This window comes from Hyperolius riggenbachi, chromosome 4 (assembly GCF_040937935.1).
Source record: "Hyperolius riggenbachi isolate aHypRig1 chromosome 4, aHypRig1.pri, whole genome shotgun sequence".
In the NCBI taxonomy this organism is placed as follows: domain Eukaryota; kingdom Metazoa; phylum Chordata; class Amphibia; order Anura; family Hyperoliidae; genus Hyperolius; species Hyperolius riggenbachi.
Genome location: NC_090649.1, coordinates 188,653,813 through 188,725,901, shown reverse-complemented (window position 1 = coordinate 188,725,901; position 72,089 = coordinate 188,653,813). Strand labels below are relative to the sequence as shown.

The following is a 72,089-nucleotide window of genomic DNA, read 5'->3' as shown; positions in this document are numbered from 1 at the left end:
AAGGCGTGTTAACTTTGATAAGGTGTGATATCTTTTCATAAGGTGTGATATTTTAGTTATCCCGGTTTAGTGAATCAAGCCCCATGTCTTTTATTTGGGTGATAGCAAATTAACCAACCTTTTTTTCATATTTGGATGAATTTACAGTAAGTAAATGGATTAAATAATCTGAACAGATTGACTAGAAAAATTTGTTTTTTTTTGTAGTTGATATTTGTTTTCAGTAATTATTTTATTTTATATGAACTGTAAAGGGAAAAACAAGGAAAACAATGAAAAAAATACACTATTTGTCCCATTCCACCCCCTATAGTTTTAAAATAAACAATGCTACTATAAATAAAACCTCATACAATATATTACCACATTTTTTGGACTATTAGATGCACTTTTTCTCCTCCAAAAGTTAGGAGAAAATGTCACTACGCCTTATAGTCCGAATGCAGGGAGTGCCCAACATATGAACGTCTGCCATTACAAACCTCTGACCCACCGCAATGTCAAGGACTCCCTGTACTGTGTCCTTATTTTATCCCCCATGTCCTCCTCCATCTCCTCTGCTTTACTGTCCCCCTAGTCCTGGCTTTTCCTGATCATGTCATTACACATGACCAGCACTAGGAGAACAATTAGACACTACATCTCTGATCACCGTGGGCAGGAGAGACATGCGCTTGGTTTCCAATGTTAATCACTCTGCACATGCCCAGAAGAGCGAAGGTGGACACAAGGGATAAATGAGGATTTGAGGGGACACGAAGGAGGAAATGAGAATAGACCAGGACATATGGGACACAAGACACAGGGAACACAAGGGAGGACACGGGGGATAAACAAGGACACGAGGACACAGGGGGACACAAAAAGGGACGTAGGAGGGCATAAGATGGACAACAGAGAACTATAGGAAAATGTGTTTTTTAATGGGGTTTTTTTTTATTTCTACTTTTTGGTCACTAGATGGTGTTCACTGGAAGTGTTTGTGAATAGTGTAACTTATTTTTTTTTTAGTTTCATTTTAATTAATGTACACGACCTATAGCAAAGCCATTTTCATTCATTCACAGGCACTTAATTGGCTCAGGGAACACACGTTTCTGTTCGCCAATTGCAGATGATTAAGTCCCATTGGGTGTTTGCGGCAGGAGCGTGCGCATTCACCGTGGCAGAAGGAGTGAGTGACGCATTCAAATATTATGTTTGCAGTTAACTGGTGCACACAAGTTGTTTTGATGCATCCACTTTACGAGCAGTGCTCAAAAGGAAACTAATACAGTATGTAAACCTCCAGATCCCTTTTACTTGAGGTTCCCTTTAGCATAATCAGGTAGAGGGGAAAATGTTTGCAACCCACACCTGTGTCATAACAGATCAATAGTGAGGTTTACTAAAGGTTAGTTAAACACTTTATGCATTGAAGGGTTACAATGCATGCATGTGCATTTTGGCACAATGGATGTTTATTAAACATCCTTTTTTTACTAATTAGTGCACAAATAGAACATTTATAAACATTTTGCATGAAGTGGCTGAGGTGGCCATGCACTTGCAGATGGCCACCAGATTTGACCAACAGATAGATCCTTCTCTGATCAAAATCTGATCAGGGTCTGTTACTTGCACACAATGCTTATAGATATGTAAAAGATTTCATCTTGAATAATGCCCACTATTTTTTGGGGCATATCCAGCGCCCAAATTTCCATTAATTGCCAATATTAACATCGGCAATTAAACTCTCTGTTTATAACACAGTATTAAACATATATAAAGATAAAAACGACATGCTACTTATTGCTTGTTAAATATCAAGTGGATTCAAACTTGTGGCAGTATTTACAAAACATGTCTCAAACCACATTAAATCTTGTTAACCTCCTTGGCGGTAATCCCAAACTAGGGTCAGGGTAGAAAACCGCAGCTCAAAGCGGTAATCCCGACCTGTGCTCGAGGTAACCGCCGGAGGCTGTGTGCAGAGCAGGCTGTGTGCAGAGCAGGGAATACACGGTGCGTTTCCGCGGCTCGATTCTGCCGCCCGATCGATTCCCCGCTCGACCCCGCGGGCGATTCTCTTATGTTCTGCTCGTTTTCCTTATCTTTTTCCATTGTCCCCCATGTGGTATCGAGCGCGGAATCGATCGGGCGGATAATTGGACCAATCGGAAATTATCAATCGAGCCATCTAAATGGCTCAATCGAGCAGCACATACCGTGTATTCCCAGCATTAGATATTGCACCACCCCCTTTAAGCCCTGAGACATTATGTGTCTGGCCTATGAATTAGCTGCAAGTGTCACTTTTGCCAGTGGATTTAACCACTTGAGGACTGCAGTGTTAACCCCCCCCTAAAGACCAGACCCTTTTTCTTGAAATTGGCCACTGCAGCTTTAAGGCCAAGCTGCAGGGCCGTACGACTCAGCACACAAGTGATCCCCCCCCCCCCTTTTCTCCCCACCAAAATAAATATTTATTTCTATTATTTTTAAATAAAATATTGATTTTTTTTCTACACTCCCTGGCTCCTTCCCCCCCAGCCAATCAGCGTGATCGGCTGTCATAGGCTTCAGCCTATGACAGCAGATCACTTCCGCATCTCCTGAGGGGACAGCTGTGTCACACGGCTGTCTCCCCAGTACAGCGCTGCTGCAGATCGCAGAGCTGTACAATGTAATTAGACGGCAGTTTCGCCATCTAACAGTCTCCCGAGCGGCGATCGCAGTTGGGAGACTGAAGGAGGAGCTCCGCCTTCCAAGCAGGAGATGCTCGCACAGCCTGCACGCAATCTCCTGCTAGCCCCATAGACAGCCGTTCACATCAATCGGCGTGGATCGGTCCTGAGGCTGCTGCACTCCACACGCCAATTGGTGTGGAGCAGTCGGCAAGTAGTTAAAGATGAGCTGTCAGCCATACTATCTCAGGAAAAAAAACACACTTGTATAAGTTGATAAACACTTGCATAGGCCCAGTCCACCTTCACTTGTGCTGATAATGTCAGAAACACCTGATCTGCTGCATGCTTGTTCAGTGACTATGGATGAAAGGATTAGAGGCAGAAGATCAGCAGGACAGCCAGGCAACTTGTATTGCTTAAAATGAAATAAATATGGCAGCCTCCATATCCCTCTCGTTACAGTTGTCCTTTAAATCAAGAAGAACATTTCCCCTGCCTTTTTCAGCTTCAGCTATCATTTCAGACAAGAAATTATTGTGTCATGTTGATATAAATCTGTAAGTGTTACTAGAATGAGTTTCAACGTTCCAGTTAATGTTTGGGTAGTTGAACCGCCCATAATCTTGACCATAATTTTTGCTTGTAGCAATTTCAGCTATAACACACCTTAATAAGCAAATTACATTTCTCACCACTATGAATATTTACTCATACAGACTCCACACCATCACAGTCTTCAGCCATTTTTTTCATACATAGCAGGTGTTAAAGAAGAGGTGTAATAACATATACAATTATTCACAATAATCATTGTAGCACTTGCACACACACACACACACACACAGATCCAACAAGTTGTACAAAACTAAACTCTTAATAACAGTAGAGATACACCTAGTGGCTACACTTCAATACTGCATATTTCTACATACTCTTTTAAAGGACATCTGAGGTGAAAATAAACAGATGACAAAAAACAATTGTATCTCTCCTCCTTCTCCTAAAAATGCATTTTTATATATATCCCACGGTTTTATTTTACTTTTTAATCTAGTTTTTAAGTTTTTACTGTTTCATTGTCTCTGCTGACACATTCATTGACGTATGCTAGAGCTCAAATCTATGAATTATTGATCCTTATTATCTCTTTGCTCTCAGAAGCCAATTTATTGACAGGAAAGTGTTTTATAGCTGTAATTACTTATCAATGAGAGTTATGCTATAATCTGACCCAGTCTGACACGGTCCAGACCCGGACAGAAACTGTCACTTGTATACCTGATGTTTAAAGCCAATGGGTACCGGATTAAAAAATAAAGTCAGATACTCACCTAAGGAGAGGGAAGGCTCGGTCCTAATGAGCCTTCCCTCTCCTCTCGCCGTGCCCTCGGTGCTGCGCTGGCTCCCCCGTTCCCGTCCGCCGCCGCAGGGACTTCGGAGGTCTTCGGGAGCACTCGGGCTTCCGAAGACGGGCCGCTCCATACTACGTACGCGCGAGTGCGTCATAGAGGGCGCTCGCGCATGCGTAGTATGGAGCGGCCCGTCTTCGGGAGCCCGAGTGCTCCCGAAGGCTTCCGAAAGCTCCCGAAGGCATGCGGAAGTGGCAGTATTTGACCGAACTGGTCGAATACTGCCACGGGGGATCCTGCGCGGGACTGGGCACCGGGTGAGGAGGGGGAAGGCTCATTAGGACCGAGCCTTCCCTCTCCTTAGGTGAGTATCTGACTTTTTCTTTTTTAATTCGGTAAACATTCACTTTAACTCTTTCAGGCAGAGAGAGAAAAAAGGAACACAGCCTTGTTATTTGTGTGCTAGGCACTGTACATACACATGTCTATCTCATCATGTCACGTCACCTCGGTTGTCCTTTAACTGTCAAAAGGTAAACTCTACACAGTATATGTTTATGTAAAAATTCAACAAAACACTAACTATACTGATCTGATCTGTGTAGATAGTTTTTACATTAAACATAAGCTTTCATATGAACTGGCTTTCTATCTGTTCTGCCTGCTCATGTTACATATGGTTCTATGTAGTATAAATAGGATGGCTCTTTTTAAGTGAGAAAGGGCAAAAACACAAAGGCCCATATGCAATTAACTTTTTCACCTGAGTTTTCTTCTAGGTGATATTTTAAAACTTGTCAATAAAATCCCCTTTAAATCACCAGCAAGCAAAAAAAATACTCAAAATTATTTTGATAGTACGTTTTACCTACTTTTCGATACTTTTTACTATTGCAAAGTGCCAAAAAGTTATTTTAAATAGAAGATGACAATTTTTCTCCTAGGAAAAAGTGAATTGCATATGGCCCAAAATCCTTAAAAGGGAGATCCATTACACCCATCCATAAAACGTATATGTTATACAAGGACCAATAGTTAGAGATGGCCCGAACCTCCGATTTTCGGTTCGTGAACCGGGTTTGCAAACTTCCGCAAAAGTTTGGTTCGCGCGAACTTTCGCGAACCGCAATAGACTTCAATGGGGAGGCGAACTTTGAAAACTAGAAACACTTATGCTGGCCAGAAAAGTGATGGAAAAGATGTTTCAAGGGGTCTAACACCTGGAGGGGTGCATGGCAGAAAGAGATAAACGCCAAAAGGCCCAGGGAAAAATCTGGATTTGACGCAAGGCCTACATTGCTTTACTGTAAAACATCTTGCATGTGTATACATCAATCAGGGAGTGTAATTAGAGTATTGCTTCACACTGACACACCAAACTCACTGTGTAACGCACCGCAAACAGCTGTTTGTGTTTTGATGGCCGTGCTGGACTGATGCGCACCATGGCGAAAGTGCAGGCGGTGGCTGTTTTCAAGCCCATATGGTCGCCGGGCTCATTTAGCCGTCGGACATTGCTTCATTGTGATATGCAAGCCCCTTCACCATGGCAAGGTAATGATCATGAAGGGGAATTGACACATGTACATGCCTTATGTTTTGTTGTTGCAGCTGCAGTGCAGCCAGAAAAATTAGGCAGGCATGTACATGCACCAGAAAAATTATTATAGCAGCCTTAAAAATTCAGGAATCCACCTGGAGTCCTGGACCCTGTTGGTGGTGGCGGAGAAGGCAGTCAAGCGGCCTGGGGGCAGAGGTGCTGTGTGGGGAGCGACTTAGTCTTGGGGCAGGCAGCCAGTCACACGGCATGCAGGCAGAGATGCTGTGTGTGGGGACTGACTTAGTCTTTGGGCGGGCAGTAGCCCTCCGGGATCCATGCCTCATTCATTTTGATAAAGGTGAGGTACTGAACAATTTTGTGACTTAGGCGACTTCTCTTCTCAGTGACAATGCCTCCAGCTGCGCTGAAGGTCCTTTCTGACAGGACGCTTGAGGCAGGGCAAGACAGAAGTTGGATGGCAAATTGGGACAGCTCTGGCCACAGGTCAAGCCTGCGCACCCAGTAGTCCACGGGTTCATCACTGCTTACAGTGTCTACATCCACACTTAAGGCCAGGTCCAGGTGTTAGTGGAGGGTGGATCCAGAAGGGCTAAGGCGAGGCGTTTAACTAAAGAATGTCCATGAGATCGCTGGAGCATCTTGTCCTTGCCTGCGTGGACATGGGAGAAGGATTACTGGCAGTGGTACCTTTATTGCGTTGTGCTGTGACATCACCCTTAAACGCATTGTAAAGCATAGTTGCCAGCTTGCTCTGCAAGTGCTGCATCCTTTCTGCCTTCAGGTGAGTTGGTAACATGTCCGCCACTTTGTGCCTATACCGAGGGTCTAGTAGCATGGCCACCCAGTACAGCTCCTTCCCCCAGAGTTTTTTTTGTATACGGGGGTCCCTCAACATGCTGGACAGCATGAAAGACGCCATCTGCACAAAGTTGGATCCAGACGTACTATTCATCTCCTCTTGCTCTTCCTCAGTGATGTCAGGTAAGTCCTCCTCCTCCCCCCAACCACGAACAATACCATGGGAACGTGGAGCAGCACAAGCCCCCTGCGATGCCTGCTGGGGTTGTTCTTCTGCCGCCACCTACTCCTCCTCCAAAGAAACACCTTCCTCATCATCCGAGTCTGACTCCTCTTCCCCACACGACTCTTCCTCCTCTTCTTCCTCCTCCCTCTGTGCTGCCGTAGGTGTTGAGGAAACATCTGGTTCTGATGAGAATTTTTCCCACAACGCTTCCTCCCATAACTGTTCCTGTTCACGCTCCTCCACAGCTTGATCCACCACTCTACGCACGGCACGCTCCAGGAAGTAAGGGTACGGGTTCAAGTCGCTGATGGTGCCTTCACTGCCACTCACCAGGTTGGTCACGTCCTTAAACGGCCGCATGAGCCTGCATGCATTTTGCATGAGTGTCCAGTTGTTGGGCCAGAACATCCCCATCTCCCCAGACTGTGTCCTTCTACTGTAGTTGTAGAGGTACTGGGTGATGGCTTTCTCCTGTTCTAGCAGACGAGAGAACATAAGGAGGGTCAAATTCCAGTGAGTCGGGCTATCGCAAGTCAGGCATCTCACCGGCAACTTGTTTCTCCACTGAATGTCCGCAAAGCGTGCCATGGCCGTGTAAGACCGCCTAAGATGCCCACACAACTTCCTGGCCTGCTTCAGGACGTCCTCTAAGCCTTGGTACTTTGACACAAATCTTTGAATGACTAGATTCAACACATGTGCCATGCAGGGTACATGTGTCAGCTTTCCCAAATTCAAAGCGGAAATGAGATTGCTGTGGTTGTCACACACCACGTTGCCGATCTCCAGCTGGTGCGGGGACAGCCACTGATCCACCTGTTTGTTAAGAGCAGCCAGGAGAGCTGCTCCAGTGTGACTCTCCGCTTTGAGGCAAGACATGTCTAAGATGGCGTGACACCGTCGTACCTGGCATGCAGCATAGGCCCTGGGGAGCTGGGGCTGTGTAGCTGGAGAGGAGATCGCAGCACCAGTAGAGTTGAACTGCCACTCAGCCAAGGAGGAGGACGACAGCGAAGAGGATGTAGCAGGAGGAGAGGAGGTGGCAGGAGTCCTGCCTGCAAGCCGTGGAGGTGTCACAAGTTGGTCGGCTACACAGCCACGTACTCCCTGCTTTCCATCGGTCACCAGGTTGACCCAATGGGCTGTGTAAGTAATGTACCTGCCCTGACCGTGCTTGGCAGACCAGGCATCTGTGGTCAGGTGGACCCTTGACCCAACGCTGTGTGCCAGAGATGACACCACTTGCCTCTCAACTTCACGGTACAGTTTGGGTATCGCCTTTTTAGAGAAATAAATGCGGCCTGGCATCTTCCACTGCGGTGTCCCAATGGCTACAAATTTACGGAAGGCCTCAGAGCCCACCAGCTGGTATGGTAACAGCTAGTGAGCTAACAGTTCCGCCAAGCCAGCTGTCAGACACCGGGCAAGGGGATGTCTGGCAGAAATTGGCTTCTTCCGCTCAAAGATTTTCTTCACAGACACCTGGCTGCTGTGGGCAGAGGAGCAGAAACCGCTCATGGTAAGAGGCGGAGTGGAGGAGGGTGGCTGTGAAGGTGCAAGGGAGAAAGCGGCTGAAGAATGAAGATGCTGCACCTGAAGGAGGAAGAGGAGAAGGAGGGTGGCTTTTCTTTTGTGTGCTGCCTTTCCTCTGGTGCTCTTCCCATTGCAGTTTGTGCCTTTTCTCCATGTGCCTTCATAAGGCAGTTGTCCCTACGTGGGTGTTGGCCTTTCCACGGCTCAATGTTTGGAGGCAGAGAGAACAGATGGCATTACTCTGATCTACAGCAGACACACTAAAAAATTTCCAAACCGCTGAGCCCCCCTGGGGTGATGGCACTATGGTGGCATCAGCGGCTGACGTTGAAGGGCATGTTGGCTGGCTGGCCATAGGTGGCGATACATGGCACCGGACACTGCCACCAGCTGTTTCTGATAACAAGCTCCCCCTGCTTCTTTCAGGAACTTGTCTCCTCCTACTCCTCTCTGACTCTCCCCCTGTTCATCTCCTTTATTGGGAACATACGTGGCATCCGTATCATCGTCATCATCATAATCATCCTGCCCAGCTTAGCTTGCCTCAGACACCTCCAAAACTGCACCAACAGCAGGTACTTCATCATCCTCCTCCTCACACGTTACATCCATAGTGTCGCCTAACTCAGACATATGAGGTGGTGTAACTTGCTTAGCGCCTTCATCTGGTTGAAACAATAATGGCTGGGCATCAATGATTTCTCCATCAAATAACTCCTACGAACTGTCAAATGTAGTGGATGTGGTACTTGAAGTAGCGCTGGTGGCTGCAGAAGATGAGGTGTTCTGTGTTAAATAGTCAACCACGTCCTGACAATCTTGGGAGTTGATGGGACGTGCCTTCTTCTGAGCATTGTACTTTGGTCCAGGGCCGCACGAAATCACATCAGCACGACCTCGCACAGACTTGCCGGGTGGCCTTCCTCTGGGTCTGCCTCTACCTCTGCCTCTACGTGTTTTGTCCGTTTCTGTCCATATCGGGGGGGGGGGGAGGGGGGGTGAAGTGAAAGGTATGCACTGGCTTGACTAATACAATGTGCAGTCACACAGGTGCAGTTAACAGGTATGCACGGAGTGGTATATCACACTGCGTGCACTCATGTAGGTAGGTGGGTGCACTGAACACAACAGGTAGGTATATGCAGTGATGGGTATTACAAATGTGCACCTGTCACACACACACAGGTACTGGACAGGCACAGTGACACTGCGTGCGCTCACGTAGGTAGGTGGGTGCACTGAAGTGAACAACAGGTAGTAGTTATATGCAGTGATGGGTATTACAATGTGCACCTGTCACACACAGACAGGTACCGGACAGGTACAGTGACACTGCGTGCGCTCACATAGGTAAGGTAGATCGGTACACTGAAGTGAACAACAGATAGAAGGTATATGCAATGATGGGTATGACAGGCACAGTGACACTGCGTGTGCTCACATAGGTAAGGTAGGTGGGTACACTGAAGTGAACAACAGATAGAAGGTATATGCAATGATGGGTATTACAATGTGCACCAGGAACAGTGACACTGCGTGTGCTCACGTAGGTAGGTAGGAACAACAAGTAGTAGGTATATGCAATGATGGGTATTACAATGTGCACCTGTCACACACAGACAGGTACTGGACAGGCACAGTGACACTGCGTGTGCTCACGTAGGTAGGTGGGTGCACTGAAGTGAACAACAGGTAGTAGGTACAGTATATGCAGTGATGGGTATTACAATGTGCACCTGTCGCACACACACAGGTACCGGACGGGCACAGTGACACTGCGTGCGCTCATGTAGGTAGGTGGGTGCACTGAACACAACAGGAAAATATATGCAGTGATGTGTATTACAATGTGCACCTGTCACACACAGACAGGTAGCGGACAGGCACAGTGACACTGCATGCGCTCATGTAGGTAGGTGGGTACACTGAAGTGAACAACAGGTAGTAGGTATATGCAATGATGGGTAGTACAATGTGCACCTGTCACACACAGACAGGTACCGGACAGGCACAGTGACACTGCATGCGTTCACGTAGGTAGGTGGGTCCACTGAAGTGTACAACAGGTAGTAGGTATATGCAGTGATGGGTATTACATGTGCACCTGTCACACACAGACAGGTACAGGACAGGCACAGTGACACTGCGTGTGCTCACGTAGGTAGGTGGGTACACTGAAGTGAACAACAGGTAGTAGGTATATGCAATGATGGGTATTACAATGTGCAGCTGTCACACACAGACAGGTACCGGACAGGCACAGTGACACTGCGTGCGCTCACATAGGTAGGTGGGTCCACTGAAGTGTACAACAGGTAGTAGGTATATGCAGTGATGGGTATTACATGTGCACCTGTCACACACAGACAGGTACAGGACAGGCACAGTGACACTGCGTGTGCTCACGTAGGTAAGTGGGTACACTGAAGTGAACAACAGGTAGTAGGTATATGCAATGATGGGTATTACAATGTGCACCTGTCACACACAGACAGGTACCGGACAGGCACAGTGACACTGCATGCGTTCACGTATGTAGGTGGGTCCACTGAAGTGTACAACAGGTAGTAGGTATATGAAGTGATGGGTATTACATGTGCACCTGTCACACACAGACAGGTACAGGACAGGCACAGTGACACTGCGTGTGCTCACGTAGGTAGGTGGGTCCACTGAAGTGTACAACAGGTAGTAGGTATATGCAGTGATGGGTATTACATGTGCACCTGTCACACACAGACAGGTACAGGACAGGCACAGTGACACTGCGTGTGCTCATGTAGGTAGGTGGGTACACTGAAGTGAACAACAGGTAGTAGGTATATGCAATGATGGGTATTACAATGTGCACCTGTCACACACAGACAGGTACCGGACAGGCACAGTGACACTGCGTGCGCTCATGTAGGTAGGTGGGTCCACTGAAGTGTACAACAGGTAGTAGGTATATGCAGTGATGTTACCAGCGCATTACTTTTTTTACAGCGCTTTTCTAAGTACTTTTGCAGAGCGATTTGTTTTTTTCACTTCCTGACGTTAGTCAGGGAGTGAACTCTTTGACCTGGAGAATAATAAATACAATGTATTTATTCTTAAAAGTGCTCAGGAAATTGCAATTCAAAACGCTTTTTCAAGCACTTCGCGATTTCTTTATACCTGCCATTATACTGAAAATGGTACAAGCAGCGCTTTGGTGAGCGGATCATAATCGAACCGCTCATATGTGAACACTCTCATAGGGAGCCATTGCACAAGCGCTTTTAGGACGATTTTCAAAATCGCTGGTGCTTAAAAAATCTTAGTGTGAACAAGCCTTAAGTGCTTTTGAAAATAAAAAAAAATCCTGAGAATCCCCCATGAGGAGATGGGCTAGTCCAAAACCTATCGGTTCTGTCAGATTTTGACTACTTACTGTAAGTGACAGCAACATAGGAGAAAAGTAATGTATGGCTCATTTTACTCTGGGAAAAATGCACTTCTTATCTGTATAAGTTTATATATATTTTACATTTTAAGATTTTCGTGACAGTGGTTTACTGCTGCTAATGTATGTATTATATACAGCCTTACTGCCAGTTATGTGCTGGGCAATCTATTACTGCGTTGCTCCTCCTTGTGGCAGGTAAAATCAGTCACAAACATTTCTGTTGTATATTAACCAGTTTGCTTTGAGCTCCACTGTGTCTTAAAAATCGTATTTACCGTTGAGTGTTAGGGTGGCCACTAATGATCCAATCTTTTTCATCCAATCTTACCAAATCTATGTAGTAGAAGAGTAAATGGATGGAATATATTAATTGGATACTATAGGCAGTTCCCTTATATTAGATAGAAATGGTAAGATTGGATGAAAAAGATTGGATCATTAGTGGCCACCATTAGAGAGGCATCAATCAAGTAGAGCAGCAGTGTCTTTTACAGAAAATCTCAGATGGATAACCCTGCAAATACTCTTCCAATAAATATATGCTCAACTTTGAATATTGCTTAACTTCCGTTTTAAACTGTTACAATTTTGAGATATTAATGTGGCGTAAATCCACTTTCAGGCTGAATTTCATGTGAAGAGCTTTGCTTGTGCAAACCTTGCAGAGTGTTTACACAGAGTAAAGTGATTGGGTAATGTTTTCAGTAAGAGTATTGACCTTTACTTTACTGTTTCCAAATAATCCCTAATTGTGTGGATTTCATAGAACAGAGCAGTGTCCCAAGCCCTTCTGCAGGTGTGCGGGATCACTAGCCGCAATGGGGCTGATACGCATTCTCATCCTCTTCTCCTTTTATTTTCTGATTGCTGCTGTTCCACATCCAGTTGTTATTAATGGTGACTGTGATGACAAATATGTATTTGAATCAGTAGATGAAGCACTGAAGACCTACAATGGTGAAAGAAAGGATAGCAAGCAGTTTGTTCTCTACAGAATAATGGACGCCAAAATAAAGGTAGGTAAACCATCCGCAATTCTAATAAAGCCCTCTAATAAGTGTTATTGCAAACGGTTAGACAGAAATGGAGGCTCAGTCACCTGTACATGCTTTATCTGATATTAAGTGAATAGTAAAATAAGGAGACTCAAAGATGGACTCATACCAGCCAACCAGAATTGTTCACGTCTATTATATTTTATTGGTCATAAAAGGGAAGCTAAAAGCGAGGCTTACATATTTATTTCCTTTTGAGCAATACCTGAAACAAGCATGCAGCTAATCCAGTCAGACTTCAGTCAGAAACATTTGATCTGCATGCTTGTTCAGTGTCTATGCTAAAAGCATTAAAGGCAGAGGATCAGCAGGACAGCCTCTTGCATTGTTTAAAAGGAAATAAATATTGCAACCTCCATATCCCTTTTGCTTTAGGTTCCCTCTAGGGCAACATGTCAACATTATTTTCTTTTTGAATTATTTAGAAATAGAGAATTTCTATATTTATTTTGAATTACGACTTATACTTTTAAATTCACATGCATATATAAGAATGAAATGCATTTTGAATTAATACACTGGAATTGCCAAAAATCTACATGTATATGGAATATGAACAGAATAAGCAGATACCTGGCCACTTTGCCACTCCTGTGCTTCGATCTGTCCCCTTCACCTCCTTCTGTGCCTTTTTGTGCCTCCTTTGATCCACCTGTGCCTCCTTCTATCCCCTTGTGCTTCCTTCTGTCCCCTTGTTCTACCTCGTCCCCCTGTGCATCCCTCTATCTTACTGTGACTCCTTCTGTCCCCTTTGTGGCTCCTTCTGTTCTCCTGTGCCTTCTTCTGTCCTCCTGTGCCTTCTTCTGTCCTCCTGTGCCTTCTTCTGTCCTCCTGTGCCTTCTTCTGTACTCCTGTGCCTTCTTCTGTTCTCCTGTGCCTTCTGCTGTTCTCCTGTGCCTTCTTCTGTCCTCCTGTGCCTTCTTCTGTCCTCCTGTCCCTTCTTCTGTCCTCCTGTCCCTTCTTCTGTACTCCTGTGCCTTCTTCTGTACTCCTGTGCCTTCTTCTGTCCTCCTGTGCCTTCTTCTGTCCCCCTGATTCTCCCCCAGTTCCCTCTGCCTCCTTCTTTCCTCCTGTGCCTTTTCCGTCCCCCCCCCCCCCCCCCCCCGTGTACTTCCGTCTGTCCCCCTATGTGACTCCTTCAGTCGCCCTTTGTGACTCCTTCTAGCACTTGGGCCTCCTTCTCTCCATCTGTGCCTCCCTCGATCCCCATGCCTCCTTCTGTCCCCTTGTGACTCCTTTTGTCCCCTTGTGCCGCTATCTGTCCTGCAGAGTATAGTGCAGCAGAAGCTGTGCTCTCACCTTGCCAAGTCCAGTGCTGTGGCTGTGCAACCATCCAGTCTTTCTCCTGCTCCCTCTAGTGGTGGCGCCTCACTCTCCTCATGGCGCGTATAATCACGCTACATGCAGTAGGAGAGGCCAGGCAATAGGCTGAATAGCGGGCAGACAGGTGGAAGTACAGTACTAGAGTGAGAGCTCAGCTCCTGCTGCACAATATTCTGCATTGACACACTAAGCTGGGAAAGTGCAGGAAGGGGGTTTGCAACAAAACGCAACATGCAAATTGTTTGTATCTTGGGGATTCCCCGTATTAAGCGTCCACCTTTAATGCCACATGGTTCACATTCTCTAATGTGTGCTTTTTGGGGGGAGGGGTGTGACACATGACTTCTTGCCTGGAGTGACATAAAGGCTAGGAACAGCCCTGCACGCAGGTACATACTGTAGAAGGCAAGCAGCGCTCGTACATGGGAGCAGGGGCATAACTACAAATCGTGGGGACTCCCAGCAAACCCTTGACGGGGCCCCCAATGTTCACCCTTGTTTACCCCTGGGGACCCTCACATTCTGGGGGGACAACCTGCAAGGGTCATAAGACAAGTACGTCATGATCTTCACACAACAGCTGTAGCCACAAAAACATCTGATCTGTAGGATGGACCCCTTTATTAAAGGGAGTGAAGTAGTAGTTGGGGCCCCCTTACAGCTCTGGGCCCCCCTGTGGTCGCAGGGGCTGCTCCCCTGTAGTTACACCCCTGCATGAGAGCTTTCTTTTACTGCATAGGCACAGCTCAATATTCACGCCTGTGCAATTCACAATAGCTCTGCACCACTCAGAGGAACACGGGACCAATAAGGACCGGGAACGGGGGTGGGGGCAGGGCACTATGGCAATGAGCAGAGCCAGAACACTCCTAAATAGGCAACCTACCTAGCCCACCATGGGCTTTATTTCATAGACTTTACCTGGTTTGGGGGTTATTTTAAGTATGAGTTTGAATCATTTTAATAGGCAGGATTTTTGTACCAGTAGTCTCTGGTCCTAAAGGGGCCTAAAGGGGCCACAGACTGCTGGTACTGAAGTGGTTAAGATCTGCCAAAAAATCACCAACATCAACATTCAAACAAGGGTGCATTATTAAACGTACCTGATCTGGCATCATGAGATACAGTAAATATAGGTAGATGCTGTATAGTACTAAGTCTACTTAGAACCTGCTTGTGTCCACTTTTTATTTATTTAATTTGCACGAAGGGCCTGTTCACACTAGGGGCGTTTTCTGCCTTTTTTCAAGTGCAGGCGATTTATAAAATCACCTACAAAACGCTTGTGCAATGATTCCCTATGAGAGAATTCACAGCTGAGAGGTTCGTTTCCGATCCGCTCAGCAAAGTGGGCATCCATCTGAAAATGGCGCCTGTGAATAATGGCGCACAGTGTTGCCGCTAATCCGTTTGCCGCTTATCGCTACTTAACGTTAAAGCCTTATTGTTATTTAGCGTTAAAGCCTTATTGTTATTTAGCGTTAAAGGGGAACTGAAGAGAGAGGTATATGGAGGCTGTCATGTTTATTTCCTTTTAATCAATACCAGTTGCCTGGCAGCCCTGCTGGTCTATTTCTCTGCAGTAGTATCTAATTAAAACCAGAAACAAGCATGCAGCTAGTCTTGTCAGATCAGACTTCTAAGTCTGAACCACTGAAACACCTGATCTGCTGCATGCTTGTTCAGGGGCTATGGCTAATAGTAATAGAGGCAGAGTATCAGCAGGAGAGCCAGGCAACTGGTATTGTCTAAAAGGAAATAAACATGACAGCCTCCATATACCTCTCTCCAGTTCCCCTTTAAAGCCTTATTGTTATCTAGCGTTAACACACAGAACCCTCTCTGTACCTATCCCTAACCCCTAAACCCCCCGGTGGTGCCTAACCCTAACCACCCCTCTGGTGGTGCCTAACCCTAAGACCCACCCCCAGTGGTGCCTACCCTAACCACCCCCCTGGTGGTGCCTAACCCTAACCTTGACAGTGTTACATTAAATCCATTCATCGTTTTGCAGTTAAATAACTTCTGCAATTTGGCTTATGTAGGGCGCTATTGAAAAATAACGTTAGTGTGTGCCACTATTGATAAATAACGTTAGTGTGTGCCACTATTGATAAATAACGTTAGTGTGTGCCACTATTGATAAATAACGTTAGTGTGTGCCACTATTGATAAATAACGTTAGTGTGTGCCACTACTGATAAATAACGTTACTGTGTGCCATTTTTCTTCTTTTTTCCCTGTGCGCCATTATTATGCAGTACTAACGATAAATAGCGATAAGCGTATCTTTTTAATGCGGCGCCATTTCTATGCATAGGCGCTGTGCGCCATTATTCACTGATCCCGCAAAGTGGTGCCTGTACCATTTTTCTTTTTATAGGATAGGAAAAACGCAAAACGCTCACAAAATCGTTTTGTGCAGCGATTGCGTTCGCGTCTTTAAGAATAAATACATTGTATTTATTTTTTTTTCAGGGTCAAAGACCGCTCTGAAAAATACATGGTATTTATTTATTTTTTCAGGGTACAAAACCGCTCTGAAAAAGCACTTAGAAAACTGCTTTTTACAAAAATGCAGCGCGCAGTGGAGCGCACAAAAACACAAAACGCTTGCGTTTTCATTTTTAGGAGTGAATGGGGCCTAAAAGAGTTAATAAAGGTGTTTTATCTTTATGCAAATATAGTTGAATGCATCTCTCCTGAAAAGTAAATTAATTTATATTTCTGAGCAAACACTGCTGAAAACAAAAGAAAGCTAAAGAGTTGAATTTGTTCATTTCTTTTTGTTGGCAACTCAGCAAATCAGATTGTACCTCGCACCCCTTAAATCGAAATTAGGAATATGAGACACCGGGAAAGATATATGTACTTTTGTCACTACACATACAATTCTAGCAACATGGAGAATTCTCATTGGTCCATCATGAACCAATGAAAATTTTCCCTGTTGAAGCTAAATTCCCATTGGTTGTTTGCAAATCAATGGGGGTGCTCCATGTCTCTGCTGGGCTCAGATTGATTTGGATAGTTGTCAGTGGCTGTTGCAGAACCAAAGCCACAGGACAGATGAGTTGGCATTCTGCAGTCTAGTGGGAATGGACACCGTCTATTCCCATTGGCTTCCATTGCTTCTGATTTGCGGCGTTTGCGATACAGGAGTGGAAAATGCAGCAGGTCGGGATTTTACATTTTCTGTCCAGTCCACGTGTGGTGCATTTGTATTCTGATTGGCAGTGTAAATTAATCCTATTAATAACATATGATGCATTCACCGTCCGATTTTGCATTTTTGCGTGTTGCATGGTTAATATAAAGGCTGGAGGTAGGCCGGTGATAGAGAAAGCTTCATGGCTTCGGATTCTGAATACTGGGAGAGGCATCAACCACTATATCCATAATCATTCAGAATATTTCTAGCTATTATTCCCATAGTGCATTATCCACAGAGTAAATAATAATAATATTAATAATAATAATGTAACCATCTAAAATACTGTACTTCTTTCCTTTTCTTTTGAATCTTCCCTAGTTCAAGCCTCTAGTTCTAGCACTAGATTGCAGTTACAACTCTTGCCCAAAATGGAATAAACAGTAGACAATAAATCTCTTCTTAGCAGAGTTGGAAGGAACTGAATATTATCACATTCTTTGCTGTCGGTATCCCCATTATCAACACTTCTACCTGGGATGGATAGCACCAAGAAACCAAATCTGAAATCTCAAACATTTTAGAAGTATTATTCAGCTCCAAAACTGATCTGCTGAGCTTTATGTTACATGGACTGAGAAGCAGCATATCAGGAAGTGTGGCTGCACAGAAATGAGTATTTTATGGCAGATGTAGGTTTATGTGTATTTGAGCTATGTACATAACTGTTTGGCCATGGACCTTCTTTATCTTGTTTTCTTTTGCAACCAGAATGGTGTGGATGGCCAGAAACATTATTTTGTTGAGTATGAAATCCATGAAGGTTCCTGTGATCTAACGACTGTGAAGACTTGGCAGGAATGTCGGTTCCAGGAATATGATCCAGTAAGACTACTAACCACTAAAAATTAGTAAATTCTTAAAGTGAATGGGAACCACATTTAAAAAAAAATATGAAGCAAATACTTACCTAAGGAGAGGGAAGGCTCTGGGTTGTATAGAGCCTTCCGTCTCCTCTCTCGGTGCTCTCTATCCTGTGCTGGCTCCCCCCCCGTTTCAATCCCCCGCCGAAAGGGTATTTGGAAGTCTTCGGGAGCCATGTCCTCCATACTGCACAGGCGTGAGCGTGTGAGAGAGTGTGCTTGCGCAGGGGCAGTACAGGGCGGCCCTTCTTCAGGAGCACTCGGGTTTCCTGAAGACTTCTGAAGCCTCCTTCGGCCGGGTAAAGCAGTATTGGACTAATTTAGTCAAATATTGCTACCGGGCGAGCTAGCACTGGAACGAGGGGACCAGGAGAAGAGCGGGAAGGCTCTATAGGACCCAGCGCCTTCCCTCTCCTTGGGTAAGTATCTGTCTCATTTTTTTAAATGCGGTTCCCATTCACTTTAATGGAATATGTCCTATCCCAAAAAATATAGGTGGAGATAGCCTTTCTGATCCTCTGATAGTTTGTCATGTTTTCAGTTTATTACATGTTGCATGTGTAAAGTATATTATTTTATGCAGTGGGGAGGGGGGCTGTCCCCCCCTCCTCACTGCTCTGTGCCCGCTGCTCCCCCTTCCAGGCTACCTAAACTAGGGACACCTATAGACCGGACTCCGTATACTGGGGACACCTATAGACCTGGCTACCTATATTGTAGACACCTATAGACCTGGCTACCTAAACTGGGGACACCTATAGACCTGGCTACCTATACTGGGGACACCTATAGACCTGGCTACCTATACTGGGGACACCTATAGACCTGACTACCTATACTGGGGACACCTATAGACCTGGCTACCTAAAGTGGGGACACCTATAGAGCTGCCTACCTATGCTGGGGACACCTGTAGACCTGGCTACCTATACTGGGGGCACCTATAGACCTGGTTACCTATACTGGGGACACCTATAGACCTGGCTACCTATACTGGGGGACACCTAAAGCTGGCTACCTATACCGGGGGCACCTACAGCTGGCTACCTATGCTGGGAGCACCTATACTGACTGGGGGCACCTATAGCTAGCTACCTATACTGGAGGCAACTATACTTGGCTATGGGGGGGGGGGGCAACCCTGCTTCTTTGCTTAGGGCCCCATTTAGCCTTATTCCGGCTTTGCTATCCAGAACTGAACTACCAGATTTGCATGAGGTAAATAAGGATGAATGGTATTTTATTTCTTGTCAAAAGAGTTTATATGAATGCTCTTGACAATTGGCAGGAGGGGGTCTCTGTCACAAGCTGGTAGCATATATTGGCAATATCATTCAGTGGCCTTTTTGCACATAGTGATGTGTGGGCTTTGGGATGTCCAGTGCTGGCTTTTAGTAATGTTCTATTACAGTGGCACTTATTTGCTTATTACTGCTTCAATTGTATGTTATATTATTGGCTTCTACCTGTGCAGGATCGGGGTAAATGTTCAGCACATCTTCTACTTAACATAGAAAATCATCTTTGGACTTTTGTATCTCAGAACTGCAACACCAACAAAGGTATGTGCAAAACAAACACAAACTGCAAAGTATTAAACAATTTCATAAGAAGCAGTGGCGTACCTACCATAAGGCTGCAGGTGCTCACAGCACCGGGTGTAGCCATGGCTAGGGGTGCCACTGTGGTGCTCAGTCACTGTGTTCTTCCTCATGGGACCTTTTTTCATAGTTTGGACAACATTTGGGAAATAGCAGCAGGAAGTGCATAGGACTGTACTACTTCCTTCACTAGATGTAGCACCCGCTCCCCCTTCCTGTCCAGTGGGCAATGTGTTTCCTTGCTCTCTACACAGAGCCTGTAGCAAGTGAATGTGCAGAACTGCAGGGTGAGTAGAGAGGATGATTGCTGTGCTGCAGCTGGGACATTAGCTGGGAGAGGTGGCAGGATGTGTTTAGTACTTCAGAAGTTGCCTGTCATTAGTAGATACTGTATGTGCACTGGCTGCTGTAATACCAGAGTGCCCTGGACTATTGAATATCCTGATCAGAGTAATTAATCAATAATGCAGGGCAGTCTGCTGTTGCAGAAGCCAGTGATACAGGTGCTTACAGCCGACTTCTGTAGTGAGCAGAGAAGTAAGCTCCAGGCATTTAAGATTAGCTTGGTTGCAGGAAATCTTCTCTTTTCCCAGCTCACCCTCTCACCCTGTTGTCTTCCCAATGCCCCTTTCCTCTTTTCAGATTTCAGTGGCTTCTTTTAACAGCAGGTCCCTGTCAAACAGTACTGGTGATATCTGCAGTACTGATGGGAGTCCTTCCTGCCATTACCTCCTCTCTCACCAGGCTCTCTGTCTTGTGACTCTACCTATTTATTCCCCCCCCCCCCCCCTCCTATGCATCCCCTCTCTTTCATATGTCCCCTTTTTTCTGACTGCCCTCAGAGGAGCTCACAATATAATTGTTTCATAGTCATAGTCTATTGCATAGTCTATAGTATATCACATTATTATTGTGTATTTATATAGCACAGACATCTTCTGCAGCACTGTGTAGAGTAAAGAGTTTCATAACGGTTAGCTCCGTCCACATCCTGAAGACTCCTTTTCCCCCCCAAATCCCGCAGAAATTGCTGCAACACGCTTGATGGCCCAACCCGTCAACCCTCCCATCAAAAAAATTGGTTGTTTGGGGGTGAGGGGGGTTGTCTGTAAACAATCAGCACATGGTGTCAAATTCCCTAGGTACGCCACTGATAAGAAGAAGTGTTATGGATGGTTGTCCTTGGACCTTACACCAGTTAAAGTTTTCACAGCATTGTGAGTTATTGTTTAAAGCATAGTCTTATAATGTTTGTTGGCCAGTTTTAGTCCAGATTACTCCACTGATCTCCAGTAAAAAAAACTCATCCCCACTGTGTATGAGTCTGACTATTGTTGAGCTATCTGGAAACTTCAGAACTAAAGGCCTAGTTTCCATGTGTGCAATTTTAGCCACGTTTTCAGTAAAGTGCAGTGATGCGATATGCTGGGACATCAGAAAGCGTATAGACTGCAGTCTGATGTTCCCACTCACGCTTTGCAATTCACTGCAGATTTACTATGCATGGTTGCATGCATTTCTGAAATGTTTACACTGCGATCCCATTCATCATAAATAAATGGAATCGCAAATGCATCTGGGAGAATTGCAGAGTAATTGTGAGGAAACGCGGAAAAGCCGCCGCGTGTGCCAAGAGCTAGGCGGCTGACTCCGCGTCCTACGCGGCGGTTTGCACGCGTCTGGTGGTGTGGTGGAACGCGGAAAAGCCGCCGCATGTCCTGACAGCAAAGCGGCTGTTTGCATGCAGCAGCATGTGCTTGGTGTGGCAGGGTCTGTTAGTGCACCTAGGCAGATGGAGAGCTATGCTCGCGCGGGCCTGAATTCAGGACATTTATACCTGCAGAGGAAGTGTCAGCTGATCAGGAAGGTCAGCTGATTCCTGCAGGACTTATGATTGGCTGAATGGTTCGGGCGGGGCAGCAGAGTCCAGCAACTATATATTCTGCTGCTTATTCAGTTGCTGGTTGTCTGGCGTTGCGATCACATACGTGGGAGCACCCAGATCCGTAGTCAGATCCGCAAGTGTGCCGGGACCAGCTGGAGCTGTAATCCTACACTTAGCTAGTTTCTGTTGATAGCTTAAAGTACTAGTTTGATTGTGATTATCTGTTTTGACCTTTTTCCTGCCTGACTATCCTCCTGAACTCTGATCTTGTACCTCGATATTTCTGATACTCTGTTGCCGAACCCCGGCTCGTCCTTAGACTCTGCTTCTGTCTACTGATCTTGTACCTCGATATTTCTGATACCCTGTTGCCGAACCCTGCCTGTACCTGACTCCGCCTTTGCCTCTTGATATTGTACTTTATCTGTCCGTGTGTGTACGACCTGGCTTGTCCGACCTCGAGAACCGACCTCACTGTTGGAGGTGGTTCCCCGTTCTATCAGTGACACTTCCTCCAGAGTGTTACTTTTAGACAATCCTTCCTACTCGCAGCCTGACTCCTCCCGTCTTGGAGAGTCCAGGTCTTCGGAAGGAATCCGTGCAGTATACCTTACTGCGCTTAGGCTTAGTCCTCAAAGTGTTACTGTTACACCAAACACTACACTCTACTCAGGTGAACAGAGGTTAGCTGGTATATCGGATTATCGGTGATACTGCAGATCACTTATAATCTGGTATACATCTGTATTCCCAGTGATACTGCAGATCACCGGTAATCAGATCCTCTCTGTGCTTCACCGATCGTTACAGAACGCCAGACCAAAAAACAGATGGACACACGCGCTGACCCTCTGACTGTGCTTGCCACTTCGGTGGATAGCATCCATCAAGCACTGGGCCAGCACAAAGACTTAATTGATGCCCTATCAGGCTCTGTGCGAACCCTTCAGACGTCAGTTGATTCGGTGCGATCCCCTCCTAGTGATGACATACGTATGCCCGTACCTGATAAATTTTCCGGCCACAAGTCTGACTTTCGGAATTTTAAGAGTAGAGTGTTATCATATTTTGAGCTGAGACCCCGATCCTCGGGAACTGAGACCCAACGGGTCATATTTATTAAGACCTTACTAACTGGTGACTCCCAGACCTGGGCGTAAAATTTGCCGGCCAGTGACTTAGCCCTTACCTCGGTAGAGGAATTCTTTAAAGCCATGGCAGTGATTTACGACGAAACTGACCTTGCTGCGACCTCTGAGCGGAAGCTTAAGCTTTTGCGGCAAGGCAGGGGTCCAGTCGAAGATTACGCGGCCGAATTTCGTAGGTGGTCAGTTACGGCTAGGTTTGACACCTATGCCCTGTTAGACTACTTCCTGTCTGGGTTGTCGGATGAGGTCTCCGACCTAATGTTAAGCCAACCCGAGCCCAAGACAGTCGATGAGGCCATCTCGTCGGCCATTCGAATCGACCGTAGGCTACGCCATCAGAGACAAACTAGGGGCAGTCATCGTGTCAGGGTGACTTCCTACGCAGCACCTCCTGCTGCACCCCTAGTAACTCCATCTCCTGCTGTCTCATCGTCTCCGGTCTTGCCACCACCTGAACCGATGCAGATCGGTCGGTCTAAGTTGACCCAAGTGGAGAGAAGACGGAGAATGTCTGAGCAATTATGTCTATACTGTGGTGAAGGGGGGCATAGGGTACGAGACTGTCCCATTAAACCGGATAAAAATAAGCCGGGAAACGCTACCACCTAGGAGTTGTAAGGGGTGACACCCTGGGCGCCCAACTTACACCCCTAAAAGAAAGACGTTTACTCCTTCCTTGTACGATTACGTGGGGGGACAAATCTGAAGCCACAGAGGCCTTTCTTGATTCAGGCTCCGCGGCTAACTTTATGAGTTCAGAGTTCGCAGAAAAGTTGGGCATTCCGCTCACCCCAGTAAGGCCACCTATCCAGGTTACTGCTGTGGACGATTCCCCGCTGCACAGGGACCGTCCGCTGTCTCAAACACCAGAGGTGGAAGTCACTATTGGGGTTCTGCATAACGAAAGTCTAAGTTTCTTTGTATTACACATGACCACCTCCACAATTGTTTTGGGTATGCCCTGGCTGCAGCTCCATTCGCCACAGATTAATTGGGCTGCTGGACAATTAACTAGTTGGTCAGACTTCTGTTCCCAACAGTGTCTAGGAAAGGTGACTTTAGGTCAGACCAAGTTTCATGTGGAGGGTGTTCCCGAGCAATACTCCGAGTTCTCGGATGTATTCTGTCCCAAGGCTGCTGACAAGTTACCTCCTCATCGCCCTTTCGATTGCCCCATCGATCTCCGTGCCGGTTGTATGCCCCCTAGGGGTCACCTGTATAAATTGTCTGGACCAGAGAAAATAGCGATGCAGGAGTACATTCGTGACAATTTAGCCAAAGGGTTTATTCGCCCCTCCCGGTCGCCTGCAGGGGCCGGTTTCTTTTTTGTTAAGAAGAAAGACGGAGGGCTTCGACCTTGCATCGACTACCGTGGCCTGAATAAAATCACGGTGAAGAATCGATATCCGTTACCATTGATAGACGATTTATTTACGCAGGTCACGAACGCCAAGATCTTTTCAAAATTAGATCTGAGGGGTGCATACAACCTAATCCGCATTAGAAATGGCGATGAATGGAAGACGGCCTTCAACACTCCCAACGGGCATTACGAGTACTTAGTGATGCCCTTCGGGTTGTGCAATGCGCCAGCCGTCTTCCAAGAATTAATCAACGAGGTATTCAGGGAGGTGTTGGGTAGATTTGTGCTAGTATACCTTGACGATATACTGATCTATTCCAACAACCTCTCCGAGCACAGGGTCCACGTTAAATTCGTGTTGGACAAATTGAGGCAAAATATGCTGTATGCAAAGGTGGAGAAATGTATTTTCGAGGTGACCACTGTCACATTTCTAGGGTATGTGATTTCCACCTCAGGCTTGTCAATGGATCCTGCCAAGGTCACAGCTGTCCTGGAATGGCCACAGCCAGTGGGGTTGAAGCCCCTGCAGAGATTTTTAGGTTTTGCGAACTACTATAGGAGGTTCATAAAGGGGTACTCCACGATAATTGCCCCTCTCACCAGTCTCACAAAAAAGGGGGCAGATACCACCCACTGGTCTCCTGAGGCTGTGGCAGCCTTTTCGCACTTGAAAAAACTGTTTTGCTCAGCGCCTATTTTAAGACATGTAGACACGTCCTTTCCCTTTATTGTGGAGGTTGACGCTTCGGAGGTTGGGGTAGGGGCGGTGCTATCTCAGCGGTCAGGGTTACAAGGCAGATTGCATCCATGCGCTTATTTTTCCCGTAGGTTTTCTCCGGCAGAGAAAAACTACGACATAGGCAACCGGGAACTTCTGGCCATTAAATTGGCATTTGAAGAATGGCGCCACTGGTTGGAGGGGGTAGAGCACACGATCACGGTTTATACTGATCACAAAAATTTGGAATACATCGAGGGGGCTAAGAGACTAAGTCCCCGACAGGCCCGTTGGTCTTTATTTTTTACGAGATTCAGATTTATTATCACGTACACTCCAGGCAGCAAAAACATCAAGGCAGATGCCCTGTCCAGATGTTTCGAATTAGAGACAGCACAGCCCCCCGCTCCTGAGTCCATGATCCCGCAAAGGCTGGTATTAGCAGCCACAGAGACCTGGGAGGATTGGACAAAAGCTTTGGGTCCCTTTCAGCAGGATGTCCCTGAGGGAAAACCAGAGGGGTTTTTGTTTATCCCACTACCTTTTCGTCTACAGGTCTTACAAATGTTTCACGCCCATAAGAATGCTGGTCACCCTGGTGCTGCCAGAACGCAGGATCTGATCGCCAGGTGTGCTTGGTGGCCTTCTATGGCAACAGACTGCAAGGAGTATGTCAGGGAGTGTGCGGTATGTGCCAAGAGTAAACCCTCCCGGCAGGCACCTGTCTGTACCTTGCAGCCTTTGCCCGCCCCGAGTGAACCATGGACCCACTTGTCCATGGATTTTGTGGGTGAACTCCCCAGGTCTGAAGGCATGTCGGTCATTTGGGTGGTAGTCGACCGCTTCAGCAAAATGGCCCATTTCCTGCCCTTGAAAGGACTCCCCTCGGCCCAGGAATTGGCCGACCTATTTATCATCAACATTTTCCGGCTGCACAGCATTCCGAAAAACATTGTGTCCGATCGGGGAGTCCAATTCATCTCTAAATTCTGGAGGGCATTTTGCCACCAAATGGGCATGAAGCTGTCTTTCTCGTCAGGCTACCACCCACAGACCAATGGGCAGACCGAACTAATTAATCAGTCTTTAGAACAGTTCTTAAGATGTTACGTTGCGGAGACACAGAATGATTGGGTAAAGTTTCTGGCTTTTGCAGAATTCGCACAGAATAATTTGAAGAGTTCTTCTTCTGGTTTTTCTCAGTTCCAGATTGTGACAGGGAGGTCGTCCAAGTTCTCCCGCTGCCAGTTGCCTCTTCTCCGTTTCCCGCACTGGAGGATTGGCAGAAGTCACTCAGGGGCAATTGGGGAATTGTTAGAGAGAATTTGCAGAAAGCGTTCCAAAGTCAAAAGGGTCAAGCGGACAAGAGACGTTCCATGGAATGGAAGTTTCAGCCAGGGGATTTAGTCTGGGTGTCCACACGTCACTTGACCCTGAAGCAGCCATCTGCCAAACTGGGCCCCAGGTTTGTGGGTCCATTTTCTGTGACCAAGAAGATCAACAACGTCACTTATGCCATTGATCTTCCTGCCAGCATGCGGGGCGTAAGGTCGTTTCACGTGTCCCTACTCAAACCTGCGGTTCATGTGGGTCCTACTCCTCCTCCTCCTGTGATGGTGGAGGACCAACCCGAGTATGAGGTAGAGAAAATCTCAGATTCGCACATTGTACAGAACTCAGTACAATATCTGGTGCATTGGAAAGGGAAAGGCATTGAGGAGAGACAATGGGTACCTGGGAACCGCATGCATGCGGACGAATTAAGGAAAGAGTTTCACGCTTTACATCCCGAGAAACCTGGTAGGAGTTGTCCGGAGTCCACTCCTCGGGGGGGTACTGTGAGGAAACGCGGAAAAGCCGCCGCGTGTGCCAAGAGCTAGGTGGCTGACTCCGCGTCCTACGCGCCGGTTTGCACGCGTCTGGTGGTGTGGTGGAACGCGGAAAAGCCGCTGCATGTCCTGACAGCAAAGCGGCTGTTTGCATGCAGCAGCATGTGCTTGGTGTGGCTGGGTCTGTTAGTACACCTAGGCAGATGGAGAGCTATGCTCGCGCAGGCCTGAATTCAGGACCTTTATACCTGCAGAGGAAGTGTCAGCTGATCAGGAAGGTCAGCTGATTCCTGCAGGACTTATGATTGGCTGAATGGTTCGGGCGGGGCAGCAGAGTCCAGCAACTATATATTCTGCTGCTTATTCAGTTGCTGGTTGTCTGGCGTTGCGATCACATACGTGGGAGCACCCAGATCCGTAGTCAGATCCGCAAGTGTGCCGGGACCAGCTGGAGCTGTAATCCTACACTTAGCTAGTTTCTGTTGATAGCTTAAAGTACTAGTTTGATTTTGATTATCTGTTTTGACCTTTTGCCTGCCTGACTATCCTCCTGAACTCTGATCTTGTACTTCGATATTTCTGATACTCTGTTGCCGAACCCCGGCTCGTCCTTAGACTCTGCTTCTGCCTACTGATCTTGTACCTCGATATTTCTGATACCCTGTTGCCGAACCCTGCCTGTACCTGACTCCGCCTTTGCCTCTTGATATTGTACTTTATCTGTCCGTGTGTGTACGAACTGGCTTGTCCGACCTCGAGAACCGACCTCACTGTTGGAGGCGGTTCCCCGTTCTATCAGTGACACTTCCTCCAGAGTGTTACTTTTAGACAATCCTTCCTACTCGCAGCCTGACTCCTCCCGTCTTGGAGAGTCCAGGTCTTCGGAAGGAATCCGTGCAGTATACCTTACTGCGCTGAGGCTTAGTCCTCAAAGTGTTACTGTTACACCAAACACTACACTCTACTCAGGTGAACAGAGGTTAGCTGGTATATCGGATTATCAGTGATACTGCAGATCACTTATAATCTGGTATACATCTGTATTCCCAGTGATACTGCAGATCACCGGTAATCAGATCCTCTCTGTACTTCACCGATCGTTACAGTAATGGAGTGGCGTGGCATGCACAAAGAAGTTGGCCGTCACTTGGCCAAGTTAATCCACAGGGCAGATCACTTGCGGAGCGGTGGTTGGGGGCCTCTGTTTACACGCCTGACTACTGGCTGAGGCAGTCAATATCGACATCTCAAACCTGCAGTAGAATTTATTAAGCCCATTTGCAAGCTAAAGATTGTGAAATTTTCTTTCTGTAATTTGTGACCAAGGTGACACAATGTGCTTGATTTACAAAGCAGAGTTATCACGCCTAAAAGCTTTGCACGTGCAAACGCGAAGTCATTCACGCGAAGTCATTAGTTTGCGCGCGTAAAGCTTTACGTGCATGATATCACGTGCAAAGCAGCTTTGCACGGGTGTGCTAAGTGTTAGCACACTTTTGTGAATTAAGCCCCGTGTGTGTGTGTGTGTGTGTGTTGGGGGGGGGGGGGGGGGAAGAGGTGGCACAGAGGGGGATACTGGAGGCTTGGGTGGGGGGGGGGGTACAGATGAGGTACAGGAGGACAGAAATGGCACAGTGTTCTGACTTAAAGGGGCACTATGGCGAAAAAATTTAAAATGTAAATATGTGCAAACATAAACAAATAAGAAGTACTTTTTTCCAGAGTAAAATGAGCCATAAATTACTTCTCTCCTATGCTGCTGTCACTCACAGTAGGTAGTAGAAATCTGACAGAAGTGACAGGTTTTGGACTAGTCCATCTCTTCATATGGGACTCTCAGCAGGGCTTTTATTCTTTATAAAGATATTCCCTCAAAAGGATTTAAACATTAATGCTGGCCAGCTTCCCTGCTCACTACACAGTTTTTTGGCAGTTGAACAGAGCAACTGCCATTCACTAAGTGCTTTTGAAAATAAATAAATCCCTGAAAATCCCCCTATGAAGAGATGAACTAGTCCAAAACCTGTCAGATTTCTACTACCTACTGTAAAGGTGGCCATACATGGTACAATTTTTCATTTTTTTTCGATTAGATATTTAGTTTGATTATTCCGTTAGATCGAATATAAAGGTTTTCCAGCATGTCCAATCTGACTTTTCTCGAAAAAACGGGATAATCCTTCGAATTTCTTGATCGAAAGAAAAAATATTTTCAACTTTCTTTCAATTCGATCATTTAGATCGAATAAACGAGATAATCGAACATTTTTATTGTACCATGTATGGCCACCATAAGTGACAGCAACATAGGAGAAAAGTAATTTACAGTATGGCTCATTTTACTGTGGAAAAATGCCCTTGTTTGTATATGTTTGCACCTACTTTACATCTTACAATTTTTTCACCATAGTGCCCATTTAAGAGCTGATTCAGGTTAAGAACTAACCTACAGTCCCTATTTTGTTTAACTGGGAAGATTGGCACTGTTGAAGTCTTCTAGAAGGTTGACAAAAGAATCAGGATATTCCATTTCCAGCTCAGTGATTTGATCTGTGAGAGAAGATTGCATGCAGGCTTGTGGTGGAATGTACACAGCAACAAGAAGAAGTGAGAAAAACGTACGGTGGGATAGAGGGGTCTGCAGTTTGGGCCTGGCACCATTTTCATTGGTGTAGAAACCGATACATCCACCTTTATTTTTTTCTGAAAAGACTGGGTCTCACTCATCCTTAGAGGATAAATCCATATATTTGCAGTATATCATCCAGAATAAGCTTCTGTGAAGAAGAAGCTACTGAGAGATAAAAGTCCTTTTTTGCCCTGCTCAGCAGTTTTAGCTTATCCATATTGCATACTAACCTGACAGAGAATGTGTTAAGGGTAGGCAGGGCCGGGCCGAGGCATAGGCTGGAGAGGCTCCAGCCTCAGGGCGCAGTGTAGGAGGGGGCGCACAATTCATTCAGCTGTCATTCCTAAATTGTGTATGAAGCAGAAAGAAATAAGAAAAGGGTATACATGGCAGTGACTGCAAGCCAGATAACTAGATATTAAGGTGTTGGGGAGGTTGTGGGCCCTGTGGCCCTCTTAGTCTAATAGCAATCAGTGTGTAACAGCTGGGGTGGGATGGATGTAGGGGCGCACTTTGGTGTCTCGGCCTTGGGTGCTGGAGGACCTTGTCCCTGCTCTGAGGGTAGGCATAGGTAGCGGGAAGTTCCAGGGGCAAACCCAGGATTTTCAAAGGGGGGATTCCTGAAAGGACTCCCTCATCCATGCACAATACAGTATAATCATATGGTAGGACATCATGCTGGGTACACATAATGCAATTGACCGACCGACAACGGGATCTATTAGGAGCAGTTTGGATACAGATAATGATGAGGACAGCTGACATTGGTAATGAAGGGGAAGTGAACCATTCAGACAGCAGGGCACAGGGCTGTGCTCATACCTGACTCTGTTAAGTTCCCCAGAGCTGCTCCATGCTCTGTACACACACTGCTGCTCCATGCTCTGTACACACGCTGCTGTTACATCCAAAGCCAACTGTAACAGGGGAAGGGGGCAGTGCTGTGAGCTGCAGGATGCCTTCAGATATTCTGGTGTAAAAACTTGTGCCTGTCCACAGACACTGCACTGGCCCTGGTCTGAAGGGGGATTCTGGGCAACTGTAATCCCCCCCTGCGTTTGCCTATAGGTTCTAGGTGAGAATAGGTTTAGGATTAGATGTAGCAAAAGATCAGCATAATTTACCGATATTTTACTATCATAATTTGCACTGCAAAATAGTAGAATAGAGAACAGCTGTCTATGCCAGAAGCACACCTGAATCTCAGAGCACTTAGCTCTTCACCTAAGTTTCACTGCCTGACTCCACTGGTTAGGATTCCCAAAAGGTTAAAGTAAAAGTAATATGGAGGCTGCCATAGTTATTTCTTTTTAAACAATTCCAGTTGCCTGGCAGTTCTGTTGATCTATTTGGCTGCATTACTGTCTGTATTACACCAGAAACAAGCATGCAGCTAATCTTATCAGTTCTGACAATATTGTCAGAAACACCTGATCTGCTGCATGCTTGTTCAGGGTCTATGGCTGAAAGCATTAGAGGCAGAGGGTCAGCATGGCAGCAAGGCAACTGGTATTGCTTAAAAGGAAATAAATATGGCAGCCTTGGGTTCACTTTAAAGCTATCGTCTGGCAAAGTTCACATGAAACGCACTGTAGGAAGTGTATTACAATGTGACCAGTTACAACACAGAGGTGTGAACATGTATGGGCAGTGTTTACATGAAACATGGCAGGATGCAGTGTACATAGTGTGAAAGCACCCTAGGAATAAAAGAAATTCACAGAGGATAGATAAGGTGCATCAAGTTCCAAAAGCTGAATAAATGTTTGGTTATGCTTCTTGGGTAGCACAAACCAATTTCAACAAACAAAAACAAATGAAAAAGGACAGGACATCTTGCTGAGGCTGTCACTGCCAGTTCAGGAGCCATCAGTGACTTCAGCCAAAAGAAACAGGCACTAGAACGATTGGTACACATATTGTCAAAGTAGGATGAAAATGGTGTGTGGGAATAGGTGTGGGGGCGAATAGCTCACAACTGACTCCCTTTGTATTAGTACAGTCCCACTTTAACTAATTAATTAATAATTCTGATAAGTGCAATATAAAAAACAGCTATTCCTGGAGTGTTTCTCTGTTTGGTACTGCAACTTAAAGCAAACTATCAACAATAGGTGACAAGTAGTGTCGGGCGAACATCTAGATGTTCGGGTTCGGGCCGAACAAGCCGAACATGGCCGCGATGTTCGGGTGTTCGAGCCGAACTCCGAACATAATGGAAGTCAATGGGGACCCGAACTTTCGTGCTTTGTAAAGCCTCCTTACATGCTACATACCCCAAATTTACAGGGTATGTGCACCTTGGGAGTGGGTACAAGAGGAAAAAAATGTAGCAAAAAGAGCTTATAGTTTTTGAGAAAATCGATTTTAAAGTTTCAAAGGGAAAACTGTCTTTTAAATGCGGGAAATGTCTGTTTTCTTTGCACAGGTAACATGCATTTTGTCGCCATGCAGTCATAAATGTAATAAAGATGAGAGGTTCCAGGAAAAGGGACCGGCAACGCTAACCCAGCAGCAGCACACAGGATGGAAGAGGAGGAGCAGGAGGAGAAGGCCACGCTTTCAGGCGCAACTCCGGCCTTGCATGAGGACAAAAAAATGCGTGCGCAAAGCAATGCAATGAGTAGTTTTCAGGACACAATGGGCTATTCGGAGGAGCTATTCCCACCCCCACAATCTTCTACCTGTGAAAGGTCAATGGAACAGCCACAAATGTTGTGACGGATTCACAACCTTTTTCTGTGGAAAATGCACCTCGCACTGAAATGCAAGGCGAGGCTGAGGATGAACATGACGTCAACAACTCAACATGACGCAAAATGGGGGCGGAACAGAAAGCTGCTTTCAATGTTTTGAAGGCCTTAATTGCCTCCGGTGGCCAGTTAGATGCATCATTCATCACACCCAAATCCCAGAGCAATGTGTGCAGAAATTTGAATCGCAGGAGGTGTACCGAGATCATCTGGACAAGTGACCAAGTGACCAAGTGACAAGTGACAAAGTGAAAAGTGACAAAGTGACCAGTGACAAAGTGACAAAATGACAAAGTGACAAAGTGACTGACAAAGTGACCACAGTGACTGACAAAGTGACAAAATGACAAAGTGACCAGTGACAAAGTGACAAAGTGACAAAATGACAAAGTGACAAAGTGACCAGTGACAAAGTGACAAGTGAGAGGTTGTTCTGGGGAGCTCTACTCCACTGCACACAGTCACATATGAGGAGAGGTCTCGTCGGGACTGCTGATCCTCCTCAGCTTGCTCGAAGCCTTGAGGGTTTGTAAGGAAACGCGGAAATGCCGCCGTCTCTCAAGGTGAGGCGGCTGTTTCCGCGTCCAGCATGGCGTCACAACGCGGAAAAAACGCTGCATGCCGCATAGGCAGTGCGGCGGAATCCGCATTGGGAACGGCGGAATCCGCATCAGAGGCGGCCCCCGCACTAGATACATTGCATGACAGTACTGGTGTGGCTGGGACTGATAGTCCACCAAGATTCAGACTTACACGCGCGCGAGCAGAAAGGCAGAGTTTAAATAGCAGTTAGAAGGGTGTCGGCTGACCAGCTGGGTCAGCTGACAAATTCCACTGCTCTCATTGGACCAGCAATTAGGGAGGTCCTGGAAAGGTCCTAGAGTATATATACTGCTGGTTGTTCACTTGCTCTTTGTCTGGCGTGCGATCACATACGTGGGAGCACCCAGATCCGTAGTCAGATCCTGAAGTGTGCCGGGACCAGCTGGAGCTGTAATCCTACACTTAGCTAGATATTTGATAGCTAAAGTACTAGTTTGATTGTGATTATATGTTAAGACTTTTGCCTGCCTCGACTATCCTCCTGAACTCTGACCTTGTACCTCGATATTTCTGATACTCTGTTGCCGAACCTCGGCTCGTTCCAAGACTCTGTTTCTGCCTCCTGATTTTGTACCCCGATATATCTGATACCCCGTTGCCGAACCCTGCCTGTACTTTGTCTCCGCCTTTGCCTACTGTATTTGTACTTTATCTGTCCGTGTGTGTACGACCTGGCTTGTCTGACCTCGAGAACCGACCTCACGATTGGAGGCGGTTCCCAGTCCTGTTAGTGACACTTCTTCCTGAGTGTCACTCTCGGACTTTCCTTCCTACTGTCAGTCTGACTCCTCCCGTCTTGGAGAGCTCAGGTCTGCGGAAGGAATACGTGCAGTTCTCCTTGCTGCACTGAGGCCTAGGCCTCCTAGTGTTACTGTTACACCAAAACACTACACTCTACTCAGGCGAACAGAGGTTAGTTTGTATATCGGATTATCGGTGAGACTGCAGATCACTTATAATCTGGTATATATCTGTATTTCCGGCGATACTGCAGATCACCGGTAATCAGATACTCTCTGCGCCCACCGATCGTTACAGGGTTCCTGAAGATCCTCTGCTTGGAGTTCGCCGGGGTTCAGCTTGGTGTCGGGGTCGGCGGCGTCCTCCTCACTCCAACGTGGCAGATCTTCCGTTGAAGGAAAAAAAAAACATTTTTTAAAGTCCAGTACCGCTTCTGAAGGACTCACCAAGAGATGCAGGAGCGCTTCAATCTAGCGCACCATCGCTCGCTGGGTGATGTCCCTCCCTACGCGCTGGAATTATACGCTGCACATGCTAGCACGCTTTTGCGCAGTGCCGAGGTGCATTCCAGCAGCTAGCTACCAAGCTTCTGTGGATCTGATTGGGCCACCATGTTGGACCTCTGCCAAGTCCTCCAAAATTTTGAGCAATCCACGTTGCTTGTGACTGAGCAGTGACAACTCTACAGTCAGCATTACAATACCACTGCTGTGTTTACTGAAGAAATCAATGTTGAAGATGGAAACCGCTGGCATGATGCAAGTGGGGGAATCTGAAGATGAAAACGATCAGCGTGATGATACCAACATCAGGCAATCTGCCTCAGGAAACGCTGGTCCCAGCTATGACAAAGAACAGGACGAGGAACAGCTGGAGTTGGAGCAGGAATTGGATGCCCCCACTGCCGAGGGACAGAGCGGTGCACATTGGACTTCCACAATTTAGCGGGAATGGACAGCAGAAGAGGAAGAAAGTGATGCTGGTGACGAATATGGTGCATCACAACAATCACAACGCTCACAAGAACATGAAGACAGAGGAGTCTGGCAGGACTCTCTGGCACACATGGCTCAATTCATGCTAGACTGCATTGAACGCGGCCCGCGCATTATTCACTATTCATTATTATTCATTATTCTGGACAACACCAATTACTGGGTTTATACCCAGTTTATACAAACACAATGTTAAAAAACTGATTGAAGAAAGTGTCAGACAGGTCAAAAATGGAACAATTCCAGCAGGCCCTTGAGGATGGAGACTTTAGAGAGGAGATTGACATCCTCCTCCTTCTCTAACCAGTTGTACGCCGACAGACTGACTTCAGCAAACCCAGGAGGACCAGGAGGGCAGCAAAGAACACAAGCTGCTGCTAGTGCCCAAAAGGGAATGGTATTGGCAGTGTCCTTGGAGTGGGAACATTTTCTGACACCCATGCAGCAGCCCACAGAACAGCAATCGGGCAGTTCCACGTCCTCCAACACCGATCGCCTGGAGAAGATGGTCAAGGACTACATGTCAGATGGCGTAGCTGTGTTAAACAATTCATCTGCAGACAGACGGTGAGTGTGACAGCACAGAAGGACCATGGCAACTCACTCATAGTACCACAGTTTGATAGTGCTGCCCAAAAAATGATATGGATCCGTGGACCCGGGCAGTACTGGGAACGCAGATTTTAGTACCTAAACACACGATACAACATGTTTTCCGGGGTCGGACTCTGAGGCACATACAGATGGTCCCGATCATCATCCTCATCATACAACTCTTCTCCTGAGTCTGACCCACCCACCACCTCTGCCACCCCAACATCCCCAGACACAGACCCCTCATCGTCCTCAACATTAACTTGGGATGCTGGCCTGAGCCCGACCTCCTCCTCCACATCAGGCCCCATCATCTCCTCAATGGCAGCCCTCAATAATCGCTCTGGCGCCGGACCGATGGACACAACGTTCTCCTCCGGGGAGGGCTGCTGCTGACCACTGGCTGCTGGGGTGGATGTTATAGCTTGCGTGGGGCATTGGCTGTTGCTGTTGTTGGGAGTGCTGCTCACAGCGGAGGTCTCTGAGGAACTCATGGTGAGCTCATATAGTGGTTGACGGTGAGTGGAGTATTACTGATCCCAGCAATATACACACTGACTGGCAGAGTACGTAATGCTATATAGTGGTTGACGGTAAGTGAAGTACTACAGATCCCAGCAATATACACAGTGACTGGCAGTACACTGGTATGGGTGGGTGAGCAGAGTACTACAGATCCCAGCAATGCTATATAGTAATGGGGTGACTGAGCGCCGGTGTACTAACGATCCCAGCAATATTATATACACTCAGTGGCAGAGTACACAATGCTATATAGTAATGGGGTGACTGTCTGAGCGCCGGTGTACTAACGATCCCAGCAATATATACACTGATTGGCAGAGTACAGAATGCTAAATAGCAATGGAGTGACTGAGCGTTGGTGTACTACAGATCCCAGTAATATATATACACTGATTGGCAGCGTACACAATGCTTTATATAGTAATGGAGTGACTGAGCGTTGGTGCACTACAGATCCCAGCTATATATACACTGATTGGCAGCGTATACAATGCTTTATATAGTAATGGAGTGACTGAGCGTTGGTGTACTACAGATCCCAGTAATATATATACACTGATTGGCAGCGTACACAATGCTTTATATAGTAATGGAGTGACTGAGCGTTGGTGCACTACAGATCGCAGCAATATATACACTGATTGGCAGAGTACAGAATGCTAAATAGCAATGGGGTGACTGAGCGTTGGTGTACTACAGATCCCAGCTATATATACACTGATTGGCAGAGTACAGAATGCTAAATAGTAATGGGGTGACTGAGCGCCGGTGTACTACAGATCGCAGCAATATAACACTGATTGGCAGAGTACAGAATGCTAAATAGTAATGGGGTGACTGAGCGCCGGTGTACTACTGAACGCAGCAGCACACACACTGACTGGGGGGGACCCTGGCTAGCCTGGCTGGAGAGCGAGAGAGACTCTATCTAACCTGCCTGCCTACCCAAAGCTAATCCCACAGACAAATGACGGGGAAATGACGCGGATCGGGTATTTATTTACCCGACCCACGTGACCCGTTCGGCCAATCACAGCGCTAGCCAAATGTTCGGGGGACCGTTCGGCCATGCGCTCGCAGTTCGGCAATATGGCCGAGCTTTTGCCCGAACACCATGAGGTGTTCGGCCGAGCCCGAACGGTGCACGAACACCAAAATGTCCGTGCAAATCCGAACAGTGGCGAACACTGTTCGCCCAACACTAGTGACAAGGCACTGACAAAAGATGTCAGGGAGAAAGTTGTGGGTAGACACTGAAAATCTTCAAAAACTTTATCAATCCCTTGATGCACAGTAAAGGTAATAGTTAGGAAGTGAGAAGTGTTTGGTACCACTAGGACCCTTCCCAGGTAAGGCCATCCCTTCAAGCTGGATGAAAAATTCATTGCTTACCCCACTCTTTGCCCTGTCCTTATCCTACCCTACCCTTGTCCCTTAACCTATGCCCCATATGTAGTATGGGATAGGGAAGGTGCACAGGGTAGTGTAGTGTAGAGTATGGAGGGTGCACAGAGTAGTGTAGTGTAGGATAGGGAAGGTGCACAGGGTAGTGTAGGATAGGGAAGTGCACAGGGTAGTGTAGTGTAGTGTAGTGTAGGATAGGAAAGGTGCACAGGGTAATGTAGTGTAAAATAGGGAGGTGCACAGGGTAGTGTAGTGTAGTGTAGTGTAGGATAGGGATGGTGTACAGGGTAGTGTAGTGTAGGATAGGGAAGGTGCACAGGGTTATTCTGTATATAGAGCAATAAACATCCGGCACTGTCACCAAGTTCATCTTCAATTGTGTTTAATAAAAATTCATATAGCATCATCCATTGCAATTCCAACACAATTCACATACCCATTTTAAGTTGTTACCGTGGGGCAATGTGGGAGCAGCGATCACCTGACGACCGTTTCACTTGATGTAAGCTTCTTCTGAGGCTCCGTGCGCACGAAGCCTCAGAAGAAGCTTACATCAAGCGAAACGGTCTTCCTCATTCCGGCGCGAGATGGAGCACTCCACTGCCGCTAGTCTGGTCTGGTCTAGACCAGAGCAGCGGCACACAGATCTTACCCGGCGCTTGGAACGAGGAAGAGGTAAGTCCTGCCCGCTGCCAGCCGCCCGCACATTTTAGTTCTGGAGGGGAGAGCGAGGGATGGAGAGCCCCAAGGTGAGGGAAGGGGGGGGAGACGTCCCCCCTTCTCCACCACTGCCCACTACTCTCCTTCCACTGTGCTGCTCCCCTCCACACATGCCAGGGTGGACGGCGTCCACCCTCTGAAAGAAGCAGGTGGACGTCGTCCACTTGCGTTCACGCCCCACTCGACCCCTGCATGCAGTATTTTACACAGTATTTTACACCTCATGCAGTATTTTACACTTTTTTTCCAAATTCACAAAACTTTTCCCCCATGAGGCAGAAGTTCGGTAGTTTACCGAACAAACATGCCTCAATTCACTAAGCCCTGGTCGGTAAATGTCACTTACCAGCCTTCCAGCAGGGCAGCAGGCAGGGAGCTGTGTTTGTGTGACTACGTCTTCCCTTTAGATGTGCTGCAGCCACCAGGGGGAGCTCTTCTACCGCACAGAACAAGCATGGGGAGAGCCAGTTATTGGCTGCTGTGGGCTGGAGAAAATTACCAACACTTTTGGCCGGTAAATGAAGTGCGGGAATCTTTGTGAATTGACATTAGTTGACATTTCCCGAGGTAATTACCGCACAAGTCGGTAATTTACCTCACTAGTCGGGAACTGTGATTTTGTGTGCGGTAACAAGTTTAGTGAATTGTAACTTGGGAAGGTGATGGGCAGAATCAGCTGTTTTAAGCATTACCGAATGCGGTAATGCTTTGTGAATAAAGTCCAATGTCTTGTACATACAAGTGAAATATAAGTGCTATGTGACTCACCAAAAACCAATGTGCAATACTGAAATAAATTCCTATTTCTGCTATTTAGTTCCACTGGAGTCTCCCGTGATTGCTGTTCATCATCAGTGCCTTGGATGCCCTCAGCCAATAGACACAAGCAATGAGAAGATACAGCGTATTGTGCACTCCACTATAGAACAATTGAACAGAGAAGGAAGTCATCCATTCTACTTTGATCTAGAGAGCATAGTGAATGCCACTCGCCAGGTCTGTACTGTACCATATTAAACATGTAATGCCACTCACATAGAAAAAAGTAAGGTATATTTCAATAAAGTTAAATTCTATTCCCACTACTGCCATTAGATTCTCAGCCATATGCACTGCATTCACAATTTTGGTGTGCAAGGATTTCTGACTCTGGACTTTGCAAGTGCACCAAAAATGTGCAGTAAGCACAAAGGAAAAAATGTTTGCGGCTCTTCGGAACAGCTCGCAATTTGCAGTGAGAACAGGTTATCAATATGACCATTGCCATCTTTCACAAGTGCAAAAAATCAGCACACTTTCTGATTTAAAGAGAAACTGTGACCAAAAATTGAACATCACCCCAATCAGTAGCTGATACCCCTTTTACATGAGAAATCTATTCCTTTTCACAAACTGATCATCAGGGGACTCTCTATGGCTGATATTGTGGCGAAACCCCTCCCACAAGAAACCCTGAGGACCGTGGTACTCATGGCAGTTTCCTGTCTGTGAACCTTGTTGCATTGTGGGAAATAGCTGTTTACAGCTGTTTACAACTGTCAAAAAAGCAAGGAGCAGCTACATCACCTGCCAGTAGTAAATATGTCACCATGTGATAAGTGTCAGAATGTAAATCAGGAATTTAAAAGATTTTACAATGGGCAGACACTAACTAAATCATTTATACATAATTATTGTAAAAATGAAGCACTTTTTATTACATTATTTTCACTGGAGTTCCTCTTTAAGATAACAAGACTTAGCTGCTGGCACTTTTCTCCTTCCATTTTTCCATGGTGTCAAACAGATTCTCAATCTAATATCAGCTACTGTTTCTTTCATCTGAACTGCCAGTTTAATCCACTCTGGGAATGTGTGTCCTCCCTGAGACAGGTGCTCAGGTGAGCAAAGCTATCTATGTCCCGATTTGGCTGTGCCTCCTGAGAGGGTTGCTTAGCTGGGAAATAAAAGCCCAAGTAACCCAGCATGATCTCTGCTGTAGGCTGTGGCCTATACTGTATATTAGGCTACAGAGAAAAACATTGTACAGCTGTTTAAACCAGAATTACAGTCGGACATAACATGTAATACAAACTTGATTTCTTATTCTTTATTGCCCATACAGTTATCTTACTTGCTTTTGTCTCAAGTCATTTAATCGGTGTATAAATAATAACTCCCCATTGTATTGAATATATTATACTGTATTAGATTTATTTAGAAAACTCTTGCAGCATGGAAAATGTTCAGTACCAACTGCAATTAGTGACAAGACAAAGGAATTGGAGAGGCAGTGTGGTATGTAACTGATAAGCTTCTGAGAAAAGTGAAGCACAATGTATTAACCTTACCCAGTAGCACATAACTCTGTTGAAAGTGGGAAAACTGAAGGAGTAGGACATCATGCATACATAGTAAAAGTATATAGCTATTAATACTTCAAAGGAGATTATGCAAATACGAAAGACATCCAGAAGTCAGGAACACTTTAACAGGACACCCGAGGGGAAAATAAACTAATGAAATAAACAATTTGTATCTATCCTCCGTCTCCTAAAAATGACTTTTTTAAGATCTTCCAGTTTTATATTTAAATCTACTTTTTAAGTTTTTACTGTTTTATTGTTTTTGCTCAATTACACATTCATTGAAGTATACCAGAGCTAAAAATCTATGAACTACTTACCCTTTTTATCTCTTTCCTGCTCTTAGAAGCCATTTTCTGCTAGGGAAGTTTTTTATAGTTGTAATTTCTTATCAGTGAGGGTCACACTGTAGTCTGACCCAGTCCTGACTTACATTCCTGATGTTTAACTCTTTCAGGCAGAGAAATAAAAAAAAAGGAACACAGCATAGTTATTTGTGTGCTTGGCATTGTACATACACATCTCATCATGTCACATGTCACCTTGGGTATCCTTTCATAGGCTACTTTTGTCTTCATGTGTTCTAGGTGGTGAGTGGATGGGACTACAACATAAATTATATTGTCAGACAGACAAACTGTTCAAAAAACAGCTATAGAAGCAAAAATGGATGCAAACTTGACAACAGTGGAGTAAGTAACTTTATTAATAAAAATGTGATAAAGGTAGTTTTGTTACTTGTATTCTTAGGACATACAGGACGTGAGGCATGAGTTCCCGGAGCCTTAGTGATGATCTGCGACCCAACCAAACTGGTGATGGCCCATTTCCCAAAAAAATAAAATAAAATGAGCACATGAGTGTGGCCATGGAATTGTACAGATTCGCTATGGACATGATCTACTAAGCTGAAGAATTGCAAATTGTGATCCTTCTTCTTAGTACTACAATGCTCCTACCACAGTTGGTATCAGGACTGCAAGCTGCTGACTACAGGGACTTTTAGTATACAAGAAGCAAACAGACGACTTGTTTCCAGCTTTAAGGGAACCTAAACTGAGAAGGATATGAATTTTTCCTTTTAAAATAATACTAGCTGCCTGACTCTCATGGTGATCCCATGTCTCTAATACTTTTAGCCACAGCCCCGCAACAAGCATGCAGATTAGGTGCTCTGACTGAAGTCAGACTGGATTAGCTGCATGCTTGTTTCAGGTGTGCGATTTAGCCACTACTGCAGCCAAAGAGATCAGCAGGGCTGCCAAGCAACTGGTATTGTGTAAAAGAAAACATCCATATTCCTCTCAATTAAGGCTCCCTTTAGACCAGCTTCCATGGAATGAATAGGTACACAGTGTACACCTGTGCCTGTTTACCTGTCCATTACCAGGCATTGCACTGCTTGGTGGACATGTTCCTCACATCATTTATTAACTAAAGGTAGCCATACATCAAGTGGTGATGGGCAGGTTTGACCAAGAGACAAATCTCTCTCTGATCGAATCTGATCGGATAGAGATCTGTCAGCTGCCCATACACCGCAGGCCAATTCCTGATCGATTTCTCTGAAATGAAGTCTCTCAGGAATAGGCAGAGCTCACTGCATCCTCCACCTCGCCTCTGTATTTGTGTGTAATGTATAAATGTGCTATAATGTGCATTTATACATTACCTGTCCTGTGTCCCAGTGGCCATCAGTCTTCGGCCTGTCTTCAATTATCCGCATACACACTGCTGGCGTGGCACGTATGTGACGTCATGTGACGGTGCGCTATGCGCCTAGTACTACTAGTACTAACTTTAACTTTTTAAGCCATATTTGTGCTCTTGCATATTTGTGTACAAACTTTTTTTCATATCCAAGCTTAACATAAATGCAGCAGGTTTTAAAAATGATGGCAGTAATATTTGTCTTCCAGGAATCTGGTGAATGCACAATCGACGTATCTGAGACTCCTGAAGGTGTGCTAAATGATGTTTCGTTTACATGCATATCAGAAACTGGTAAGTCATAATCTGAACAAAATGGTGTTATGTAGACCATTGGGGCTTGGACATGTACACCCAGGATTTTCAAGGGGGGGAATTCCTGAAATGTCTCCATCAGCCACGCACAGTACAGTATAATAATATGGTAGGCAGGGACGGATCTAGGGGGGGCAAGCGGGTATCTTGCCCCAGGCGCAGTTTGTTAAATTCTTAAAAAGGCTGCAAAATGAATGGCAGTTTAGGCGCCAAAACCTGACCTTTAGGCGCCAAAACCTGACCTTGCCCCAGGCGCAACTTGGTCTTGATCCGTCCCTTATGGTAGGACATCATGCTGGATACACATAATGCAATTTCCCGTTAGACTGACTGGATCTGACAATTATTTCCTAAATGTCTGATCAGCGCCCTACCGACAACGGGATCGATCAGGAGCAGTTTGGATACAGATAATAATGAGGACTGCTGACATTGCTAATGAAGGGGAAAGTGAAGCATTCACCCAGCAGGGCACAGGGCTGTGCTCATACCTGACTCAGTTAAGTCCCCAGAGCTGCTCCATGCTCTGTACACACGCTGCTGCTCCATGTAGACTGTAGCACGGAAAGAAAGGGGGCAGTGCTGTGAGCTGTAGGATGCCTGCAGATATCCTGGCATCTATCTTGTGCCTGTCCCGAGACACTGCACTGGCCCTGGTCTGAGGGGGGATTCTGGGCAGCTGTAATCCCCCATCCCCCCTGCGTTTGTCTATGATCTGAATCTTGTCTGTAGTTTTGGAGTATTCTCCCATCCTCAGGACCGGATCTAGCTACAATTGGTACCCGGGCAAAAGTAACTTGGGGGTCCCACTAGTACTGCCTCTCCCCCCTCCCCCCCCCCCCCCCCCCCGCAGCAGATTCACCACCCAGGAACCTCGAGCTGGCTGCCAGGCAAGATGACCGATTGCTTGGTGTGAGGTGGGTGAAATCTATTACTTCTAAGGTATGAAGGCCGGTCCATGGGCTTCCGGTAAACCACAGGCTGAATACATTTGTTTTTTAAGTCATGCAGGTTAGGACTTGGCGCTCCGTCACTGCAATGGACACAGTGAGCACTGGACAAAACATACATGTCGGGCACAGGTCTGAATGTGTCCTATGTTCAACATAGGATCCGATGACATGACCATTGTCATATTGTGCTCTGTTCCGTTACTCAGAATTTTTTTATGCTCAAGTGTGAACTGAGCCTAAGTTTACTATGGCCTCAATTCACAGAGCTTTATTAAACACTTTATCAAACGTTTGATAATTTTCTTCATGGGTAAAATCTAATTTTGAATTCACTAAGGTTTTATAGATTTATCAAATGTTTTATCGATTAAATGATCAATAAATCTATAACACCTTAGTGAATTCAAAATTAGATTAAACCCATGAGGAAAATTATCAAACGTTTGATAAAGTGTTTGATAAAGCTCTGTGAATTGAGGCCCATGGCATCAGTCTATCTTCCTTCTTTCCTCCCATAGCCTGTCTGCAGGCTTCTGCTTCACTTCATCCACGTCCTCCATGTTATTCAGGGATGTTGTTTTGCACAGCTGTTGTAGAAGTCATTATTACACATTAAACGAGTTTGCTTTTTCTGCCTCTACGGTATTGCAGCTGTACAGTGTTCCTCAGTAAAAGTACTGAAATTTGTCCTTCAGGGGATCTACAATATGTACAGCTGCAATACCAATAGGTTAGAGATCGTGGAAAAGCCGCCGCGTGTGCTACTGAGGAGGCGGCTGATTCCGCGTCCAGCGCGGCGGTTTGCACGCGGCAGCGTGTGTCTGGTGTGGCTGAAAATTATCAAACGTTTGATAAAGTGTTTGATAAAGCTCTGTGAATTGAGGCCCATGGCATCAGTCTATCTTCCTTCTTTCCTCCCATAGCCTGTCTGCAGGCTTCTGCTTCACTTCATCCACGTCCTCCATGTTATTCAGGGATGTTGTTTTGCACAGCTGTTGTAGAAGTCATTATTACACATTAAACGAGTTTGCTTTTTCTGCCTCTACGGTATTGCAGCTGTACAGTGTTCCTCAGTAAAAGTACTGAAATTTGTCCTTCAGGGGATCTACAATATGTACAGCTGCAATACCAATAGGTTAGAGATCGTGGAAAAGCCGCCGCGTGTGCTACTGAGGAGGCGGCTGATTCCGCGTCCAGCGCGGCGGTTTGCACGCGGCAGCGTGTGTCTGGTGTGGCTGGGTCTGTTAGTGCACACAGGCTTAGGAATACACTCGCATGCGCTGAGAGGCAGAATTCTTATACTAGGCAGGGAGAGTCAGCTGACCACGCCGATCAGCTGACTCCTGAGTAGGATACTATTGGTTGAGCAATTAGGGGTGGTGCTGGAGAGCACTACTCCATATATAGTTTCTGCTGGCCAGTTGCAAGTTGTCTGCCGTTGCGATCACTACGTGGAAGCACTCAGACCTCAGTCAGATCCTACAGTGTGTTTGAACCAGGTGGACCTGGGAATTCACACTTAGCCAGATTACTTGAACTGTTATTCTGTTTATGCTCAGACTAGTTCCAGGGTGTAGAGACCAAGGACCTCACACCCAGCTTAGGGAACTGTAATATCATTTGTGTTATACTCCAGACTAGTTCCAGGGTGTAGAGACCAAGGACCTCACACCCAGATTATGGAACTGTATTACTATCTGTGTTATTCTTCAGACTAGTTCCAGGGTGCTGAGACCACGGACCTCGTACCCAGACTAGGGAACTTTATTACCATCTGTGTTATTCTTCAGACTAGTTCCAGGGTGCTGAGACCACGGACCTCGTACCCAGACTAGGGAACTTTATTACCATCTGTGTTATTCTTCAGACTAGTTCCAGGGTGCTGAGACCACGGACCTCGCACCCAGACTAGGCATTGTTTGATATCTGTTATGACTTATTGCTTTTCTGACTACTCCTCTGTCTTCTGATTCGGTACCTCGCATATCTGATATTCCGTTGCCAGACCCTGCTTTGCCTTGGATACCGAATCAGCCTTCTGTCTTTGTACCTTATCTGTCAGTGTGTTGCCGACCTGGCGAGCCTGACCTCGAGAGCTATCTCTCCTATTAAGAGATAGTCTCCAGACCAGATAGTGACATCCACCTTCAGGTGTCACTCACTCTCTGGCCTTCCCTACCTTCAGCCTGACTCCACCCCTTGAGGAGTCTCAGGCTGCAGGAAGGTTCCTGTGCTCTCAGAGCAGTGTCTCTTTACTGTCTATTATCACCTGCTCAGCAGGTGCATTACTCAATGTACTACTGTTGCACCAAACACTCACATACCAAAAGGTGTCCAGAGGTTAGCAATATATCTGTATTATCGGTGATTCTGCAGATCATCAATAATCAGGTATATATCTGCATTCTTGGTGATACTGCAGATCACCAATAATCAGATTCTCTCTGCGTGCTGACACCAATCGTTACACAATGGGAAGGAAACATTATGTGTCATTTAACCGTAACTTTCAATTTTCTTAAAAATACAATACTTTTTGCTTTTTTTCTTGACTTGTTCCCCCTATTCTCCCTAACATACCTAGCAAATCTGGTGATGATAGCAAGTATGGGGGCTTTGCTATCAAACACAGAAGTTGGTGCCATTGACTTCAAGGCAATCTTGTGAAAATGGATTGCTGAAAATTCACAGAACCATTGAAGGTTTAAAGTGAATGGGAACCGCATTTAAAAAAAATGAGATAGATACTTACCCAAGGAGAGGGAAGGCTCTGGGTCCTATAGAGCCTTCCCGTTCCTCTCCTGGTCCCGTCGTTCCAGTGCTGGCTCGCTCGGTAGCAGTATTTGACTAAATTAGTAAAATACTGCTTTAACCGGCCGAAGGAGGCTTCAGAAGTCTTCAGGGAGCCCGAGTGCTCCTGAAAAAGGGCGGCCCTGTACTGCGCCTGCGCAAGCACGCTCTCTTGCACGCTCACGAGTCACGCCTGTGCAGTATGGAGCTGCACGTCTTTGGGAGGACACGGCTCCCGAAGACTTCCAAATACCCTTTCGGCGGGGGATTGAAATAGAGGGAGCCAGCACAGGATAGAGAGCACCGATAGAGGAGAGGGAAGGCTCTATACGACCCAGATCCTTCCCTCTCCTTAGGTAAGTATTTGCTTCATTTTTTTTAAATGCGGTTCCCATTCTCTTTAAGGAGATTTTAATGAACACGTCAGCCAGGTTTTTACTTATCCATAACTGTCACACATTTATGTGCAACTGTACATCTTCCATGAGATGAAATTCTAGATTTTACATACGTCACAGACCAGAAGACCAGAATAGAATCTGTTGAATGTGGTAGCTGAGATGGCCCACAGGTAAGCAATAAATACAAAAACATATTTGTAGGGTATTGGTGTTGTTTCTGAAGGTTTGTGCACCTAACTGATCAAGGGTGTTAATGTTGGATGTTTCATTGATGCCAGTGTTCTGATGTAAAAAAAAAAAAAAAAATTCAAGTCACAGTTTTTAATTTCATTTAATTTCATTCAGAATATTTTGATGAGATTTGAACAGAAGTATGAAGTACAGGCTCATTAATGACTGCTTATTACATAACCTGCTTCTCTGTTCCTAGGAACTTGCCTTAACTGCCTCTTGAAGGTGGATCCTCATGATCCTGAGCTTCAGAGTTTATTAGGTCAAGTTGTGGATGAATACAATTCAAATAGTAACTACTCACAGTTGTATAGAGTTTCAAATACCGGTATCACACAGGCAACAAAAAAGGTTAGTATATACACCTACAGATGATAATTTGTAGAAATAAACATATATAAACGTTTATAAAGACTCAGTAGCAGAGTATTGTATCATGTAAGCCATCAGTTAGTGCAGAATATTTTTATTGCCATCCTGTGCCTGCCTGGGAGTGCTCTGCACATGTGTACTACATTTAGTCTTGTAGCTGTGCATGCGCAAAACGCTACCGGCCACGTGAGCCTGATCAAGAAGGTGTGCTGCCAGACTAGTGCATGCACAATAGTGTGTGATTTTACTAAGTCCCGCACTGTACCGGTCCAAACAGCGAATTGAGGAAGATGACAGCGAGGGACCTACAAGCCTACAGGAGTTGGAACAGGGGCATAACAATAGATCCTGCAAGGGATGCAGCGGCAGGGGGCCCATAAGCCGCAGGAGGCCCTGTCGGGAGAGAAGTTTCTTTTCCCTGTCCTGAGAGACTGACAACTAAGGGCACAGAGAGAAAAAACTTTCTTCTCTCTGCACAATCGTTCTAATGACTGCATCTGCTCAGCCACTGATAAGGAATCATACAAAGTTTTGCAGACAAAGATTTGTAGATAGTCCCTATTCTGTGTGCAGCGGGTTCTTGTGTATAGCACCCAGCCCCCAGCCTCTCTACCCCTCCCCATGTGCTCTGTACTGTAGTGATGTTGGAGAAGTCGGCAGAGCCAGTTCTACTCCATCAGAGGTGGACAGAGTGAGTGTAATAAGCTGAGGCTGGGAGCACACTCGTCTGTCAGTTTTCTGTATGCGCATCTTCTGCACACCATGCGTGTCTGTATGTGTGAAAACTTGCACGTTTTATCACAGAAGCTAATGTAATTAATAGAGAAAATGAGAGCAGTACTTCACTGCTGTTAGTTTTTATCTGCATGGGGAAAACACATTCAAGTGTGCACTAGACAATTGATTAACATTGGTCCTCAGTTTACCTGTGCAGAAAGCGAGGAGGGATGGGGCCCTATCCAAAGTTTTGCAGGGGGGCCAGTGATTTCTAGTTACGCCCTGGGCTGGAAAAGGCTCCAGGTAAGTAAAATAACATTATTTATGTTCACCTTGGTTATCCTTTAAATATAGGGACCTCCCGCTAGCTTTTCTGGCCTCTGTACAATCAATTCTGTCAACTGAACTGTATTGGTGTTGCTGGATGTTTTCATACCATGCATTAACTTTGTATGCTGCTGTTTTGTATTTGGGTTGCTAAATGTTCCAATTGTCCTGTGCATGATCTACTTACCAGATTTATTTATAGTATTCCTTTGTCTGTATTTTATGCTGTACAGCACCATGTTACATGATGGGGTTATTTAAATAAAATATAAGTTTAAATTACTAAATAATAAAAATAATGATAATATGAATAAAAACTCAAAATCATTGTATCCATGTCAAGCAGGGTTGTTAGATTTTAACCTTTTTCAAACCAATGTCAAACCATTCCCAACATTGGCATTTTCCAGTTCATCATCAATGCTGGACATAGTCCGACATAGGAAAACATGGATGTCGTTAGGTGCATCAGCTCTTTAGATCAAATTGTCAGACTTTCATCACTATTGGTCCCATGATGCACCTCCTTTGAGCAATGTACTGTAATTGAAATATTACATGTTGCAGCATCTATTGTGCAAGCTGGTGCTGCACATAAGGCGACCCACACATCAGCCCCCCTCAAACACACACACACTTTTGTCCTGAAAAATAGGCCAAAAGCCATAATCCGCCAATTAGCTGAACTTTACTGCACCTCTGTAATCCCCATGCAGAACGTGTGCTGGTAGATGCAGAGGACATGTTGGAGCGTGCTGATACACGTCGCTTATATAAACGCATCCAGTTAGACTTCAATGATGTCTTTCTGGATGTGTATAGTCGTCCAGATAGACAGTAGTGCTTAGAGAAGTAAAGCTGACACCATCAATAGCTCTTTTACAATTTTATTTATAGGCTATACAGTACACATAGTACAAATTAGCGACGTTTTGGAGCGATGGACATGCTCCTTTGTCAAACTACTATGACAGGCTGTCATAGTAGCTTGGCAAAGGAGCAAGTGCATCGCTCCGAAACGTCGCTAGTTTGTACTATGTGTACTGTATAGCCTATAAATAAAATTGTAAAAGAGCTATTGATGGTGCTGGTTTTACTTCTCTCTTCAAATGACTCGAGTGGTGAGCCTAGGCACATCTGTTGATGGACTCTATGGGGTAGTGCAATCCCCTACGCTGCTAAGATAGACAGAAGTGCTTAAAAAAATCTTCAGGATTGCTTTAAACTGATTGATTTTATTTGGATATATTCCAGGAACTAGATAAATAATATCCTTTATAAATATTTCACTGTATCATTTACTTCCTTCCACTTGTTTCTTTACACTGCAGGGTTTCCATGAACATATATATGATGTGTTATTTATTATGAACCCAACCAATTGTTCCAAACCCGAATATGCCATGCTGGGAGACGAATGTAGCATCATTGCAAATTCTGTAAGTTCCTGTATAAATGCTCATTGTATATGTATTTAACAAACAAGCCGTATCTTAGATAGAAACCCATGAAGATTGTGGAGTTCGAGTTTACTCTGTTGTGTCTGGTTGAGCACAATAAGCCAATCTAGAGTTAACATTTGTTCCCTTTGATTAGCTACAGTCCACTCGAACCTCAGTGTGAGGGAACCAAACTGATCATCCCTATGGGTTCTTTCACACTACAGGCAGCGGTAAAAGGCTAAAACGCTGCATTTTGGCTGCACGCGTTTTGAAGGCATTTTGAAGGTGTTTTAACGCCAACACATTACTATCAATTGTAATGAGAAACGCTGCAGTCATCCCTAAAAAAGCTCCTGGGAGCTTCAAAACATAACGCTACAAAACGCAGCGTTAAGTGTGAAAGGTAAAATTAAAGTCTATGGAAAGTCATTTTACCTTGGAAAACGCCAACTTTGGCCGTCACGTTAAAACGCCAAAAATGCCCTCTAGTGTGAAAGGGCCCTAGGTATGAATTGTTTAAATTATGTTTGCACCGAGCAGACACAAAACAAAATCTTGGGTTCCCTTTAAGTATCTAGAGATGTGGCATGCACAATGTGTGGTGGTATATGGTGCTGCTGAACCTGGTCCCACAAGAAGAAGCTCCTACACAAAAATGGTGGTGCCTAACCCTAACCACCCCTCCTGCACAAACACCCTTACAAACGTAATTAAAGTGATGAAAAATGCGCCCACCAGTAACCAATTTAACCTCCACACTTTCAATAAATTCCCAAAACCAATTTTTTCAAGAGATTTTCGAACTCAGTCCAGAGTATTCGCTATCATCAGTCCACACTGAAATTTAAAGTCTATAATGTGACAGCGCTCCTCTTCTTTTGAACTAGCACCTGTAAAATCAAAGAGACCTAAACATAGTGCATTACTGCTATATTTGCAAAATTTTTTTCATTCACAATCACCCAGGTGCAAAATCAGTGCTCCACTCGTGTGTTCACTCCTGGTGCTTATCCACTCGATCCCCTTAAGAAATAAAGGCTCACCAGATCTACTCCACCTGACAGGTGGGTCTATCGCATAAACACACAGCCAGCATCTGTAGTAGTAAACTTTCATCGGCTTTAATCCAAGTAACACTTTAAAAATCAACAATAAAACAGCACATAGCGTAAAACCATAAAACAAATGGTCACTGCCCTGCGTAGAATTGCACTCACTTAGTTAGTAAATTTGCAAGCATATCAGGCTCAATACCGGCCTAGCAGTGTCACCTCCACTGTGGGGTTCGGCGTCGCGTCTCCACTCCGGCGCACCCGCTCAGTCAAACAGTTCCGATTGAACCTCGATCCTCGCTCCGCTGCACTGTGCATCAGGCCCAAGATGAGAGGCATCTATGAGAAAATTGAAGAGAAAAATCTTATGGGCAATTTATCTATTTGTCACCTGTTATACTGTATAACTGAGATATAGTAAATCTTTATCCTACTATTTTAACCTTATCTACTGTATAGTATTATATTACTTACAAGGCAAGGTCAGGTCCACAGAAATTAGGCAAGTAGTAAGAAGGTTTACTGTAGTAACTCAGCTGTGTAATCCAGTCAATCGCAGTATATTTAGTGCAGATGAGTCCTTGAAAGTTGCTGGATTTCATAGTATGGAAGTCAAGCTTTACGAAAACCTCCTCAGCTTCATCAGGTCTATGCTATACTTAATCTCTACAACAATGCATTCACTGTAGCAGTGCACTACTGGAGAGAATTTACTTAGAACAGTGGCAGACTGGTGTTCTAGGCCTATTTTTATCTGACTTTATTGGGTGATGTAGAGCAGAGGCGTCACTAGGGTTGGAGTGCGGAAACTCATGGTGTCACCCTCTCTTACCCCAAAAACCTCCAACCTCACCAGGCTAAACAAAACCAATAATACATTGTGGGAGTTACTTGTTACAGACATTTGTTGAGAATGGGGGGTTTGTAAGGGGTTATACTGGATCCATTTGCTATAGGGGAGAGGAGTTAGGGTTAGGGATTGTTATACTGGCCACACTTTGCTATGGGTAGGTTCTGGCCATGCTTGCTGTGGAGGAAGAGGGGAGGGTAAGGCACTGGACACACTTGATATTCTTGGTCGGAAAGGGTTTACACGTGTTACATTTGCTATGGGAGGTGGGAGGAGGGATTAATGATGTTATGCTGACCACATGCGGGGTGGGGGGGTGTAAGTCTGACCATTTTTGCCGCGGGGGGTGAGGGAGGGGTGCCATGCTGGTCACACTTGCTATGGGGGGGCATAGGGGGATGTTAGGGCAATCATCCATTATCAGATCATCACGGAGCAGCCAGAAGGGAGAAGAGCAGGACATCAGGCACTAGCCTGGTCTATACTTACATAGCCTTGCGCCACCCTCCTTTAGCCCAGAGCTTGGTGTCACCCTCTCTGCTGGTGACACCTGGTGTGGTTCGCACCTACCGCACCCCCCTAATGATGCTACTGATGTACAGACCCCTTTTACAGGGTTATTATAGCAGTTAAAGGGATCCTGTACTTCAGATTCACTTTAAAGTACACCTGAACTGAGAAGGATATGGAGGCTGGCATATATATTTCCTTTTAAACAATACAAGTTGCCTGGCTATCCTGCTAACATTTCTGGGATCAGTAGTGTGACTCTAAATCACACACCTGAAACACTCATGCAGGAAATCCAGTCAGACTTCAGTCAGAGCACCTGATCTGCATTCTTGTTCAGGACTGCCAGGCAATTTGCATTGTTTAAAAGGGAATTAAAACATCAGCCTCCATATCAATGTCAGTTCAGGTGTGCTTTAAATACAAAAATAATAAACCTATTTCTTCCTCTTTCCTTGTGTCTTTCAGTTTGCACTGTCTTGTGATGTTACAATTAATGTTACAGAGAAGAGGATGACTTTTCATTCAGCTCCAAAATGTGTTCAATTGTCACAGCAGGTAAGCAGTTTCATTTGTAGAGAAAATACATTTTGTACTGTGTCACACAGGTAGAAGAAAATACATGTTTTCTTGATGTAATGCTTTCAATTGTCTAAGGGTTGAATGAGCTTTTCCAGCAGTGGCTGGATAGTGTACTAGTTGATGTTGGGTACACATGGTAAGATTTTTCCGTGCGATTTTGTGACCCGATCATTTATCATGCACGATTCCGCACTCGATTTTGCGCTCAATTCTCTTCATTCGTTTTTCTTATCTTTTTCCATTCACCGATATGAGAAATCGAGCGTGGAAACGATCAGGAGCAATATCGGACATGACGGATTTTATCTATGGGATCCATCTATTGCACGGAAAATCGTACTGTGTGTATTAGGCATCAGGACTCTGCCTCTGACATAGGATTGGGTTTGAATCTCAGCCTGCACCTATTCAGTGAGGAGACCTTGGGTAAGACTCTCTAACACTGCCTGTAGAGTGTGTCCTAGTGGCTGCAGCTCTGTCTCTTTGTCTACCAGGAGAAAAATGCAATATAAGTAAATGTTCTCAGTCTTTCAAAAGATGAAATACCCTGTCTATTAATTAGTGCAGGGAATACACCTTATTGGATACCACTGTGTACAGGAAAGCTGAACATAAAGCTCTGGCTGACATATCCCCCCCCCCCCCCTAAAAAAAAATCAGATAATTATTGATCAAACCTGAAACACACACACATCTGAAGCCATTTAAAAGGCAAAGGCATGCATAAACAGGTAAATACTATGACCCTCCATGCAATTGGCAATATTATTACTTATACAAGTTCCTTAATGTGCTGTGTTTTAGACTTGATTAATAAAGTTATGATGTTTCCATCATTCAATTACTGCAGTAATAAATGGAAAAATGCACAGCATCTAGGTGTGCTCAAGAAATGTGGCTGTTGGGAGTTTGACAGCTCTCATTGCAGTTGCCCTGTTACATACACTAGAAAACTCTTCTTAGCAAAGCATTCTGCCTTATTTTATAGAGAAGGGATTGGGAGCATTGTGTCAGTGTTATTGCCACTGACATACTGACAGACAGGCCTTAGCAATCAGACAAGGTTGTTTTCTTTATATCGTCGAGGGAACCTGGGATCGGGAATAACTATCTTATCTCAACCCACAAATGGTAAGTACATACAGTGGTATACATAAAACAGTCAGTCACAAGCCTACCAATTCCCTGGAACCCAGAAGTATTTTATGTGAACACTGCTGTTAGTCTTTTGCATAGAAATAATTAAGGTCAGTAAATATTACTGGGCAAGGACCAGCAATCTTGTTTTTGCATACTGCATACATTAAAGGGAACCTAAACTGAGAAGGATATGGATTTTTCCTTTTAAAATAATACCAGTTGCTTGGCAGTCCTGCTGATCCTGTGTCTCTAATACTTTTAGCCACAGCCCTTCAACAAGCATGCAGATCAGGCGCTCTGACTGAAGTCAGACTGGATTAGCTGCATGCTTGTTTCAGGTGTGTGATTCAGCCACTTCTGCAGCCAAAGGGATCAGAAGGACTGCCAGGCAACTGGTATTGTTTAAAAGGAAACATCCATATCCCTCTCAGTTAAGGTTCCCTTTAAAGTAATGTGAGATTTCTCTCACATGCAACTGTATACAGAAGAACAGAGATCATAAAAAGAGGTCCTGCACCACCAACATTAACCGTGAGCAAAGGCTTTATTAAGAATATTAAAACTCAAGATTAAAAACATTAAAACCGATATATACAATGCCCCAACTCACTAAAGAGTCAGGGAACAACAAAGGTTATACTGATGTATAATGACATCCCTGATGAAGTGGTTGGATTGACCATGTCACAAATAGAGCGCACTCGGTCCCCTCATCCTTCACTCTGTGCCTAGCAGAGCCTGCCTGGTAAGCACAGAGTGAAAGACGAGAGGACCAACGACGCTCTATGTGTGACATGGTCAATCCAAACACTTCATCAGGGACATGCACTTGACCCAGTGGTGGTAGCTATGGACACAACTCTGTATGTTATTATACTGCTACTGTGTTTCTTCTGCAAGCTACTTGCACACCACATCTTTCCCAGGGATTTATGAGATGTAATGGTTAACTTCACTTTATGACTTCTGCATTATAGCACTATCATTTCTGCACCAAACGCACCTTACATGACTAATTTATCACAGTATATTTAGATAGAGATCGCCTGAAGTGTTCGCCCGCGAACGGTTCCCGACGAACTTCCGTGGTTTGCGATCGCGGAGAACCGCAAACTTTTCCGGAAGTTCGATTCGCCCCCATAGTGCATCATTAGGGTCAACTTTGACCCTCTACATCAGTCAGCAGGCACATTGTAGCAAATCAGGCTACACTCCCCCCCCCCCCCCTTATAAAAGGCAGGCAGCGTCAGGCATTAAACTCACTAGTGTGCCTGCAGTAATTAGAGAAGGGAGAGCTGCTGCAGACTCTCGTAGGGAAAGCTTAGTTAGACTCTTTTTAGGCTTGTTGGCTTGCTCCTTGCTGATTCTTATTGCTAAAAAAAGCACCCTTCAACAGCTCTTTTGAAAGCTAATCTTGTTCTTGTGATCTATTTTTTTTTTGTGTGGCCCACTTGCACGATATACAGCCCTGTCAGTCAGTCGCAGCTGGCCTTTGGCACCTTAATTCCTTCTGTGCCACTGCCAGGCCCAGCACATTCAGTGACTACCTGCGTGTGTGACAGGCAGCTGCACATTTGTAATCCCAATCACTGCACCTGTTCACTGTTTAGTGCACCTACCTACCTATACTTACTTGAGCGCACGCACTGTTAATACCACCAGTCATTGCACCTGTTCAGGGTACCTGTGTGTGTGTGTGTGTGTGTGTGTGTGTGTGTGTGTGTGTGTGTGTGTGTGTGTGTGTGTGTGTGTGTGTGTGTGTGTGTGTGTGTTTGTGTGTGTGTGTGTGTGTGTGTGACAGGCAGTAATACCAGTCACTGCAACCTGTTCACTGCACCTGTATAACCATACATTGTTGTACCAGCAGTCACTGCATACCTGTTCACTGCACCTGTGTAACCATACATTGTATTAGTCAAGTCAGCGCATACCTTTCACTTCATCCCCCCCCCAATATGGACAAAACAAAAGGCAGCCACCTGGCAGGTCTGTTCGAGGTCACGCTGTCGTGATTTCGTGCGGCCCTCGACCAAAGTACAGTGTTCAGAAGAAGGCACGTGCCATCAACCCCCAATATTGTTAGAACGTAGTTGACTATTTAACACAGAACACCTCATCTTTCTCAGCTTCCGCACGGAAGCGTGACATATCTTCCTCCTCCTGCTCTGATTCTGGAACCACACTTAACACTCAGTCGGCCGCCACCACCAAAGTGCCATCACCCCAGGGCTCAGCGGTGTGGAAATTTTTGTGTGTGTCTGCCTCAGATGAGAGCAATGCCATCTGTACTCTCTGCCACCGAAAATTGAGTCGTGGAAAGACCAAGACCCACATAGGGACAACTACCTTACGAAGGCACATGATTACAGAGCACAAACTGCAATGGGATGACCACCTGAGGAAAAGCAGCACACAAAAGCAAAGCCACACACCGCAGTGGAAAATACCAGGCCGCAATTTTTTCTCAAAAAAGGCGATACCTAAACTGTACCGTGATGTTGAAAGGCAAGTGGTGACATCTCTGGAACACAGCGTTGGGTCAAGGGTCCATCTGACCATGGATGCCTGGTCTGCAAAGCACGCTCAGGCCTGCCCGAAGACTAAGTCAGTCCCCACACACAGCATCTCTGCCTGCACGCCGTGTGACTGCCTGCCCCAAGACTAAGTCAGTCCCCACACAGCATCTCTGCCTGCAGGCCGCTTGACTGCCTTCTCCGCCACCACCAACAGTGTCCACCAGGACTCCAGGCGGATTCCTGAATTGCTATAATAATTTTTTTGGTGCGTGTACATGCCTGCCTAATTTTTCTGGCTGCACTGCGGCTGCAACAACAAAACAAAAGGCATGTACATATGTACATGTGTCAATTCCCCTTCGTGATCGTTACCTTGCCGCGGTGAAGTGTCTCGGGGGGTGGCACACCAAAGATAATAAGGTCGTTGCTTCATTGTGGACAGACCAAATTCGATCAGCTGGACACTCAGTCACTGTTGTTCTGTCATTCAGCTACCTCAGCCGACCATATAGGCTTTAAAAAACGCCATCACCTGCACTCTCACCATCATGCGCACCAGTCCAGCACACCCATCACTACACAAACAGCTGTTTGCGGTGCGTTACACACTGAGTTTGGTGTGTCAGTGTGAAGCAGTACTCTATTTACACTCCCTGATTGATGTATACACATGCAAGATGTTTTAAAGCACTTTAGGCCTGCAATTTAGCATTCAATGTGATTTCTGCCCTTAACTTAAATGCTGCTTTTCGTCAAATCCAGATTTTTCCCTGGGACTTTTGGCGTCCATCCCACTCATCCATGCAAAAACTCAGATGTTAGACCCCTTGAAACATCTTTCCCATCACTTTTCTGGCCAGCATAAGTGTTTCTAATTTTCAAAGTTCGCCTCCATATTGAAGTCGATTGCGGTTCGCGAAAGTTCGCGCAAACCGAACTTTTGTGGAAGTTCGCATTCGCGGTACGCGAACCGAAAATCGGAGGCTTGGGCCATCTCTATATTTAGATACAGATAAGCATTTAATCAGTTGTTCCACTTTGGTTTACAACTTTCAAGACCTGGGTCACAACTTTTTACAGGAGGGCCCTTGTCTCCCAGAAGCTGCTAGTTAGACTGCTAGTTTGACTGTTAAACTGTTAGCTAGTTATACTGCTAGTTAGATTAAGGGTAGGGTGTCATACATCAGGATGACCTATGTTGTCCCCTTTTGTGAGTTGTGGCATTGGATATATATCTATTTTAATGTTTTTAGTCCTCAACTTTAATGTGATTAATAAAGAGTTGAATCATCAAACTTAGTGGTACAGCGGCCCATTGTTTTGTGATCTCTGTTCTTCTGTACATGCCTACTACTTGGTCCCCTAGTATTAGTATAGTACACCATGTATAATTATTTACTTCTGTGAGTGCGGTCTACTCCAGTTACTGCTCTGCAGGTTGCACATAGTTGCAGTTTGGAGGGGGTTAATACTGATTACTGTATTTAAAGTGTACCTGAACTCATAACTTCCTCTCTGCTCTAAAAAAAATGCAGCAGCATAATAACCTTTAAAGAAAAGCATTTCTTTGTTACAGCTGATACAAATCCTGAAATAAATCTTTACTGCTTCTACTTCCTGCTTTCATGGAACAGACATATTGTTAACATCCTGTGCTTTCAAATGAGCTTATCTGCCTTAGCTGCCTTGGCAGGTCAGGTGACACATGGGAAAGATTACAACTTGTGATTGGACACAAATCAGGGGGAATTAGACAGGCTAATCTCTCTAAATTCATACAGGGTGCATTTCTCTATGTTTTCCTTCTGTCCTGTGCAAAAGTTCAGGTCCACTTTAAATGTTTTCTGATAAGTTGCACTTTTAACAATAACGAAAGTCTGCAGCCATCCTCCTTGCCCAGATGGTGGCCAAAGGTCCTACTTTTAGCCCACTTTGAAGAAAACCTGTAGTTACAAGAAAAAGTAAAGTGCCCTTGCTGGCGCCCTTTTGAAATGGAAGTTGCTGGACTGTGGGGCTGATCTTTTACCTTTAAAGAGACACTATAGCAAAAAAATAAAAAAAATAACGATATAATGATTTGTATGTGTTGTACAGCTAAGAAATAAAACATTAGGAGCAGAGACATAAGTCTAATATTGTTTCCAGTACAGGAAGAGTTAAGAAACTCCAGTTGTCATCTATGCAAAAGAGCCATTGAGTTCCACGACTTTCAAAGTCACAGAGAGCTCTGTCTTCTGAAGCTTATTATCTCAAGTTTCTGTCACTGTATTTTCTTTTTCTCTGCAGAGAAGGGTTCAAAAGTTCACTTGCCTGCTCTGTAAAATCATTTAGAATGCTGAGTAGTGTGTAAACTGCAAATATTAGAGAATGATGCAATGTTATAAAAAAAACTATATAACTGAAAATAAAAATATGAGAATATTTTCTTTACTACTAATGTTCTAGTAATTATCCGTACTACACAACCAATTTATATCATCATTTATTTATTTTTTTGCTTCAGTGCCTCTTTAATACCTTTCAAATGTAATCCCTACTGTAGTTTTATGCCCAGTGTAGTCTATGGCCAATTGTAGGGGAAGCCAATTAACTTATCTGTATATTTTTAGGATGTGGTAGGAAACCAGGGAGTCCGGAAGAAACCCACACAAACACAGAGAGAACATACAAACACTGTGCACAGAGTGCCCTGGCTGGGGCTCGAAATAACTACCCAGCGTGCTATAGCTAGAGTGCTATCCACTAGCCACAAAACACTAGAATACACCGTTTAGCTATATTAACAGAGCCATAAGCAATGCCAGGAGTCCCTGGAAAAGCAGAAAATCACTTGAATCAGGACAAAACGACAGTACAACAATCTATTCCCAAGTAACCATCCAAACACAGTCAGAAGCATGAAATAACATGGCTCAGTGCTCCAAATCCTTGTACTTCAGTGCCCACTACTAGAGATGGTCAACCAGATGCAAATAATTCTGGCTTACATGAAAATTCAATACAAACTATCTATTTAGCTTGGAATTGAGCCATTAAGTGTCGACAAGAACAACATTTGATTGTCCCAATTCCAAGCTGCATGCAATCTGCATACTATCCACATGCAAGACAGAATTATTATTGGTTACATTTACTTGCTACTAATTAGTACTGCTGTAATGCATATTTATGACTACTATCAAGGGGGCAGTGTAAGACAATAACAGAAGACTAAAGGTAGCCATACATCCAGTGATGATGGGCAGATTTGACCAAGAGACAAATCTCTCTCTAATCAAATGTGATTAGAGAGAGATCTGTTGCGCTGCCCATACACCGCAGGCTGATTCCCGATCAATTTCATGCTGAAATTGATCAGGAATAGGCCTTGTGGCGCCGCATCCGGCCTCCTCGCCGCCCTGGCGCTATCCCTCTAATGGTAAATGTCCCTCCGTTCCCAGTGCAAGTGATACATTACCTGTTTGCGTCCTCTGCTTATCCTCTGCTGGCTTTGGCCACTCTCCGTTCTCCATACACGTGCCCCGCATGGTTGCCTAGTAACATGGCCACATGTATGACCTCACAAGCGTGTTCTTACTAAGCAACCACATGGGGCATGCGTGTATGGAAAACAGAGTGCGCCTGGAGCCAGCATAGGCCTTGACCAGGTAATATATCACTTGCACTGGTCACTAGGGGGACACTTACCATTAGGGGGACAGTGCCGAGGGTGTCGACGCTTCATTGCACCCGATCGAGCAAGTTGACCCTACATCTTGCAGCATTTACGATCGACTAATGCAACCAGGCATGTACTTGGCAGCACTAATTTTCATCTGATTCGATTATTGTAGGTCGATCACCCGCCAAGTCGCCTGATGTATGGCTACCTTAATGCTTTTAGTTTCTACATCATCTGCTAGCACAGATACATGAAAGCATTCCAAGAATTTACAACACAATGGCCCATATGCAATTCATTTTTTCACAATTTTCATTTTTTCACCTGCTTTTTCTCCTAGGTGATATTTTCAATAAAATACCAGCAAGCAAGAAAATACACAACATAATTTTGCTAATACATTTACACCAACCTTTTGGTAATTTTTCAGTTGCAAAGTGCTGAAAAGTTATTTTAAATAGAAAATGAAAAATTATCTCCTAGGAGAAAACTCAGGTGAAAAAGTGAATTTCATATGGCCCAATGAGTTCTGCTGGCTGAGGTCAAGAGCAGTGCAATTGAAGCTGCTAATGGGTTAAACTTCTGATGGCAAATGGAAATTAGAGTAAAAACTGTCAAAACATACATGGGGCTGAGTTGTTTCTTAAATAGGCTACTTATTTCATAGGAATCAACTGTATAACAAAGAACCAACATTTTCTGAAGATTAACAAAATGGGAAAGCTTCATATCTATTCGATGATAGAATAATTTAAAGCAATGTTCACATAATTCTCCACTGTTCACATAAAACTCCAATTTTTATTGTAGTCTCATCTGCGCTTTAGTGGCATGGGACCCCTTCGTAGGTCTTTTGCAAGGAATCCAAGTCAAAAGGCTAACACTCGGACGCTCTTAAATCCCATTCATAAAAAGGAGAAACCGAAACATGGGAAAAAAGAACAGCATCAAGGACAAAGTCCAGAAGAGAAGAAGAAAAAAGAGACAAAACACAATGGACATCCTAAACACAATGATGACTCTTCAGAGGAAGGGGCAGAAAGCACAGATAAAGTTACTCATCATGCAGCCCTTGATCTGCAGAATGCTGAATCTAGCCAAGGTAGTCTCTCAGATTTAAAAGAAATATTGATAGAGTCAGTTCCCACAGCTCAAAATTGTCCCGGTAAGTTATGGCAACCAGCGAAACTTACTCCCCCGGTGAAAACATTTACACTTGATGATCTTGCATTTGCTATGGATGATTTCCAGTCAGAAAAAGTGGAGCATAATGAACCTCAAATACCAAAACAAATTGCAGACTTTAGTGATGATGACTTGCTGAGTTAATGCAACTCAATAAAACACACCAGACAATAAAATCAAAAATATGAGTCGATGCTTAATTTAGAATATTAAAACCATCCAAAATTGTGGATTAATACAGCTGTCTGACAGAATGTGGTTAGCTGTCATTTCAAGCATAATAAAAATGTAATATACCTGATGTGGAAATTGAGTCATTCCAATTTTTTTTTCTTTTACTTAAAGCGGATCTGAGATGAAAAACTACTTATAACAAGCAACGTGTCTATATATCTTATATAAAGTTTAGATAGTTTACCCAGCAAATCTGGCTGCATACAGCTTAAATAGTTTATGATGATTTATTCCTGTGATACAATGAGAGCGGCCATGTTCTGTTTGTCATCATTACACAGGTAATCTGCAACTGCATCTCCACCCCTCAGCCTGTGAAAGATTCACTCCCCCTGAGCCTCCCCTCTGCCTCTGAGATCAATGGCTAGTAACCTCCTCCTGCCCAGACTGAGCTCACATAAGCCCTTGCTACATGGGTCTGAGTGCCTTGGCGTTTTGGAGAAGCTGTGGGCGAGGCTTGTTTAGTTTATAGGGAATTAGAGTATTAAACAAAAACAAAAAAAGTATTTGGCTTGAGGAATGTCCTATAAACTATATGTAAGAAACACAATTATGCAATGAATAAAAATTCATCTCGGATCCACTTTAATTAATGTTGATGTCTGAATTCATGTTACACTACCTACTCTACAATCAGTGACCCATATGCAATTAACTTTTTCTCCTGGGAGAGACATTTTTCTCCTTCTCTTTACAATAACGTTTCACTACTTTTTAATTGAAAAAGTACCAAAAAGTAAGTGAACTAGTACTATTAGAATTATTTAAAACATTTTCTTGCTTGCTGGTGGTTTAAAAGACTTTTTATTGACAAGGGCATCAGACCCATGTAGCAAGGACTTATGTGAGCTCAGTCTGGGCAGGAGGAGGAGGAGGTTACTAGCCATTGATTTCAGCCATTGATTTTCATCTGCAAGTAACTTTTTCACCTTCATTTTTTCCCAGGAGAGAATTATTTTTTATCTTCTCTTTAAAATAACTTCCAGCACTCTGCAATTAAAAAAGTGCACAGTATAGTATGTCTGGGTCAGAGGGTGCTGACCGCGGTGACCAGGACCATACAACACAAGTGATAGCAGGGAAACGGAGGCAGTCGCTGGGCCACGGGAGGTGCGGTAAGCCTATGCATACTTCCCCACAAACACACACATTTCATCAATTTGTGGATTTATTAAGCACTAAGGTATTCTTTAAGAGTCTACAGCTACATTTTACATTGATTTAGCCCCTAATTATGGGCAGAAACTAGTGCATTTGTATAATATGCAAATAAATTAAAATTTCTTGCATAACCAAATAATTCATTAAAACTTTGATGTCACCTTTCATGTGTAGCGAAAGAGCCCTGGGTCAGTTACAACAATCACCAAGTCATATTGCACACTTAAAAAAGTCTTTAATTAGCTGAACAGCCCCATACAGTATAATACAGCAGGTGTGGCCAGGTTTTAGAGTGCTTCCATTCTAATCTTCATGCAATGATCACATAACTCTCCTTTTTTCCCCTCAGTCTGGAAGTAAGCTAGTTCCCAAGTCACACTACATACAGTACTTGATCCTAAAATATTGGGTAATTCTTGAGAGGTTAAGGTGGAGTATGAGAGACACCCTGCATGTGGCCTTCTTGCTAACATATATTGCCAATTTACCTTAAAGGAATCATCAGGCTAAGTTATAGGAAATCCCATTTACTTACCTGCATGGAGCGCCGCTGTCAATCAAGCCCACGTTGTCCGTGGCATACTGCGCAGCCAACGTTGTCCGGCGCAGTACGCCGCGTACAACGTGGGCTTGATTGACAGCAGCGCTTCACGCAGGCACAGTAAGAGGTCGTCCTCTGCACCATGCAGGAAACCCGGGCCGGTGGCGGACGGAGCTGTCAGCATGGGACAGACAGCTGCGAGGGGATGGAGAAAGCCCCAGGTAAGTAAATCGGATTTCCTATAACTTTGCCGGATGACTCCTTTAAGGAGCTTCAAAAGCAATGCAAGTCTATGGAGCTTTTCACTTTTAATGTGGACTGTTGTCTGTCTCCTGCACAGACTGGCTATTGATTTTAAAAGTATATTTTATGCCTTGCAGAACTTAAAAGACAACTAAAGTGAGAGACACATGAAGGCTGCCATATTTATTTCCTTTTAAGAAATACCAGTTGCCTGGCTATTCTGCTAATACTCTGCCCCTAATACTTTTATCCATAGACCCTGAACAAGAATGCAGCAGATCAGGTGTTTCTGACATTATTGCCTGCTTGTTTCTGGTATTATTCAAACACTACTGCAGCCGAATAGATCAGCAGGGCTGCCAGGCAACTGGTATTTTTTAAAAGGAAATAAATATGGCAGCCTCCATGTACCTCTTACTTCAGTTGTCCTTTAACTAAATTGGACCCTTTATTTTATGTAAACATACTAGAATAAAACGAGCAGAGTGGAAATAGGTATTTGGAAATACCCAATCTATAGTAGTGTCATCCAGTGGCGTAGCTAAGGAGCAGAGCTAATACTGCAGTTGAGGGAGGGTCCCTCGGGGCCCCCCTGGCCCAAGGGCCCCGATGCGGTTGCAACCTCTGCACCCCCTATTGCTACGTCCCCGGTGTGATCCCTTATTAGAGTGTTCCAGCACCCCTTTTACTGGGTGGAAGGAGTGATAAATATTTCATCTGCAGCATTGTGGACCCCCCAGTTTGACCCGTATTTAGACCATCTCATCGTTTGTTTTTCATCTGGCAAGTTGTTTAAATTATGAGTGGGGTGCTTATGTAGGCTTCAATACCAGGAAGTGCTTAACATGAGTGACTACTTTTGATAGAGAAAGCTAACCAGCTTGAGAGAGGAAGTTTATCTGAAAACTTGTAATTTAGCTGCCTCTGAATCCATGTAATTATAATTTTCAACAGCAAAGAGGTCCGCACCAGTCCAGAATTCCAAATCTTTATTTAGGACGTATCCAGTATAAAAATATACATGTGCATCAGTACGCTAACATGTTTCGAGCTACCTCAGCCCTTAATCATAGCTGGTTAGAAAATGGCCAGAACCTCCTATAAATAGGAGGATATCCTGCTTCAGCCACTCAAAACTCCGCCCCCAACATGGAGGTAGAGAAAAGGTGGTCTTGAAATATAATAGACAAATAGTTACTTATATACATTCATTACAAAACAAAGCACTATAAAAAATAGGAAATATAAAATGCAAAATGCAAAAGTACTAATGATAAAAATACATATAAAGAACAACAATAATAAGCAAAAAGTCATATGAGTATGTATGAGGCCACACACAACCTTATCTATAAATGGAAAAAGGGGTCCCATTAAACCATAGGTATAATACACAGGAAACCTCTAATAGGGGGGGAGAGAGGAGGAGAGAGGAGAGAGGGGAAGAAAGGTGGAAGCCATTGGCAAGCTATTAGATAATAAACGTTAAGTCCCACCTAGCATTTAGGCCATGGGGTAACCTAGTCCCCAGGCGGTATATCCACATGGCCTCTCTCTTAAAGAGTAACTGTCAGGCTACAAAAGCTAATTTAAACCTCTATTCTCCTGTGTTAAACAGTTTAGAAGGAAGCCAAAAAGGCATTACTGAAGATAAAAATCTCTCTTACATTTGATGTGTGCTTATCAGCAAAGCTGTTATTCCCAAGCTCTTAAGAAGACGCAAGCCGCATACCATACTGCAAAGCATTCTGGGAATCTCCCCTCGGCTGCTAATGAGAAGTTACAGGGTCAAGTAACAATAGCATGTAACTCAGTCCAGTGCACAGCACTGATAAATCTCCCGTCAGAGTACACTGCAGGAGTCCGCTATTGTTCCTAGCCACATGGCTAATTAATATTCACTGCACACTAGTGTTATTCAGTATGAGCTTTTCTGTGATCAGGAAGCAGGGAGGACATGACGACATAGCTTCATAGGAGACAGACAAACATGGAACCTGCCATGAGCTGTCAGGAGCATCATTCTCTGCATATACTATATAAAAATTCTGTGAAATCCAAACATTCACAGTGAAATGCATATGTAATGTAAGTACAGCCTATATTTAGCTACTGATATATGTGTTTATTTTCTCTGAGACCTTATACCTAACAGCTCCTCTTTAAGGAGAATTTTATGCAAATCACCCCCTCTTCTTGGTAACATGACTCTCTCCACTCCCTGAAAGCGAAAACCTGTCATGTCCCCACCGTGTACGTCCCTAAAGTGTTTAGCCACATTCGAAATATTCGTGGTGGACCACCCAGCCCCTAGATAATGTTCGGCTATTCTTTGTCTCAAGGGCCTAGTGGCGCACCCAACATATTGAATAGAACAAAAGGTGCAGTCGATAAGATAAACTACATTACGGGTACCACAGTTAATAAACTGCTTAAGATTATAATGATGTCCATTAGAGGCAGAGATAGCCGTTCTAATTTTATTATGTAGATGGCAATATCTGCATGTTGCAACACCACACTTAAAAGACCCTTTGACTGCTAACCAAGTATCCATAGTGGTGCCAGATGTAAATAAACTAGGAGAGAGCATCTGTCCCAAAGTGGGAGCCCGTCTACTAGAAAATCTTACTTCATCCCTCAGAACAGGCGAGAGACCTACATCTCCCTCCAAAATAGGGAGATACTTGGAGATGATATTGGTCACACGCCTGTACTCTGCTGAATAGGTGGTCACAAACAGGGCCGGCCTTTGACCTGTGCGACCGGAGCGATCGCTCAGGGCGCCTGCTAGTGATGGCCGAACAGTGTTCGCCACTGTTCGGGTTCGCCCGGATTTTGGGCTGTTCGAGTTCGGTTCGGGCTCTGCCGGACACCTCGTGGTGTTCGACCATGCGTTCGGCCATGCGGTCGAACGTATGTTCGGCCTGACAGCGCATGGCCGAACGTTCCCCGAACGTTCGGCTCGCGCTGTGATTGGCCGAGCGGGTCACGTGGTTCGGGCTCGAACACGCGGCTCGCACTGCGATTGGCCGAGCGGGTCACATGGTTCGGGTAAATAAATACCCGAACTGCGTCATTTCTCCGCCACTTGAAGTTGGGTTTAGCTTTGGGTAGGCAGGCAGGTTAGACTCTCTCACCAGCTAGGCTAGCCAGGGCCCCCCCAGCCTCCTAGTCATACTACTGTAGTGCCAGTCAGCGTGCTTGCACTGCTGGGATCAGTAGTACTTCCGCCACCAGTATATAGCATTGTCTATTTGCCACTGTACTGCTAGTCAGCGTGTACTTCTGGGATCAGTAGTACTTCCGCCACGAGTATATAGCATTGTCTATTGCCACTGTACTGCCAGTCAGCGTGTACTGCTGGGATCAGTAGTACTTCCGTCCGTCACCAGTATATAACATACTATATAGCATTGTCTTATTGCCACTGTACTGCCACAGTCAGCGTGTACTGCTGGGATCAGTAGTACTTCCGTCCGTCACCAGTATATAGCATACTATATAGCATTGTCTTATTGCCACTGTACTGCCACAGTCAGCGTGTACTGCTGGGATCAGTAGTACTTCCGTCCGTCACCAGTGTATAGCATACTATATAGCATTGTCTTATTGCCACTGTATTTCCACAGTCAGCGTGTACTGCTGGGATCAGTAGTACTTCCGTCCGACACCAGTATATAGCATACTATATAGCATTGTCTTATTGCCACTGTATTGCCACAGTCAGCGTGTACTGCTGGGATCAATAGTACTTCCGTCCGTCAACAGTATATACTATATAGCATTGTCTTATTGCCACTGTACTGCCACAGTCAGCGTGTACTGCTGGGATCAGTAGTACTTCCAACCGTCACCAGTGTATAGCATACTATATAGCATTGTCTTATTGCCACTGTACTGCCACAGTCAGCGTATACTGCTGGGATCAGTAGTACTTCCGTCCGTCACCAGTATATAGCATACTATATAGCATTGTCTTATTGCCACTGGTGTTTCCCCTGACGGTTCACGTAGAGGCCGCAGTGGAGCACCTAAGAAAACCCACTCAATACCACCCATGTGTGCCAGACAAACAACCCTCACTAATCCACAAGAGCAGGACCGGATAGTGAATTGGTTGACCTCTCAAGCGTCCAGCAGCGGGTTAAGCAGCAGCAGCACCAGCACATCCTTGTCACGCACGAGGTCCTCTGCCAGTTACAAGGAGCCAGTGGGCACAAAGGTGACACAGCCAGCAGCTACACCATGCACACAATGGCCAAATAACCAGTCCGAACAATTATTTCCGGACACAATGGGCTCTTCGGAGGAGCTATTCCCACTCCTACCCCCACAAACAATGAAACAGCCAGAAATGTTGTGCCCGGATTCACAACCATTGTGCGAGGAAACTGCACCACTCATTGAAATGCAAGGCGAGGACGAAGACACCCAAATCCCTGAGCAATGTGCGCAGGAATTGGAATTGCAGGAGGTCCACCAAGAACATCTTGAAGACATGGGAGTGAGGTGCGCAGAGGGTGTTCTGGGGAGCTCTAGTCCACTGCACACAGACACAGTCACAGATGAGGATATGGAAGAGGAGGTTTTGGACGATGTGGACACAGACCCGGATTATTGAGTAGAACCTCGCCGTCGGGATAGCAGCAGTACAGATGAGTCTGCTGCAGAACCCACTGCTGCAAGAGTTCGCCGTGTGCCACAAAGTAGGAGGGGTATTTCGGACACAACAGGCGTAGCCGTAGAAGTGAGATGCCAAAGAGGCACGAAGCAAACTCGCCAGCAAAGCAGGAGCTCAAAAGTCTGGGCTTTCTTTGAAGACTGCAGGGTGGATGTTACCATGGTGATTTGCAAGGTGTGCAGGACCCGACTGAGCAGGGGGAAAAATGTCAACAACCTCTCCACCACCAGCATGCGCCGCCACATTGTAGCCAAACATAGCACTCTGTGGTCAAACACGCAAGTCCAGGGTAGCGGCTCGCTTCCAGCCCCCAGCAACACTGCCTCCGTTGTCACCAGACCCTCCTCAGCAGCAGCCCAGCAATTACGTGGTGCACAAACATCCGTAGTAGACGACGATGTCAGTTTCCGCAACAGTCCTCTTGACGTTTCCCAGTCTTCAACGACCAGGACAACAACAACCAACTGTCCTTCAGTGTGCGATCCTACGGTTCAGTTGTCTGTCCCGGAGATGTTTGAGCGCAAGAGAAAATTGCCAGCAAATGACCCCCGGGCCGTGGCACTAACAGCCAGCATAGCCAAGTTTGTGGCCTGCGAAATGCTGCCATATCACGTGGTGGAGACAAACAGCTTCAAGCGCATGATGGCGCTTGCCATCCCACGCTACGTGGTTCGCAGACGATACTATTTTGCGCGGTCTGCAGTGCCAGCGTTACATGAGCACGTGGTTAGCAAAATAACCAGAAGCTTGAAAAATGCCGTTGCCTGCAAGGTTCACCTCACCACAGACACCTGGACGAGTGCCTTTGGCCAGGGTCGATACATCTCCCTGACGGCGCACTGGGTGAACCTTGTGGAGCCTGGCAGTGACTCCTCCTCACCGGCTACGGCGCGGGTGTTGCCCACGCCGCAAACTGCTGGACCGGCGTCCCTCAGAGGCACCAATCTCGACTCTGACTCCTTCTCCTCCAACGCCTCTCAAAGCTGTACCTCATCCGGCATCGGTAACCCAGCAATAGGGTCGTCGTGGAAGCAGTGCAGCACAGCTGTTGCCATGCGTCAGCAAGCCTTACTGAAGCTTATCTGCCTTGGAGATAAGCAGCACACAGGTGAAGAAATTTGGAAGGGAATCAAGGAACAGACCGATTTGTGGCTGGCACCGCTGGACCTGAAACCAGGCATGGTTGTGTGTGACAATGGGAGCAATCTCATTCGCGCTTTAAAGTTGGCTAAGCTGAGACACATCCCTTGCCTGGCACACGTTATGAACCTAGTTGTTCAACGGTTCCTGAGGACATACCCAGGCGTGGCAGATCTTCTGCTGAAGGTGCGACGAGTGGCCAAATATTTCCGAAAATCCAGTACCGCTTCGGAGGGACTCACCAAGATGCAGGAGCGGTTCAATCTACCGAACCATCGCTTGGTGTGTGACGTACCCACGCGCTGGAATTCGACGCTGCACATGCTAGCATGCTTTTGCGAGCAGAAGAGTGCAGTGGTCCAGTACATGACGGCGCAGTACCGAGGCGCATCTGGGCAGCTACCAAGCTTCTGTGGATCTGATTGGGCCACCATGTTGGACCTCTGCCAAGTCCTCCAAAATTTTGAGCAATCCACGTTGCTTGTGAACGGTGACAACTCTTCGGTCAGCATTACGATACCACTGCTGTGTTTACTGAAGAGATCAATGTTGCAGATCAAGGAAGCCGCAGTCAGGATGCAAGTGGGGGAATCTCAAGAGGACAACGATCAGGGTGATGATGATACCAACATCAGACAATTTGCGTCAGGAAATGCTGGTCCTCCCAGCTATGCTGAAGAAGAGGACGAGGAACAGCTGGAAGTGGAGCAGGACTTGGATGCCCCCACTGTCGAGGGACAGAGCGGTGCACGTTGGACTTCCACGATTCAGCGGGAATGGACAGCAGAAGAAGACGAGGAAGAAGGTGGGCGACGGCGTGATGCTGGTGATGATGATGAGGGTGCGTCAAGCTCAGAAGAACATGATGAGGATTCTGTTAGGACTGTGGCAGACATGGCTCAATTCATGCTAGACTGCATTGAATGCGACCCGCGCGTTGTTCGAATTCTGGACGACGTGGATTACTGGGTTTATACCCTTCTGGATCCACGGTACAAAGACAATGTTCCAAAACTCATTGGAGAAAGTGTCAGACAGGTCAAAATTGAAGAATACCAGCAGGCCCTTGTGGAGACATTAGAGAGGAGATTGACATCCTCCTCCTCCTCTAGCCAGTTCCACGCCGACAGACTGACTTCCGCAAACCCAGGACGAGGAGGGGAACAAAGAACGCAAGCTGCAGCTAGTGCCCACAAGGGAATGGTATTGGCAGTGTCCTTGGAGTGGCAAAATTTTCTGACACCCATGCAGCAGCCCACAGAACAGCAATCGCCCAGTTCCACCTCCAACACCGATCGCCTGCAGAAGATGGTCAAGGACTACATGTCAGATGGCGTAGCCGTGTTGAACAATCCATCTGCACCCTTCAATTATTGGGTCTCTAAGCTACACATCTGGCACGAACTGGCAATGTACGCAATAGAGGTGCTGGCTTGTCCTGCAGCCAGCGTTATGTCTGAACGCTGTTTCAGTGCTGCCGGAGGCATCATTACAGATCGGCGTATCCGCCTCTCCACAGCAAATGCAGACCGGCTGACACAAATTAAAATGAATCAATCGTGGATTGGAAACGACTACGCAACACTCCCCGAGTCCGACCCTGACCAAGGACCATGAACATCTGTGATGGCTTAGCATTGCCACTTTCCGTAATATCCCATTTCTATTTATTAATCACTGCATGGCGACAAAAAACTGACATTTTCCGCATTTAAAAGACAATTTCCCTTTGAAACTTAAAAATCGTTTTTCTCAAAAACTATAAGGTCCTTTCGGAAAAAATAGTTTCCTCTTATACCCCCCCCCCCCCCCCCCCCGTCCACATACCCTGAACATTTGGTCTATGTTACATGTAAGGAGGCTTTGCAAAGCAGGAAAGTTCGGGTCCCCATTGACTTCCATTATGTTCGGTGTTCGGCACGAACGTACCGAACATCGGGACACCGTTCGGCCGAACGTTCTCGAACCCGAACATCTGGATGGTCGCCCAACACTAGCGCCTGCTGCCGGCTTCCAGGGGGGGAGGGGGGCGCCGCGCTCCTGCCACCCAGGCCACATATTTATTTTGTGCTGCAGCGGCTTGGTCTATTGCGTCTCCCTCCGGCTCCGCCCCTTGGTGCCGCTGGGGGTGATGGGGGAGAAGACCAGCAACTACTGCTGCGCTGCCTCTTGGAGTCAGTGTGAGACTTTGCCCGGCGCTCGGCCCATGATAGGATAGATGGAGCCGGCCAGGAGCGCTGAAGCGCGCAGCACGTGTGCCGGCAGCTACCCTGCCCTGCCCCTGTCCTCCTAAGTGAGAGATGAGACCTGGCCACGGCCCCCTTAGTAAGCCACACTCTGATGAAACCCGGAAACACCAGGCAAAACTAGTCGGCTTTTCTGCCGCACGTTGCCTGTTCGATCCAGTGACATTTGTCCACCATATCACAGTGCCCAAAGGTGAGTGGACAAGTGGATGCCCGCGGACTGCTGCTTCTGCGTTCCCGCCTAGTCAGTTTGGATTACGGATGGCTGTGTTCACTAATCACTAGGTGGAAGTGAATGGTTGGTGGATATTACGCATGCGGGGGGGCCCTCATTTACTTCATCAGTGCACTGTGATACTTTATGGACTAGGACTGCCTTCCCCTTTATTAGGAATATCAGATCTGTGAGAATGATAACTGCTCTTGTGCTATCAGCTTAGCTGGCTTGCTGGACTCGCTGTCAATCTTTGGCTAGCTGATGCTGAAGCTGTTGATTTTTGCTGCTCGCTGATTATGCTTTGCTGATGTGTGAAGGAAGAACTCTGTTATACCTCGGTTGGCACTAAGGAATAGGGATAGCTGCCTCTACTTGGGATCCCATGTGTGCATGTTATTGGGGCCTTATCTGTAGTTATGCTTGGGGTGTGGCTTGGCAATATGTGTGAAATAGCAGTTTGTTTGCAACAGCAATGTTGTTTTTAAATTTGTGACCTGGTCATGCATTTTAATGTTTCACTGTAATTAAGCAAAAATGTGCACTTGTTCAATAAGTCTTTTTTTGTACACCATTGGCTGGATTTTTGGACCGCAGCCTTGCTAGTAGCCTATACACTGTAAGGAGTAGATCTGCCTATATATATATATATATATATACTAAAGAGGGGATCTGCCTAAGTGGGGGGGGGAGGGGAATATGTCTTAAATGTCTATATACACTAAAGGGCGTATCTGGTGCCTATATATAGTTCGGGCTGTGTGTGTGTGCACGCACACGCGAAGAGGATGAATGGGGGGGGGGGGCACCAAAATCTGGATACGCTCAGGGCGCTGTGAAACCTAAGGCCGGCCCTGGTCACAAAAGTTGGCTTTGTTTGATCCCGAACCAAATGACCGACACTCTGTAATAGTTCAATCTGGGTTCTCTCCATAGCTCTAAATCTCCCCCTCCTAATTGACCATGATGGGTAGCCGCGTGCTCTCAGGCGTTTCTCT

The 72,089-nt window shown here is 45.5% G+C and overlaps 1 protein-coding gene across 2 annotated transcripts; it reads left to right on the top strand.

Annotated features, from left to right (window-relative positions):
* Nucleotides 1–12,318: 12,318 nt before the first annotated feature.
* Nucleotides 12,319–60,929, top strand: KNG1 (kininogen 1). Of its 2 annotated transcripts, none has more exons than XM_068281109.1 (10): nucleotides 12,319–12,582; nucleotides 17,867–17,980; nucleotides 19,493–19,580; nucleotides 38,347–38,525; nucleotides 40,462–40,566; nucleotides 41,794–41,878; nucleotides 46,474–46,625; nucleotides 49,022–49,129; nucleotides 52,013–52,102; nucleotides 60,111–60,230. In XM_068281109.1, exons 1-10 carry the CDS (start codon nucleotides 12,385–12,387, stop codon nucleotides 60,123–60,125), a joined length of 1,134 nt encoding a protein of 377 aa, XP_068137210.1. In that variant the 5' UTR covers nucleotides 12,319–12,384; the 3' UTR covers nucleotides 60,126–60,230. The 2 variants fall into 2 exon arrangements, with proteins under 2 accessions (XP_068137210.1, XP_068137209.1); XM_068281108.1 differs by lacking the exon at nucleotides 60,111–60,230 and adding an exon at nucleotides 60,254–60,929 and having other exon boundaries at nucleotides 12,325–12,582.
* Nucleotides 60,930–72,089: the final 11,160 nt, after the last annotated feature.

What these genes read in the sequence shown, in the direction of transcription:
- KNG1 (XM_068281108.1), top strand. Translation starts at nt 12,385, where the DNA reads ATGGGGCTGATACGCATTCTCATCCTCTTCTCCTTTTATTTTCTGATT. An exon ending in TAATGGACGCCAAAATAAAG is followed by an intron (nt 12,583 to 17,866) that starts GTAGGTAAACCA and finishes TTTTGCAACCAG; the next exon opens with AATGGTGTGGATGGCCAGAA. An exon ending in GGTTCCAGGAATATGATCCA is followed by an intron (nt 17,981 to 19,492) that starts GTAAGACTACTA and finishes CTACCTGTGCAG; the next exon opens with GATCGGGGTAAATGTTCAGC.